At 37.2% G+C, this 72,089-nt stretch overlaps 2 protein-coding genes and 2 pseudogenes across 2 annotated transcripts; 3 read left to right on the top strand and 1 right to left on the bottom strand.

The window, feature by feature from the left end:
• Positions 1-485, bottom strand: part of LOC116212087 — a 5,814-nt pseudogene extending 5,329 nt beyond the window's left edge.
• A 33,136-nt stretch (positions 486-33,621) lies between these two features.
• Positions 33,622-35,501, top strand: LOC116212009 (LRR receptor-like serine/threonine-protein kinase FLS2). Its single transcript, XM_031546578.1, has one exon. The coding sequence runs from the start codon at positions 34,066-34,068 to the stop codon at positions 35,344-35,346; it is 1,281 nt and encodes a 426-aa protein (XP_031402438.1). The 5' UTR covers positions 33,622-34,065; the 3' UTR covers positions 35,347-35,501.
• Positions 35,502-43,140: 7,639 nt separating this feature from the next.
• Positions 43,141-45,370, top strand: LOC116210286 (annotated as a pseudogene).
• A 16,279-nt stretch (positions 45,371-61,649) lies between these two features.
• LOC116212540 (GATA transcription factor 5-like) lies at positions 61,650-63,521 on the top strand. Its single transcript, XM_031547205.1, has 3 exons — positions 61,650-61,873; positions 61,987-62,325; positions 62,521-63,521. Exons 1-3 carry the CDS (start codon positions 61,742-61,744, stop codon positions 63,199-63,201), a joined length of 1,152 nt encoding a protein of 383 aa, XP_031403065.1. The 5' UTR covers positions 61,650-61,741; the 3' UTR covers positions 63,202-63,521.
• Positions 63,522-72,089: the final 8,568 nt, after the last annotated feature.

Here is a 72,089-nt window from a genome sequence, read left to right as displayed (position 1 = left end):
ACCTCTGTACTCTGGGTTAAATGAATTATTACCTCTGTACTCTGGGTTAAGCTTGCCGATGGAAGCAACGTTTAGTTTTTAGAAGAAGACAGAATACATATCGAATATTTAGTAAATCACACGTGATACATCCGAACCACTTACTCATCTGAAAATGGATAATCTTCATACCTCATTCTACAGTCTTCTAGTTTAACTTGTCCGCCCATTTTATATTTACAATGGTGAAATACCCTGTAATAACAGTCTTCCAGACACTTCTTGCAGTCTTCATGTGAAAGTTCCCCATTGCAAGCTGCACGGCCATAATAAACTCTGGTTGGCGCTTCAGCTTCGGCGTAGAAGTTGTCCCCGGAATCAGGAGTTTGTGAATAGATAAACTGGAGAAGGTCGCTCACGACATGTGGGTCAGGGCCATTAGGGTCCATCTCCTCCGCGTTGCACGACCAATCCAACTCGTCAGTGTTGGGATCACCTCGTATCATGTCACAAATGCAAAAGAGCCCAATTACAATTACAAAAATTCCTTGAAAAGAAGCCATAAGAAATCAGCGTTCCTGTTATCCTCTAATTATCGATTTTGCTGTTGTGAGGTCTAGCTTTATTAGAGGCTATATATTTCAAGCAAGATATCTCATCGGTCCTTTCACCACTTTTCCTCAGGACGGCGAATATGTATTGTTCCTAATTAGACCTTGTTATCTTCATTATCTAGCCCAAGAAATTCATTGATGTGTGCCTACTGTCTTACTCTATGTCCACATCCACTCGTCAAGTTACATATTTTGTGTTTTTGGCAGTACATATGCCAAACCAATAAATTATGGAATAAATACATTAAATAAAAGATTGAATAATTGTCGTGGTTTAATAATTCCTGAGATATACTATATTCGTTTGCAATATTATTGGCTGTATCATATTAGATTGTATTACACCATATTCGTCAATCTGTGCCGATTTGGGGTTCCACATTTTATTTTCAGATTTTGTTCTATCACTTAGGTGTGCGACTATGTTAAATTTGTTCGAAGCATGTTAATTTATTGGGTGTGTACAGTAGTACATATATACTTGCATAGAGCCATATAAGGCAACGATAAAGGATAAAATATTGGGTTAATAATAATAAAAAAAAAAATTCAAACTTTTCATCTTTTAACAACTTTAGCACGAATATTTTTCTCAAAAAAAAATCACAAATTATCGATTTAACAACGATGTTAGCACGGGTCAATATCTCAGTTAGTTTTAACGGAAATTGTCATTGTACCAAGTGTCGCGCATCGATTGGCCAATATGTTTTCAAATGAAAATAATTATGAAAAAACATGAATTACCAATGGATATATCCCTAGGTATACCATGGGATTACCCAGGGATAAATCCCTCGGTAAAATACCAAGGGGAATATCCCTCTGTAATTTTATCGGGGACCGATATTTTGAGGGATGTGTATTCCTCGGAAATCCCTCGGTAAGCTAAATTACCAAGGAATTACCCACAGTTTACCGAGGGACCCTCTCCTTGGTAAACCCATGTTTTCTAGTAGTGGAAAATTCCAAATGATAAAAGTCATATCAAGTAATTTTTGTGTTAGTTAGGGAGAGTTTTACCGTCTAGATTTCCTTTCTCGTTTTTCTTTGTACTTTTTCAATATGGGATTTCATATCACAACGATATACATCTATGACATTGCTTGGAGGGTTAAACACTTCCAGCATGGTTTTCTTCAATCATAAGAGGCTCATAGTTTGCACATGATTAAGGTCCGAAATCAAGATCCTAACATTAGCGTCGTCTGTGGGAAACGACACGAAAAGTCATTACATCGGCTGTTTTCTACCACTGAGAAGAAATAATGGTTATGACTGGGAGTGAAACACAAGACGCAGGGAGCTCCAAACCTCCATGACAGGCTGCATCCAACAATCCGACACAGTCGGCTCATCAAGATCTACCACCACTACAGCACGATTTTAACAGGGTTCGACTGGATCAACTAGCACTTGATGTTCAAGCAGTGATGGAGGCAATCATCATAACTTCTCGGGAACCTCAACTAACCTAGACAATCATGCGGCACGAAACCAAAGGTTGAACCAAGTAGAAGACGATGTTGTCTCCTCCAATCGTCGGCAAAACCTCGCCGTGACGGGAACTCTAAGAAGTTGCTCAGTGACATGCCCTCACTTATTACACTCCCTTCTAGACCAGTTGCGGTCCTCTCTCCTGAAGAAGTCCAATCCCTCATCGAGGAGAAGGCTGCAAAAGCTATTCCGGCTACTAAGCGAAAGGAGCTAGGCCTTCCATCTCCTAACGAGAACCTTCAATCCCCTCTGTCACAGGATATTTTCAACACCAAGGTATCTCGTAAATTTAATTTTCCTCAAATAACCCCTTTTGATGGAAAAATATATCTAGTCAATCATGTGCGTCACTATATCATTTTGCTTTTCGAAAGAGGTGCTTCTGAGAACCTCCAATGCTTGTTGTTTCTAAGAACACTCACCGGAATTGCCTCCGATTGGTTTCACTCATTGGATCCTCGCTCTGTCACCAACTGCAAGCAACTGCAAGAGATGTTTATCTAAAGGTTAGTGGTGACGCAGCGAGCGAAACGCGCCCTCAATGAGCTATTCGCCATGAAGTAGGGAGAGGAGGAAATGCTTCGAGCATCGTATGAGCGCTTCTTCAAGTTCGCTATCGAGATAGAGAGCTTGAACCCTCATGAAGCGATGTTTGCGTTCCAAAGAGGTATCAAAGGGGGGCTCAAGAAGAGTTTCATTGTTATACCACTGTAAGACTTTGCTGATCTTGCAACTCGTGCCCAGAAGTTCAAAACTCTGGAAGAATCTCTCTCGAGTCAGAATGAACGTGCGAGAGAGAGGTGGAAAAATTGTCCTAGAAGTGACAGAAAAGCATTAAATGTTCTTAAATTAAAACAATTGGAAAATCAAAGAAATTTTAATTTTACTTTTCAGCATTAAAAATTATAGAAAAACTCACTTCAAAAGTATTAAATGGGCTTAAATTGATGCACTTAAAAAAATAGGGAAAGAAAATTATTTTATTTTCTAAATTAAAAAAGACATAAGAATCTGCATTATATATCCACATTATTTAATGCGCTTAAAATAATACACTTGAAAATAGAATAAAACTTAATTTTATTTTTAGGAATTAAAATTTATAGGAAAACTCAATTAAATAGTGTTAAATGTGTTTAAATTAATGCACTTTAATGAATAAGAAGTGCAAATTATTTCAATTTTCCAAATTAAAGAATTACTCAAGAATATATATTATATGTCCACATTTATATTTAACAAAAAGCGAAGAAAATTTAATTTTAACTTCGGGAATTAAAAATTGTAGAAAACTGACTTGCTTGGTATTAAAAGTGTTTAAATTAACGCACTTAAGAAATAAAATTTTTAAAATTTCTAAATTAAAAAATTACTGCAAATCCACATTATGTATCCACACACACATATATACTTAACAAGAAAAAGGTAAATGAAAATCAAATCCATAATAAAAATTTTAATAAATGAAGTCAAATACAACTAGAGCAAAAGAAAATTTAATATAAAAATGTTTTTTTTATTAAAAGAGCAAATAAAATATAACTAATTTCTAGAAACGATGACATGTTTAATCAACATGTTAAAAAGAAAATCCTAAATTATAATTAGAACAAAAAGAAGAAAACACAAAGAATGATAGCAAAATATAGTTAAAAATAAATAAGTAAATAAATAATGGGCAAATTATAAAAAAAAAACCCAAGTTTTGTAAAATGTCTCAGTTTGGTCCTAAATTTTGTTTTGTAACAAAAAAAACCATAAGTTTTCTAAAAAGTCTCAAAAATGACCTCCGTTATAACTTCCGTCAATTTTTGCCTACGTGTGACCTACGTGGACTGTTAAAGGGACCCACTAGCCTACGTGTGACCTACGTGGACTGTTAAAGGGACCCACCATCAGCAGCAAAAATTGACGGAAGTTATAACGGAGGTCATTTTTGAGACATTTTAGAAAACTTATGGTTTTTTTGTTACAAAACAAAATTTAGGACAAAATTGAGACATTTTACAAAATTTGGGTTTTTTTTGTAATTTACCCATAAATAATCGATATTTTCATAGAGTTTGAAAATGTTACGGAATTGCAATGAAGTACATGAGTATCGGAAAATTAAAAATACAAGTCAACCTAAAAAACAAAATTATGTACTTTCACTAACTCAACGTATGACGAAGTTTTAATCTCTTCATATTATATGGATTTTTAATTTCTCAGAAAATATAGTGACACATAAAAATGTACTGTTGTATAACTTTTTGAAGTTTGAGGGTCTTTCAATCACTCCTCACTTGGTGATAGTTATTAACTTATTGTAATTAGGATTATATTAGTGAAACAAACTTAATTATCATAAGCAAGGAAATTACTATGTAATATTTGAAACAATCCTGTGCAACACACGGGATAAAAATCTAGTTTTAATTATCATAGATCAATTATATTAAGAATAGATTTTTACATTTATAATAACATTTAATTTTAGTATACTAACTATTTTTAAGGGAGTTTTTCCATTTATTAACAACATTAATTGCCCTATCAAGTTATTTTTGCTAGATGCTAGTGTTTTAGCCGTGCTTTGCACGGGATTCTTTTAATAATTATAATTATTTATTGTAATTTTTGAAGATAAATTTTTTTCTTTTAATTAGAACAACAGGAATTTTCAAAAAATACTTAAGAATTTAGAGCAATAATCCTCATATATTAGACAACTTTTTATGGCATATTGGTAAGTTTTGCAATAAATTATTTTATTTAATGAGCAAAGCATATTTATATAATAATCAAAACATTATACGGATTTATTATAAACATTAAGTTCAAATATACGAACTTCAATTTGCAAATTTTATTTAAATAATCTTCGTAATACCGTAACTTTAATATGTTAAAGAGTTACTATTTATACGGTTATAGTTTGTAAAATTAGTGTCTTGTGTTTACATTTTTATAGAAATCATGTGCGTAGTCAACCACCATTTCCATTGGGCACCTTATATATTGGTCTATATATTACACGGGTCAAAATTTTAAAATTTTCTCTATGCATGTATATTCTTATAATCAGTGAGTTGCGATAATTTGTATATATATTCAATTAATTATATTTCAGTAAAAAAATTTCGAATATCTATTTTTATATATAATTTTATTGCATGAATTTTTTGTTTGCAATAAAAATATTAAGTATAATTGTTTCATTTACTATTACGTGACCATAATTTGTAAAATTAGTGTCTCCGTGTACTTCTTGAAGGATATGATGTGTTTAAGCAACTAGTATTTTATTTAATATACATGGCATATTTATTTAATTGTCAATATACAGAGGTTAAATTTTTATTTTTAATATGCACTTACAATCTTATAATTAGTGAGTTGTGGTAATCTGTATATATGTTTAATTAATTAATTTTTAGTATAAATTATTCTAATATCTATTATTATAATTTTATTGTATTAATTGGTTGTTTATAATAACAATGTTAAATATAACTATTTCATTTACTATTAGGTAACCATAATTCGTAAAATTAATGTCTTCGTGGTATTTTTTGAAGGAAATCATGCGTATAAGCAACTAATATTTTATTTAATATACATCGCAAATTTATTTAATTTTCAATAAAATACATTGGTTAATTTTTTAAATATGCAAGTACAATCTTATCATTAGCGACTTGTGATCCTTTATATATATGTCTGATTAAAAGTTTTAGTAGGAATTATTCTATTATCTACGTAGGATTTTGATATTTTTATTAAGTTAATTTGTTTTCTTTAAGAGCTTCTTAGAATTTTTAATGCATTTATTAGTTAGGTGCATTAATTGAAAGTGTATTCTGTTTTCTTTGGTTATATGGTTTATGGCTCGAATGGTTTACTAATTCATTAAACCGGTTTTAATGGGCTGGTTTTAAGAGGCTGGCGGACACGTGGCGCCCTCTTATTGAGTGAAAATCCATAACAGCATTTCTGGATGGAAAAAAGTAATGATAGGACGAAAGTAAACAATTCGCTAGTAACGTTTAGGACGAGATTGAAAAAAGGTTCGGGACGAAAGTGAAAAAATAACGGAAACTTACATCGGATGGTCATTTTTGGGTGAGTCACATCAGAGACAACTTACAGAAATTGCGTCATGTATTGTAAGGTATATGTCATAATCAAATATCTACTAAATGAGATGGGTTTGAGTTCAGTATCTTCGTAAACCTGCACATGGACTATACATGAGCTACATATTGTTTCCAACCTCTAACAAATGAATCTACCCTGAAACGAATTTCACTTGTGTATATCATTATGATATGAATATATCACAATTAAGTCCATTGTTTCCAATATATCACGATTTCAGTGGTCGAGCATAGTTTGAAATCACAATGGACTGGAACAACTTTGGTATTGTAACGGATCATAACAAAGGATCTAAGAGTTAGTACATAAAGCAACTAAAAGCAAAAGGTGAGTCATTGATTAGTAGAACAATTTCCCTGCCAAAACTTGATTAAATAATTTAAATAAACAGAGATAGACTGAGCGGGCTGAAGTGGCAATCGCCCTCCAAAATTTTCACACCTTAAAAAAAGTTATAGTCCTTCAAATTTTAATGAAATTTCTTACATTCGCTTTTCTAATTCGGGAAAATTATCTTATATTTTGCCACCTCAAAAATCTAAACCCTGGGTACAACCCGCAAATAACCCATCGAGGAAATTACCTCTGCACTTTGGGTTAAACGAATTATTATTATTGTTATTCAGCCAAAAAGGAAGAGTCGGCATCGTGAAGCCGCTTGAGCTTGCCGATGGAAGCAACGTTTAGTTTTTAGAAGACAGAATACATATCGAATATTTAGTAAACCGCACATGATACATTCGAACCACTTACTCATCTGGAAATTGATAATCTTCATACCTCATTCTACAGTCTTCTAGTTTAACTTGTCCGCCCATTTTATATTTACAATAGTGAAATACCCTGTAATAACAGTGGCTGAGACACTTCTTGCAATCTTCATGTGAAAGTTCCCCATTGCAAGCTGCACGGCCATAATAAACTCTGGTTGGCGCTTCAGCATCGGCAAAGAAGTTATACCCAGAATCAGGAGTTTGCGAATAAAGAAACCGAAGAAGGTCGCTCACGACATATGGGTCAGGGCCATTAGGGTCCATCTCCTCCACGTTGCATAACCAATCCAACTCGTTTGTGTTGGGATCACCTTGTATCATGTCGCAAATGCAAAAGAGCCCAATTACAATTACAAAAATTCCATGCAAAGAAGCCATAAGAAATCGGAGTTCCTGTTATCCTCTAATTATCGATTTTGCTGTTGTGAGGTCTAGCTTTATTAGAGGTTATATTTCAAGCAAGATATCTCATCGGTCCTTTCACCACTTTTCCTCGGGACGGCGAATATATATTGTTCCTAATTAGACCTTGTTATCTTCATTATCTAGCCCAAGAAATTCATTGATATGTGCCTACTGTCTTACTCTATGTCCACATCCACTCGTCAAGTTACATACTTGTGTTTTTGTCATATATATTAATAATACTTGCCGGCAGTACATATGTCAAACAAAGAAATTATGGAATAAATATGTTAAATAAAAGATGGAATAGTTGTTGTGGTTAATAATTCCTGAGATATACTATATTCGTTTGCAATATTATTGGCTGCATCATATTAGATTGTATTACACCATAGTCGTCAATGTTAAATTCGTTCGAAGCGTGTCAATTTATTGGGTGTGTACAAAAGTACAAATATACTTGCATAGAGCCATCTAAGGCAATGACAAAGGATAAAATATTGGGTTAATAACAAAAAAATAAATCCCTAACATTTCATATTTTAACTACTTTAGCACGAATTTTTTTCTCAGCAAATAAATCACAAATTATCGATTTAACAACAATATTAGCATGGGTCAATATCTCAGTTAATTTTAATGGAAATTGCTGACGTGTACATCAAAGTGTCACGTGTCGCGCGTTAATTGGCCTATACATTTTCGAATGAAAATAATTATGAGAAAACATGAATTACTGAGGGATAATGTCGGTTTACCGAGGGGAATATCCCTCTGTAATTTTATCGAGGACCGATATGCCGAGGGATGTGTATCCCTTGGAAATCCCTCAGTAAAATAAATTACCAAGGGATTACCAAGGGTTTATCAAGGGATCTTCCCCTCGGTAAACCGGTGTTTTCTAGCAGTAGAAAATCCCAAATGATAAAAGTCATATCAAGTAATTTTTATTATAGTTAGGGTAAGTTTTACCGTCTAGATCTTTTTTCTCGTTTTTCTTTATACTTTTTCAATATGGGATTTTATATCACAACGATATACATCGGTGACAATGGTTGGAGGGTCAATTCATTCACCTGTGAGATGTTGGAAACATGATAGTTCATATGTTGCTGCTAATTAATGACTCGTGGTGAACCATCATCATCATAGTTGGAACGGTTTCTATTTTTTTGTTTGGAGTGCAACAGTTTCGACTAATCCTGTCGAGTCAGGTCAGGTTACTGAGGGATAAAACTCTTCAAACATGGTTTTCTTCAATCATAAGAGGCTTGAACTTTAGACCTTACATAAAGAGAATAAGAGTCGAACCGTTTCAATCAATCCATATTGGTAATCAAAACGATTTCAAATCATAATTGGCTTGTTAGAATTGCTTTGATATCGTAATGGATTATAACAACGGATCTCAGATAAGTAGAATAAGCAAGTCAGTCAATTATTAATAGAATAAATTTCCCGGCCAAAACATGATTTAACAAAGAATAACCCATCGAGGAAAGTCAGTGTCCTCCAATAAAACCTCTATGATGTGGGTTGAACGAGTTTGTATTTTCATTCTTTAGCCAAAAAAAAAAAAGAATCAGTATTTTTTTGGTTAATTGAAAATTATAAACACAATAGAGCAACCGAAAAGGTTCTGCCCACAGAGAGCCATCATAGCAAAGCTTTGACCTTGCGGATGGAAGCGCAATTCCTTTTTTAGAGGAAGACACTATACAAATCGAATATTTCGTAAACCACAAGATACATCCGAACCACTTACTCATCTGGAAATTCATAATCTTCGTACCTCATTCTGCAATCCTGTAGCTTAATTTGTCCAGCCAATTTATATTGACAATGGGTAAATGTCGTGTAATAACACTCAATCAGACACTTCTTGCAGTCTTCGTGTGAAAGTACCCCGTTAGAAGCTGCACGGCCATAGAAAACTATTGTTGGCACCTCAGATTTAGTATAGAAGTCTGTTAAAGATCAGAAAATTGGATGACCCATTCGGTCTGACTTACCATCCTGGGCCCACATTGATACTCCAGATTAGATAACTAAATCATATTGAGTATATTTCCTTATCTATATCTCTTAATATCTCTTATGTTATATCTAGAATATTTTCTCGATATATATATATATATATATTATATCTTTATGAGATATTTCCTATCTCTAACCACATATATGAAAAGTATATCTACTTATTATGTGCAATCAAATATTCTATACATATTACAATATCTCGATACAGACATCTCAGGACTTCTATAAATACCCATCTAGTTACTCATAAACCCTAGATTCAATTCTTCTACTTTTCTTCAATACATTCTCATTTCAACATCGGAGAGGGAAATCAGATTCTCTCCCGTTCTTTCCCTTTTTGCAGGTCACTCGAGGCTCATAGTCTGCACGTGATCAAGGTCCGAAAACATAGATCCTAACATTAGTGTCGTATGTGAGAAACGGCACGAAAAGTCATTACATTGGTTGTTTTTCACCACTGATAAGAAACAATGGTTCTGACTAGGAGTGTGGTCACCTATCAAGCCGAGAACGATAGGACTTGAGGGGCTTCGAACCCTCCACGGCAGGCTGCATCCAACAATCCGGCACAGTCGACTAATCAAGACCGCCACCGCCACAGCACGATCCGAACGTGGTTTGACTGGATCAACTAGTGCCTAATGTTTGAGCAACATTGGAGGCAATCATCATAACCTCTAAGGAGCCTCAAGCTAACCTAGACGATCATGCGGTGACGAACCAAATGTTGAACCAAGTAGAAGATGATGTTGCCTCCTCCAAGCGTTGGCTGAAACCTTGCCTCGAAGGGAACTCTGAAAAGCTGCCCAACGACGTGCCCTAGCTGATTACACTCCCTCCTGGACCAATTGCGGCCCTTTCTCCTGAAGAAGTCCAACGCCTCATCAAGGAGAAGGTTGCAAAAGCTATTCAAGCTACTAAGTGAAAGCAGCTGGACCTTCCATCTCTTAGCGAGAACCTTCAATCCCCTCTATCATAGGATATCTTCAACACCAAGGTATTTCGCAAATTTAATTTTCCACAAATAAGCCCTTTTGATGGAAAAATAGATCCAGTCAACCATGTGCATTGCTACATCACATCGCTTCTCGGAAGAGGTGCTTCCAAGGACCTCCAATGCTTGTTGTTTCCTGGAACTCTTATCGGGATTGCCTCCGACCTGTTTCACTCACTGGATCTTGGCTCTGTCACTAGCTTCAAGCAGCTGCAAGGGTTGTTTATCCAAAGGTTCGCGGCAACCCAGCGAGTGAAACGCGACCTCAATGAGCTATTCACCATGGAGTAGAAAGAGGGAGAAACGCTTCGAGCATGGTACGAGCACTTCTTCAAGATCGCCATTGAGATAGAGAGCTTGAACCCTCGCGAAGCGATATCTGCCTTCCAAAGAGGTCTCAAGAAAGAAGGCTCAAGAAGAGTCTCATTGTTACACCTCCGCAGGACTTTGCCAATCTCGCAGCTCGTGTTCAGAAGTTCATAACCTTGGAAGAATATCGCTCGAGTCAGAATGAACATGTGGGAGAAAAGCGAAAGGGCCAACTCGAAAGTGACAGAAAAGCGGAGCGACACCCACCTCCGCAGTTCGAGTAGTTTATGCCCCTCAATTCATCCAGTTTTGCTGTGCTCTATGAAATTGAGCGCCAAGAACAAACCACTCCACCAAAGGCTTTCGACAAAGGCGACCTAGGTCACAAGTCTGACAAGTACTGTCGCTACCATAAAACTTAGGGACATGACAACTAGGCGTTGAAGAACGACATAGAGAACCTGATTCAAGTGAGACACTTGCGATCATTTTTTCAGCGACGAGGTCGAGAGGGACGCTAGCAAAGCCTTTCCCATTCTTGCACCCCTTGTCAGAGAGCATCGTGAGAAGACACTCCGCAAGGAGTAATTAATTAGTGATCTTACTTTTTATGCATTATTTGCTTTGCTTATCTCTAGGCATAAGACGTTTTTCCATTTGATAGTTCTTTTACTTTGATGATTAGCTTGTACTTAACAATGCATTTTGAGTGCTTGAATATCAGTTTCAGTGTATAAGCTCCAACTTTGACAAGATGCTCGCTTCACATGACTACTGTTGTCATTACTCGACTCTTTGAGAACCTAAGCCTCTAGTTTCAACACTAGTGGATTAAGGCGCCTTCGCTTCCTACATCGAAGAATTCGATAGGTCATTGTTTTCTACAGAGAAGGGTCCTTTGGTTTCCATTACGATGGGTTTTTTCACTTTTGGTTGAGGACCACGTTCATCGCTTTCTACACCGCGGATACAGTGGCCTTCGCTTTCTACAACGAAGGACCACTTGCTTTCTACAGCGTGTGGATTCCTCACATCCGTTTAGGGACCACGACCATCGTTTCCTACAATGTTGGATCTTGGCATTCGCTTTATACAACGAAGGGTCTATCGCTTTCTACACTGGTAGATCTCCTCATCTCCGCATCAAGGACGATGACCTTTGCTTTCTACAGCAAGCATACTAGCGTTCCCTTTGTACAGCGAAGGTCCCGCCACTTTTCTACAAAGACAGGATTCCTCGCATCAAAGGACACAACAGACTCGATGCACAACGTCACTCCGGCCACAACATGAAAAGGCCATCGCCTATGATGGGACTTCAACAACTACACTGATATACTCTCGTGACCTCTCAAAGCTCGAGCACACGGGAGTGAGGGGGACTTATGTTAGGGACCAGAAAATTGGCCCAACCCATTCGGCCCGACTTACCATCACATGCCACATTGATACTACAGATTGGATTACGATATCTCAATACAGATATCTTGAGACTTCTATAAATACCCATCTAGGTACTCCTAAGCCCTAGGTTCAATTCTTCTACCTGTCTTCTATATATTCTCACTGAAGTATCGGAGAGAGAAATCAGGATTCCTTCCATTCTTCCTCTTTTTGTAAGTCACTCGAGGCTCGTGGTCTGCACGTAATCAAGGTTCGAAAATCGAGATCCGAACGCATTCTCATTTAAGTATCGGAGAGGGAAATCGGGATTCCCTCCCCTTCCCATTTTTGCTGGTCACTCGAGACTCATGATCAGCACGTGGTCAAGGTCCAAAACCCAAGATCCTAACAAAATCGTACCCTGCATCAGGAGTTTTCGAGATGAGAAACTTGAGAAGGTCACTTTCGACATACGGGTCAGGACCATTAGGGACGATCCTGTCCACGTTATAAGACCAATACAATGTGTTTATGTCGGGATCACCTCGTACCATGTCGCAAATGCAAAAGAGCCCAAATACAATTACCAGAATTACACGAAAAGAAGCCATAAGAAATCGACGTTCTTTTTGTCCTCTAAATCGATTTTCTTGTTGTGAGATACAGCTGTATTTTAGGGGTTACATTTCTAGGGAGTTATCCTCTCATGGGTCCTTTCGCCACTTTACCACGGGCCGCGAATATATATGGTGCCTAATTTGACATTTTCAGTGTGAATCATGGTAAAACTTTTCCAGCGTAGATTCACAATGGCTCGAATTTGAGACTTTATTTAAGTGAAATAAGTGTCAAACCGTTTGAACTAATCTGCGTTGGTGCCTAATTTGACCTTATTATCTTCAATATCTAGCCCAAGAAATTCATTGTGTGCCTACTGTCTTACTCTAGCTATGTCCATGTCCTTGTCACATATATAATAATACTTGCTGGCAGAACATACATACGTCAAACGAAGGAATCATGGAATAAACGCGTTTAATAAAAGATGGAATAATCGTGTTTAATAATTCTTGAGGTATATACTTTATTCGTTTTCTTGAAATACACTATATTCATTTGCTATATTATCGGCTGTATCATATCATATTAGACGTATTACACAATATATTTGTTCCGTCACTTCGCTCTGCGACTACTTTAACTTTTTGGGAAGAATTCCTCTCTAACACGTGTTAATTTACTGGGTGGGTACAAAGGTACAAATGTACTTGCATAGAGCCATCTGAAGAAATGGATTAATGATTTAAAAAAAAAAAGGGTTAACAATCCAAAAAACCTCAAATTTTGCCTCCATTTTTAATTTTGAACTTTATTTTTTTTTAAAAAAAAACTTTAATTTTCTTATCACATTAAATATTTGTCTCATTTTCCATCCATTTTATTGACATAGCAAAAAACGGTGTCTACGTAACAAACAATCACGCTACGTCAGCAAAATTAATAGAAAAGTTTACAAAAAATAATAAAGAAAAAAATAGAGAGAAATACTTTGATCAAGAAAGATTGATGGTACCCAGCCGGCCACCGCTAGCCACCGTCCCCCTCCCCTCCCTTAATTAAGGTCGCCGGTGACCCCGGAGGCTGCCGGCAACTCTAATCGAGGGAAGGGGAACATGAATTGAGAGGCTGCAACAATCACATAAAGATCGAGCTAAAATCAAATAAAAACCTACTGAAATAAAACTAAAGTTAAATTAAACTAACCTAACCTAAAACAACTTTAAAACACCTAAAATAAACCTAAACTCGAATATATATAGCATCAATTAAGCATGTAAACGTGACCTTTTTAACTCTACTTTTGTGGAGTTATCAGTAACTGACCAAGGAATATGATGACACTATTCCTGCACTCGACCATCTACGAATTCCTTCTGATCAGGAGCGACCAATATAGCTATCGACAAAAGTTATTTCTCTTAATTTGTTCACTGTTTTGTGCATAGTAGCATCATGTGTATAATTATATGTTTTTCATCCGGATACTTAATTGGATCTGTAAGGTATTTGAACTTTTTCCATGTACATCAAGAAAAGCTAAAAAAGTTACCGTACTTAGAGCAGGGCGAGGCTCTAGTAATAATAGATCATTTTCTCCGATGAGTTCGGCTTTGCGGCCACCATGTATTTTCAAATTTCAATATCTATTCTCTCTGGAAAACCGTACCTTTATCTCAAGAATCAATGCAATTGATGGCACCGCATTCTTCACCACAGACTTGCTTATAATAACAATGTAGAAAAAATGGACCATTATTTGCTGAATGGATGGATTGTATGATGGTTTAAGTTTATTGGTTATTCATTCTACTCGTTTCATCAATAAATATATATATAAACTTGACTAGGTGAAATAGAGCCCATAAAGGTAAATATTGCAATATCATAGGTATAGAAAGGTAAATCTATTATATATATTAAGTTGAATACGGTGTAATAAATACTAATAGTGGTGTAATTGTAAATATATGTATAATTAGATTAAATGGGACTAAATTAATAATAATCTATACCTATAATGAAAAGCATGAAGTTCTTTTCGCAGTTATGCGGTCACCAATTGCACCACCCTTTCGGTTTCCAATTATGTCCTGTCACGTCCGCAATATAGTTTCCATTTCTTTAGCCTCACAAAAATACCCTTTCACCATTTTGGGCCATCCCCTCAACGACCAATCCCCATTTGCCCATGCCCCTTTGACCGTTTCACCATTTGCTTGCTCATGCTCATGAACAATGTCCGTTACCCATTGACATGGCACACGCTTCAAAACGCTCCCTTTTACCCCATTGATATCTCGAAGTGCCTGCCATTGCCTCTGTAAAATTCCTCCCACCTTCCCGCAACTTCCCTTTCTTTTGCCCTCCTCATGGGTCTCTGTTGATCAATCTTTTCGAGGTCATCCTCGCTGGCGCCGAGTCTGCTGATTGCCACTATCTCCGCCTGCTTTACTAGGCCCTCCATTCGCGACCATTCACGACCAATGCATTCCCTGTCTCGCCCCCAACCTGTCACACGTCCTTGCTCATAAGCCTCTGTTACTCTTGCCTTCTTGCTTCCTGTAGTTGCAAAGGCAGTCACTCACTCGCCTCGCTCTAAGGTAATCGTACATTCCTTCCATAGGCCTTTCCATTTTATTTTTTTTGCAGTTAGACGCAGGCCCATTTGGCTTACCGTTTCCATATACATCGATGTTCTTTCCTTTCTCTATTCATATTATGCACAGTTCTCTATTCATATTATGCATCCTGTGCCTTCCTTGCTAATGCAAATGAAATATAACTGCGATTGTTTCTCTAGACGCCTTCCCTTCCTTCCGTGGTTATAGTAGATAAAATATTATTCTAAATAAAATAAATATAATATTTTTTAAGATATAGGAAACAAGTCTTATACAAACAAAAGAACACAAATTTGCAACAATCGAGAAATGAATAAATTGTGAAATAAAGGGGGAAAGAATAAATTGATTGACATTTCTATAGTAAAACTTATGACAATAATATGAACATAAGCCCATATATAGAACAAAAAATAAAACTTGAAAACCAGAATGTCATAAGCACCCTTTAAATGAAATGGGCGAAATAAATTTATATTTTTATTACTAAACTTGATATATATGACATATCTATATTTTCAGTTAACTTAAATATATTATGCATATTATTTGAAACAATTAATTTCAAACTATTATTACAATAACTAATTACTCTAACTTTAACAGAAAGTAGTGAAATTTATTATTTGAAAATTAAAATTGAAATTATTAATTGTTATTTTAATTAGAAATTGGTGTTTCAAAATATAAATAATTACAAAAAGAATGATACAAAGATATATGAAAAGGAACCAGTGCAACGCACGAGCCAAAAACACTTGTATATAGTAAAATTGACTTGAGTCTTATTAATGAAGTTAATAATAAATTGACTACCAATTGCCGGATCCTATGTGTGCGCCGATGATTAATTGTATGATTATAATCGGGTCGTAGCCTATAGGTTGGTCTCCGTATTTTTTAAGCCACAATGAGAAATATATGTTGCAGAATACAACATTTCTTAGCTAGGAAATGCCCGATGGACTTGAGAGCCATTTTTACAATTTGTTTTCCGAAAATGAAAACAATTACTAAAGATATATTCCCTTACCCCAATTAGTGGCCCCTTATGTCACACAGTAGTAACATATATACGTACATATATCCCGGTCTGCGAAACCTACTGTCAAGATAATTTGTATATAATAATTAATTTTAGATAAATATATATATATATATATATTTTATAACGAGGGTGTCTGAGTTTCGCCCGACTATTCCCACATATGCACACCTGCAAACTCATGGGACAGCTAAGTCCGGTCACAGGCCGTGCAGGTGGCCCAATAAGGAGTATTCTCCTCATGGGATACAGCGTGTGATTTGAACCTAAAACTTTTTCTTAGTAGTCACACATTTTAATCACTAAGGCCAAACCTATTGGGTTAAAAAAAAGGAAAAAAAAAGGAAGAAAGAAAGAAATATTATTGAAAGTGAGTTAATTATGCATTAACTACTTGAAATAAATAATTTTGAAATTAAGCAGATTTAGCCAACGTAAAAAGGACAATATTTATCAGGAAATATCTCATACAAAAAAAATTAAAACTTTTTATTATAAATTATGCAAGTGGTCGTACATATTAAAAGTCTATGCTTAAATTATTTTTATTCCAAAAATTGAATAAAAATTAATTGACATGGAGTAAGGAGCTTCTTCTTGTCTTATATTTGTAGCAAGTTAAGTAAATACTTATATATTTGACATATAAATTGTTGCATATCATCATTATATTTAATTTATCCTTTATAAATACATTGTAAAATAAGTTAAGATACTATATAATTATTTCTTACAAACATATGAAAAGTTAGTCTTATATTACCGAATTTTCTCATTATAATCTCACTATGTACCAATATAATCTCTTTAAATTAGATATTTATTATTTATTTTTACAATGAAAATTTTTATTGGAAAATTTTTATTTTAAAAGAGTTCATCGTGTAATTTTATCTATATAACTAATTATTATTATTATTATTGTTGTTGTTGTTACTATTATTGTTGTTGTTGTTGTTGTTATTTATTACCTTGGCGATAAATGCAACAATTATACTCAATTTTTTCTAACTGTGAGAATAGATATTAGAATAATGAAGCATATCTATACATTTATCTTAATACACCAATTATGTAAATTGACGAGCATGTTGAAGAATAAAAGTTAACATGTGAAAATACTAATTTATATATCTGAACTTTGAATAGTACTAATTTAAAAAATGTGAAAAATAAAACTTATATATATCTGAATGGAATGTTTTTAATGTATCTTCGTATTATATTGACAGTTATAAAAATATGCAACATGTTCTGTACAAGATTGTCAAAAAAGAAAAATAACACAAGACATTAATTCTATGGAATTAGGATCGCATAAGAAGTCAAATTTCAATAAAGGAATGTAATTATATAACAAAATAGATTTTCCAAAATAGATTTGCAATATCAAGTTTGTGTATACTTGCACTTAATATTTATAATGAATCACCTAATATTATCGATTGAATAAATAAACAGTACACTTCAAATAAGAAAATTACTAGCAAAATTTCTAAACTATTTGAAATTAGCCTAATATATTCACATTATTATTCAAAATAGTTAGTTATTGTTGAAAATTCTTATTATTTTAACAAGTAAATTTATCTTTTAAAAATTTGAATTATTGTTATTATTAAAACCAAAGTCGTGCGAAGCACATGTTAGATCACAAGTTAATTGTATTGAATTTTCATTAGGCTTACACGGGTTTGATCTCATTTCCACTTAAAAGCTCAAACTGATAAATGGTGGTATCCATGTCTCATATAAATCAATGGATATTCGTTCATCTTTTCTATGTGGAATTAATATTCTCAACGCATGCCCTCACATGCAACGTATGGTCTATTTTTATCTATACGTTGTCATTTACCCTTAAACACGCGCCTTTAACAACTGATCTCGAGCCGGGCACATCTTCCATGCTCGGGTGAGGGAGGACTAACACGAGATGCTTTTTTTTTTTTTACTACTCTTGAACATACTGGACTTGGCATGGTATGGGTACGCATATGAATAACATGGGCTCTAATACCTTATTCATCTTTTTCATGTGGGATTAATATCCTCAACAATTATATTTTCAACTTTTCTTTAGACTTCTCCCTTTTTCCAATGGATAGACTTCATTTTTTTGACACAAAAGAGCTAGGCCAAATGTGCGAAGCAGAGGTTAGCGATGGGAGATAGAAGTACAGAAATCCCTCATGGATCAAAGTCATATCTTATAATCTCTTTTGTTATTGTTAGTTCAATGGAAGTATCGCTTTTTGGGTTGGAAATCTAAAATGAGCTTTTACATCTCAAAATTACTATGAGGATCAGTTCACTTGTTAGAGATTAGAAGGAAAGATCGATTTTTGCTTATGTTCTACGCTAAGCTATCATCAAATTCGTTGGAACGGCTCCAAGCTACAATTGACTTGTTAGAACTCTTTTAATATCGTAATGGATAACAAAGGATTTAAGCATTAGCACTAAGCAACTAAAAAGTATAACAATGAGTAATAGAATAATTTATTGCCCAAAAGATGATAAAACAAAGTCAATCCATCAAAGAAATTAAGAAGATGTAGAATAGTGGTGCACGCCATCGCCTAAAAATTAAGAGTTTTCAAGTTCGATTCTCATTGTGAGACTGTCCGATACCCTTTATTAGCTATTAAGATTTTTGTTTCATTGTATTAAGCATATGAGCATCATTTGTAACAAAAAATGAAAGATAATCCACAAGGTTTAATTGGAAATATGAACCTCAGTAAACTACGAGCCACCTTCCTTTAATAAAGCTTAATTCTATGCTCTCGGTTGAACGAATTAGTTTTTTTTTTGGGGGTAATAACAAAATAGTATTTTTTTTGTATTTAGAAAAAGAAGTTGTACTATTTTATGTTTAATTGGAAATATGAACTCAGTAAGATGAACCGAAAATCTTCTGCACGTAGATTCCGCATAGTGAAGCTTTTAGCATGCCGATGGAAAGCTCGCAATTTAATTTTTGAAGCAAGATACTAAAAATCTTCCTATCTCATTCTACAATCCCGAAGTCGAATGCGAAAACTCTTGTAGGCCCTTGAACTACAGCATAGAAGTTTCAACATGATACTGGGAATGTAGAGTCACAATATATGGTTCAGGACCATTAGGGTCGATCCTGTTCTTGATGCAAGACGAGTACAAGAAGTTTGTGTTAGGATCACTTGTACCATGCTCCAAATACGGAAGAGCCCAATTCTAAATACAAGAAATTCATGAAAGGAAGCCATAAGAAATATTTGCTATCGTTATATATCCTCTAAATCTATTTTGCGGTTGGGAGCTCCAGCTTATAAGAGGTCATACTTCAAGCGAATTATCTCCATTGGTCCAATCGCCAGTGTCCCTTGATATGACGAATATCTATGGTTCAAAACTTTAAAATTGGGAAAATGATTTTCAAGGGAAATATTCTTGTGATCAGAAAAACACAAACAAGGGACATAAACTTTGCTAGAAACATGAAAAATAGAAATCAAAGTATTATCAAAAATGCGAATCTATGTGAAATGAGGTTGATGTAATCGGGCCGAGAGATGGCGGAAGACCGGAGGTTTGCGGTTATCAGCGGGAGGATCGGAGGTTGCTCCGGTGATGTGGGGCGGGGAGGAAGGGGGAGAGAGAGAGAGAGAGAGAGAGAGAGAGAGAGGGATGGGTGGTTAGGCAAGAAAATATTATCTGTCCCTATTCCATGGGCTTTGGCCCTATTTATAGTCACCCAAGCCCGGTTCTAATTCAAGCCCGGTCCTAATCTGAGCCCGGTCCACATCAGACATATTTCGGAGAAGTTAGACGAATTACTTTTCATTTTCTCACATATAAGTCATATAGATAATTGGATGATAATTGAGCTTGTTACGGATATATATTTTTCTGGTGTTCACCGCTTGGTATCCAAGAGTCAAACGGACCAACTAATCCAAGTTTGAGCCAGCTCGGTTTGTTAAGGGATAAAGCTCTCCCAATCGTAGATTTTCTTCATTCACAAGAATCGAACGTGAAATTTTGTTTAAGAAGAACATGCACCGACAAATATTTTTTAAATGCATAAATTAATTAAAATTACAATATTGCATTTCATGTAGAACGGCTTCTCATGCAGAAAGATTTGAGCGCGCCAATGAAAATGCGATTTATTTTTCTGAAGAAGATAAAAATACACGAGTAGATAGTTCAAATGAACCTCACCTGGAAACCGAATCACTAGATTATTCTATGAACGCATAATTCTCGAACCTCATTCTGCAGTCTTGCAGTTGAATCTGTCCTCCCATTTTCGTTGCACAGTGGTCATACATATTATTATAAGACCATTCCAAGCAATCACTACAGTCCTTATGTGAAAGTGCCCCATTGCAAGCTGCATGGCCATAGAAAAATTCCGTAGGCCCTCCAGCCGCACATGAATCATAGTAGTTGTAACCTGATTTCGGAGTCTGTGACATGAGATTCCGGAGAAGGCGATCCATGTAATCCAGGTAATCAGTTTGGTACAGGTCGAACCCGACATCGCTGCAACACCAGTAAACGAGGTTTTTGTTCGAATCACCTCGTCCGGTATTGCAAATGCAAAAGAGACCAATTACACATAAAATAATTTCATGAAAAGAAGCCATGAGAAATCTTCTATAATTCTTTGTGATCCTCTGGTTGATTTTCGTGTTGCAAGATCCAGCTTATAAGAGGCTACCCCTTAAGAGTTATCGTCATTGATCCTTTCGTCACTTTTCCTTTGGGGGAATGGTTAATGTATGATTCCTAAAGTCTTGTTATATTATATGTCCTCATATATTAGTGGATTGATTAAACTTGTTCACGTCATTACTTATGTAACGAGTGGTGGCTTTTATCAATATAATAATAATACTAGTTGTAACCACATGAGATAATTCTATAAAATAAAAAAATAAAAGAAAAAACCCATACCCGTAAAAGGAATGAAATCATGGAAGATAACAACTTAGATTACGTTTTATTAAATGGATTCCGAATATGTGTATGTACAATACATTAGCGACAATCTTCATCTATATGCTTCGGACATAATATTGACGCGAACGACGGGAGGAGGATCAGAGAGTAAAGGCTGAAGAGAGACTGGAGGGGAAAGAAATTCACGGAAAATAAAGCTACATATGCTAAGTTAACTACATAAAATTGATATTGACTATTAAACAACCAACAGGCCTACAAGGAATTGGGCTCGTATGCATCCTAAAAGCTCAAGCTGATAGAATGCGAACCTGAACCCTCTTATAAATTCATAATTATCTTTTTATATTTCCAATGCAGGATCTAAAGATTCTTGATACCCGCCCTCACGCACAACATGGATTCATAGTCGGGAATAGACCGAACAAGAAGCGAAGTCAGCACGCTATCAAATACAGTGGCGCGTAGAGTGATGCGTAGTATGAGCACGTAGATGCGAAGTGTCGCATAATAAGAACGCCGGCATAGGGTCTGGACAGTTGGGCCTAGCTCTGATATCATATTAGACAACCAACAGGCCTATAAAGAGTTCAGCTCGTATGCATTCTAAAAGCTCAAGCTAATAGAATGCGAAACTCAACCTTCTAATAAACCAAAGATGATCTTTGTATATTTTCAATGTGGGATCTAAGGATCCTTAGCATCAATATGATATCAAAATCCAGGTTAAGCGTATGCACGACCACGTGAGTGTGTGTGCTCACACCACGCCAAGCCCAATAAGTCCAAATGCAGCCAAGAATGCCCTCGTGTTAGTCCCCCTTCACAAGAGCACAGAAGATGAGCCTAGCTTGAGGTCAATTATTGAGAGCGGATGTTTAAGGACACGTGACAATGTGTAGGCAGAAATTAACCAGAAGTTGCATGTGAGGCCAGGTGTTGAGGACATTAATTCCACATGGAAATGATGAATCAATATCCATTGGTTTATATGATACTTGAATATCAACACTTATCAGCGTGAGCTTTAAGTGGAAAATGCTCAAGCCTATATAAGTGCAATGATTTTCAATACTCATTAGAAAAAAAAACTACATACAATTGATAATAAGTAGATTAAGGATTAAATTACTTTCAAGTTTTTTCTTATTTAGAGAACCTGCATTAAAATATCAGCCAGCTCATTCCCTTTTTGAGAATGTTCTCAACTATTTATTTAATATGTTCATCAAAATCGTCATAAGTGCAATATCATCGAATTTGAGAAAAAGGGTTAGGGATGACAATAAGGAAGGTTTGGAACAGCTATATCCATCATATACCCATATCCATTAAGAAAAGTCAATCTAAACCTTTCCCAAACTCATTAAGATTTTAAAGGAAAATTTCCAAATTTATCTCGCTAATTTGACAAAAACCCATTGAAATCTCATTTTTCACCCGTTAATAAGTTTGCGAGAAAAGTTTGTGAACTTATCATAACATTTGATTTATAAAAAATTGTTTGACATAACAAAAAGTATTCAAATACAAAATATAAATTTTAGACAAATAATTATACGAAAGAAAATAAAGCACAACACTTATAAGTTCATAACAGTTCCAGAAAAACGAATCACAACACTTATAAATTCATAATACGTTAAAAATAATAAATTACAATACTTTCAAGTTTATAACACTAAACAAGTATTACAAATACTAGAAATTGGATTAACAATAAAAGGAAACAAAAGAAAAAAAATAATTGTTATTTTGTAAATATGAGTAATATAGAGGGCAATTATTAAATTTACGTTTAACAAGTTTGGGATGGATTTTAAGGTAAAATCCTAAATCCTTCCCAAACTGTACAAGGTTTTGACCTCAAATCTCTAAACCCTTCCCATGACCCCTATAGGTAAAATTCATTAAGTACCTATCAGGATTTGGGACTGATAAAATACATGTTTATCCATTGCCATCTCTAAAAAGGGTGTGAGACAGTGCTATATACTATAGCCTAGAATCTACTTTTTAATCACGGGACTTCCTATGCCCTGTAGTTAACTTTACATTTTTATTTGTTATGTCCATGTGCCTTCCTTATATGCCCATAAAAAAAATGTGCTTTCGTTATAACTAAAAAGAATCGAATTTTATGCAATTAAAATAAGAGAAAAGTAAAAAGTATAACTTCAGGTCCTAAATAGCTATATGGTGGCGAGTGAGAAATTGCCCATATGCACACCGGCGTCATTTTCTTCCTGTTTTCTTTTTCTTTTTAGTTTTTTTTACTGTCATCTTGCATATAAATATTTACAGTACCCACTTGAGACAGAAATGCTCAGCTGTTCTATTGGCTCATCATTGTTGACATATCCCACCAGTGTTATCAGAACCGAACCGGACCGGCCAGTCGAACCAATTCGATCGAGAACCGACACCTTCTCCGGTCCAGTTCTACCTGAGGACCCAATCTGCATATTTGGGCCGGCCAACCCGTAGAATGGGTTGGTTTTAATGTGAACCCACCAAACCCAAACAAACCACGCCGGCTCTATGAGTTCATTTCTATTAAGAAAAATGAAATGTGTGGGAATAGACTTGAACATAAGACCTCAAATTCCTCTCTCCTTCAATGCTTGCACCATAACAATTTATGTTGGAGACACTTTTTGTCTGTTTTTGTTCAAAATTGTTCTTTTAGACACTCAACGAGAAGCATAAATGTAATTTACACAGTAACAAAGAAGAGAAGGGCCTGGGTGAAAATGTTCTTTTATTAATTAAGAATAGTTATTTAAATTATTGTGTATTTATTTTATTCATCATGCTTTTTTATAATAATTATGTATTATATAATTTGCAATTAAACGTGCAGTTCAATCCATCGAATCCCGATTGGATCCATCGAACCCATACCTCAACCGGCTCAACATTCAGTCCAGTTCTGATAATACTGATCCCACCTAAGAACCTTGCCCGCGGGTCAAATCTTTGTAGTCCACACTTTCTATTTTTTTACTGTTCCCAATTTTCACATTCACTATACTCTTTTTTCTTTTTTTTCCTTATTATTAACTTTTTGTCTTTACTAGTAAATTATTTCTCTTTTTTAATACAAGAAAATAATGGACGGTACCAATTTTGGTATTAGTCCCTATTCGCAGTTTCATGTAATATGATCATTCTCATTTTTGTCTTGACTTAAATGTGTTTGCAATTTCAATATTTTTTTTCTTTTAGAAAATAGTCTTTCTACTCAATCCTTACCGAACTAAGATATCTAGAGCACGTATCCCGAGTTAAATATAACTAAATTAAATATGCATAAAAATTTATTATTGCATAACAAATGAGATATGATTATTACATAATTGTAGTCATGTAGAATTTGTATAAGAATAAAGGAACATATAAATCTCTACATAACAAAATCAAGAGTAATTTTCTGATGTCTTGAATGGTTTCCATTCCTTATTTCATTTTTTCCTTTTTTGGTATAAAATTATAGGAGATATTGCTCTCTCGTACTTTTCAGGGATGAATAAATTTCAGCGCTTATTCCCCTAAAAAAAATGTCTCGGGTTCAAGTCTTGCGAATAGAAAAAAATTCTTGATTGGGAGAATATCCCTCTTTTGTGAGCCAACCAGACTAGAACTGATTAGTCGGGACGCATTCAGTTTACGATTACCAATATACACACCAAAAAGGAAAAAAAAGTTAAGGTTACTTCTTATTTTGCCAACAGCACTCCTTTTGCACATATCTATCTATCTATTATATATATAAATAGAAAGTATTTCCGAAATTATGATAGACAGCACGATTGATCTTCATATTTCTGCAAATGGGTTTGACCTTTTTCTAAAAAATTTGACATATAAAATAACTAAATTTGTATTCACTATGCGCAGGATTATGTAAATATTTTTTATTTTAATTGCATTATAAAAATTAACTAATAGATAGTGAATAGATCTTTTTATAATATACTAGAGGATACTTGTGTTACATGCGGAAGGCTTACCTCAAAATGAAAAAGTAAATATTGGAGACAAAATTTGATAAAAAAACGTTATAAATTGTGGCATTGAGAGTTTGAGAAAGGATAGAACAAAATAAGAAGAGAATGACGTGTGGAAGGAAAAAGAGAGAGGAAAATAATATTAAATGGATAATATTATCCTTCAAATTTTTTATTTTGTTTCGACTTGTATGATATTTAAAGTAAGAATAAAATGTTATTTTCGACTAATTTTCAACCATCCTATAAATATAGAGATTGTTGCAAAATCTAACTCTTAAGTAATAATATTGGATTACAAAAAAGCATTTTGTATGATAATTAAATTAATCAACAAAAAATAAATAAGGAAAAAGAGAAGTAAATGACAAGAAAGAATAAAAGGAGAGAGAAGAGACAGGAGATGGCAAAAAATAGTTGTGGGGTTGTGAAATTGGTGGCTAAAAAAAAACTAAAATGAGCCTCGGGGCCGTTTCTTCAAAAAACAAAGGAAATAATATAATTACTAATATATGCTTTTAACTTCCTCTTAATCTATGTAGTTTGAATTTATAATGTTTATTCTTGTGATGAACATTTTTGGGAAAAGAGAAATTTACCCCAACAATCTCATTTCCCCCTTTTGTAATATAGATATAGATATATATGTTAATAAAAGAAATCGATAATAAAGTTTACTCAACTATGAGCTAAGTTTTACTTAGCTAAAAAGAAAAGTAAAAGAAGAGTCTATTTGCTTTTTAAAATTAATGAGCCAATGTAAATTTTATTCAATGTAATTCAATTTTTTATGGCGATGGGAAAATATTTAAAAATAGGAAGTATTATTTATAAATCCCAAATGAAGCAAATAAAAATGAAATAATACTATATATAATACTATAAATAGATATTATAAATTTAAATACATAACTAAGAGCCTTGTAAGAAAGGGGGTGGGATGCCCTTGTCAACCACCATCCCTTGTAAGAGCCTTGTTCTCAAAACTTTACATGTCAACTCTCACGCAAGAGTTTATATTAGCAAAACTTGACAACATTAATTTAAAATTAGTAGTTTGTCCAATATTGTACAAAATTGAACAATTATGTATAAAATTGTTATAATTTTAATTTATGTACTAAATTGTTACTTTTCTCTTCTGGAACAAATACCAAAGTATTACATTAATAAAATAGTCTGTACTAACTGTGCCATTCAATTTATGTTTATAATATCTGAAAAATTTACCCCGTGCATGCACGGGTCTAGTATATACATACGATGGAAACCGAAGTCAATACTATCCAGGGTGGTGGATGGGAGCGCCAACAGGTATGCATGGAGTCCTGATTAATGCTATTCTTTGAAATCAGCAGTTCGACAGCGCTGCCTGAAGTGCGCGTGGGGATGACATTTGTTTTCGGGAATTTGGTTGGTCACCACCACCCTGGAATGGTTAGACCGTGGCTGGGGGCCACATAAGTATATTTTCTCCAGTTGTAGGTATAATATGGTCGAAGCTTCGTTTTTGTGCAAATATATATGAAAAATTATTAGACAGCAATCCTCCCAGATAATCCCACGAATTCGAGTTAGGAAACAAACTCTTTGAGAGGCAAATTACAATTTACAGGTTGAATGAGATTGAGGGTTGAATGCACCGGGAACATTCACTCTCAACTTGAAAACAAGAGAACATATACTCACACATTTGTCCCCCTTAGAATTTTTATTATACATTATTATCAATTATATCAATTATTAATACTAAAATTCTCGTTTGTTCTGTGTCAGCTGATCTTACCATATTACCCTCATGAGACATGCATCTCCCACTCACAATGTTTGTACATGACTCGGCAACGAATATGAGATCTTAATTACTGAAATCCCATATGCATAGCTAGCTTGCGAGAAGCGGTTGATATACATCTCTAACTGATGGTATTGTCTTTGTTCCTCTCACAATTCACTTCAATGATATTGTTGTACTAACTCGGCGCGTCTCAAATTATTATCATCGTATGTTCCATTGCGAGAATCAAATTAGGTAGATGTCAATGATTCTCAAAAAGGAAATTCAATGTAGAGTAGAACTATAGAAACTCAATTCACTCGTGAAGTTGGATAAGATGCCATGCAATTGAGCTGGCATTACAGATTCTTTTTTTTTTTTGGGTAAATACAGATTCTTAATTATGGGCCAACCGCTAGCTTTTAATTTATTCCTGGAAATTTCCCAAGCTTTTCTGGAAAAAACGAATCCTATTCCCTGCCTTTGTTTTTTTCCCTTCCTATCGTAGAATAATATCTGTACGTGCTGTGATATTTTATGCCATGGTCTATGATTGATGGGGGACCAGAATACTTCCCTAAGCCAACAATATATACTTTATTGAGAAATTAGATTGCAAATTTAATAGATTTGTATTTTCGATAAAGTACTTAGTTTAATTCTCGCGTTAAGTGAACGATTCTGAAGTTTCAAGTTATTATGAGAAATAAAAGGATATGTCTTTTCTCTTCTTTTGTAGACTCCAGTGCCAAAATTCTAAGTGTCGATCATTTGAAACAATTCTAGAAAAATCGAGAGAGAGTGTTAGGGTTCTCTAAGTCTACGAATTGAGAATTCATGAGGCTTGTTGTATCCTGAGAAAGACCTGCTATTTAACCCACTAGCAATTTTGTATCGAGCTAAGTAATCCTCTTTGGAAAGCGTAATCCGCAACTCCAACCTAGAGTTTTTCAACGACCAACTTCGAAGTTTCTTCTCTATCTTCAACTTGAAGTTTTGTGTTCGTGTTCATCGTTACCGACTTGTCTCCAATCCATCTCCAAGGTCTATTCCCCACAAGGATAAACTCAATGAGCGTCTAACGTTTTATAAAAGAATAAAAATAAGCTCTCCAATTAAAATAGGACATATACCGCCTCTAATTTTGCTGAGGCGGGAGATCATTTGGCGCCGTGTTTGCAAACATGCTGACATGGCAAATTCATAATTTTTTTATTTAAGAAAGTAAAAAAGAAAATTGAAAGTAATCAATAAAAAGAACGAGGAATTCAACTAATCCTTTCTTCTTTGTTTCGCTTCTATTTTTTGTTTTTTTTTGTTTTGCAACCAATGGAAATTTTAGAGTTCGGTACCTTAGGACTATTATAGTTATGGCTATCAATAATCGGGGCTTTTAAATTTTTTTAGCCGGAATTTATGAACAAATAGTCCAAAAGAAACAACCATCAATGTGCTCCCTCGTGGTTTAGGGGGAGGGCCTACTCTCCAACCACCAGACCCAATGTCAAGTTCATCAACGACATCTAAGGCCACCAGCGACCACGCAAGTGGGGGTGGTGGCCAGCTGGGAGACTATCAAACGCAGATTGAGAGGGATCATGAAACCGATTACATGTGCGATTACTTGCATCCTCACTAGGGTTGTGTTTGCTGGCGAACGAGCCATCATAGCCCCTCCCTCTACTCAAATTCTATTACTGACGAGCCAGTGTAGTTCATTTAGTAACTTGGCTCCACAGGCTTGTGGGGTATTCATCCACCCGATGAGCATAAACTCCTCATTATCAAATAATAATAATAATCATATAAAAATTGCGGGTTCAAATTTCAAAAAAGAAATTGTTGGGGTCGTAAAAAATCAGGTCTTGATCCAGTGTATTCCACGTGCTTCTTGTTGATGACGATTCCACAATTCACGAATCACAAACACCTCGAAATACCTGCAAAAGGGGGAGATCGGGGGTGTTGTTCGATTTCCCTCTCTAACACTCAAGTCAGTATGAGTTTTATGTGCGAGGGAAAGAATAAGTAAGGTGTTGATTAGCCTCAACCCTAGATATCAATGTCATATTTATGGGGAGATATTCCCTGATTTACCTAATCACCATACCTAGGTAAAATAGGATGGATATCCGGGATTACTTGACTGATAAGTAAGTCACTCAGTTCAGTCATTGGGCTTCATCTGATACATTCAAGCCCATGTCACTCGTCCTTGTAATAAGCTATGTTGGGATTGGCCCCACAGCATTAGGCTTTGCTAATAGGCTTTGCTGAGCTCGTGTTGCCTAATGGACTATGGCTTATGTTACACCCAACGAGTCAAGATTCGCTAGCCTTTACTGGACTTCACCAGGCTTCATAAAGCTTGGTAGACCATCGTCGGGTCTCAAGGGCTTAACCAAGTCAAGCCGAAAATCCGATCCCTAACAAAAATGTTTTGGGGTCGTCATGTAAGATGACCATAACAACTTATTAAAAACTTGATTCATAAAGTTCTTAAAAATTAAACACTTAATTTTCAACATTACAAATTAAGTTTTATCAAATACCACTTTAACGTGTTTTAAATTACCTAAAACAAGTGCTTACATTTTTTTAGCACTTAATGTAATATAACTTATTTAATAAATTAGAAAAATCTCCTAATCATTAATTAACTCAAAATTACTTATTATTCTGACTATTGCTTAGCTAATCAACTTCACTAGTTCCCTAAAATTACAAATCGTACCCAATATTTTTGGAACAGACGCCAAAATGGAGAGAGGAGAGAATGGGGGCGCAACAAAGGGGACGGTGGCCCCTTGTTGGCCACTATCGCCTTGATCGAAGTCATCAGTAATATCAAATGTTTCCGGCAATCTCCTTTGGACTGGTGGTGGCTGGTGATGGGGCCACTACCGCTCAAAGCGCCCCATTCTCTTCTCATTGAGAGAGAGAGGGGGGAGGGGAGGGGAGGGGAGATTGAAGCTATGGTGGCTCCCTCATCATCCAACACCTCACCAACTGAGGTCGTTGGTAATCTTTGACGGTTGCCAGTGGCCTCAATAGGGGTGGTGGTGGTTGGTGATGGAGCCGCCAGCATTCCAATCTCCCTCCCTCTCTCTCCTCACTCTCTCCTCGAATGAGCTCTCTCTCCTCACTTTCTCTCCTCGAATGAGAAGAGCATGAAGGCATTCGACTGGTGGTGACTCCATGTCAATCATCACTTCTCTGGCGATGTCACCAGTGACCTGTGACGTCACCGTGACTTCCTCCTCTATCGTTGATTGTTCTTGTTGTCCCTTTTTTTCTTTCAATTTTGAATTTATTTTTATTCTAAAAATGATACAATATAAAACTTTAGAGTTGGAAGTTCGAAAAGAAAAAAAAAATGACTTGTAAATATAACATGGAATAGTTTAAGAATTTTAATACGTATAACTTTTCTCCTATCAAATAAAAATGATTTACTTAATTAACTTATTTCATTAAATATTTTAAAAAATTAAAACTTAAAATAGACACCACCTTACTCCCTTTTCTTCTCCTCCTGAAGAGGAAGGTAGGATTTGGACTTTTCTCAAACGACATTGCTTGAATATGATGATAGAGCATTATGGAAGTTGAATTATTACCATGTCCCAAAAGTTTACAACATATTGGAAGTTAAGAAAAGCATCAATGAAAAGGGCCACCATCTCACCTATAAATGCCACTATCAACTCATTCGTTATTATTTTATGCTAGTAAACTTTTTAGAAAGCTCAATAATAGATAATGATATCGAATATATTCCAGCATTTATAACCAATATGTAATTGAATATATCTATCTGGGTTGATATACCGTGTCAATTTGATAGAATCTAAATGACACGGTGTTCTTGATTTTTGTCAAGCAAATTATCGGTATTTTTTATGTGACGTGATCAGGTCATCAAAATGATATATATATGAAGATGAGAAGTATAGAAGATGTTGGCCCAAAAAATGCAAATATATTTATCTATGCAACCGCTCAGCATTGGCCTATGGCTGTTGCCTCTCGTGGAGGGTATCTTCCTAATTTTTTCTACTTGGTCCCCATTTTTTAACGAAAAATAATGGTAGTTACTAACTACCATGAACAGCTCGCAAGAATCAAGTCAATAATTCAGCTCAAAAGGAGTCAACATTATCTTTCTTTTTATTTTTTCGTTTTTTTAATTTTAGAAAGGCGAGAAAAAATAATAAATTTTTTTATTTTGTAATTTTTTTTACTTTTTCTAACCTTTGCAAAATATGAAATATTAATAATAATAATAATTATTATTATTATTGTATCTCATTCCTTCTATCAAAGTAATATTTTCTTTTATCGATTCCAGCAAGTATATCAACCCTAGTGCACTTATGAGTAAGTTTTCATAAGGAATCAGAGCAAAAGATAAAAAATAGTGATAAATAGTTGTGTTTGGTTTTAAAATTGAATTTTGATTTTAATTAATTTGTAATGATTGTGTTGTTAAATTATGAAAAAAATGTGAAAAAGTAATGAATAGTTGAGAGAAAGCAATGATTATATTGTTGAATTGTGAAAAATAATAATAAACAGTTGAGAAAATTTACTGTTAAAAATTGAATTGAATTATTAAAAAAATTGAAGAAAATGAAAAAAGTAATAACTGTGTCATTGAATTGAAGATAAATGAAATAAAATTAAAAAATTATTGTGTTGCCAAATGGAAAATTCCATTATTATTCAAATCAATCTTCTATTATTAATAATAACATCAGTATTTGCATTTATAAGTTACAATATGTTATGTTAAAAAGGTCATCTGGGCTGCTTATCGTTTATCCCGAAAGTTTGCTTTCTCGTACTCTTCACAATTAATTTATTATAATACAAAAGGGGAAAAGAGCCGCAATTTCATCTTCTTTCACCCCCCATTTTTTAATGATGAGTAAAAGTAAAGCTAGTTTGATTTGGGGATTCTTTTTTAATGAAAATTCGGTTTATACTTGGCCTAATAGAAACATAGGATAATATAACTGTGAAATGACACGGGGGTACTTTACTGACGAGAATTTAATATCCAAGTCCAGAATGAGGGGAGATTTAAAGGTGCAATAACTTTAAAAGTGATATCATGTATGTAAGTAAATTTTTTATACTTTGTTTGGCAAATAAAAATCTTTTTAACTCTACTTCACTTTAATTTCATTTATCTTTAATTTAATAACACAATTATTACTTTTTTTCCTTTTTTTTCAATTTTTTTATCTTAACTATCATTAAATTCAATTTTTAATATTAAATTCTTTCAACTATTCATTACTTTTTTCATAGTTCAACAACACAATCGTTACTTTCTTTCAACTATTCATTATTTTTTCCCATAATCTAACAACATAATCACTGCAACCCCAAATAAATATAATTATTTGGAGTTGAAATAAAGTGGAGTTATTCCCGAACAAAACTTAGAATCTTTCTGTAAACCACATGTATTTTGAGAAATTAGTTGGGATAAAAGCATTTAAATTTTAATAAATTATTTACATTTTAAGTAAATTATACGAATTTTGATTTTTTTTTACATTCTTGGTAAATATCTAAATTTTAAGAGAATATTACTTAAAATTATAGTAAAAAAAATTTATTACACCACGTCACCATTTTTATTGATTACATCATCAAATTTGTCCAAGGATGAAAGGGGCTGTACTGAATACTCTTCTTTAGCTGGAACGATTTTTTATTTTTTGTTCTAGGACAGTTAATGGTGTAGAATTTTTTCAATTATAAATGATACTTATAGACCTAATATAAGAATGAATTAAAAGAGTGTAAAAGTCCTAGTGATGTGGATTAAATCAAGAACTTCTTAATTTTGAGTCAACTGTTTGTGATGTAATAATGAGCTTTAAGGATTAAAAAAAAAGAGCTCTAAGAGGACTTTCTTTTATCCAAATTAAAAAATAATAATTATGAATTGCCTTAAGGAAAAAAAGAAAATGTTAATTGACTTCTAAACAGTCTTTTTTTTTTGTGTATACTATGTATTCGACAACACAATGAATCCTATTTTTGAAAACATAACGGATCTAATCTAATCCCGTTCGAGTTTCTGAATAGTCATTCTCTAGAACTTTTCGTTCTACTACATTTATTGTGATGGAATTTCTTCTTTCAGGTCACGAAGGGATTTATACAGACCCAGTGTAAGAATAAGAAATACGAAATGAAGGAATACGAGAAATTTCATTGTTAAAAATCAAATATGAAATTTCTTATTTCGGACCCGAATTATTGACTTATGATAAAAGAACTTCCTATGTCACAACGGAAAATTAATGAGTTTTGAGAGGAATTTTTGTTCTTTTTCTATCCATGTGAAAAATATTAATTGAGTAAGGCCATCCGAGATGGTAACAATGTAATAATAATCTTCTAATGAGATTCCTCCCAAGTCCCAAACCCCAAGTCCTCCGTACTCTATATATATGTAAGCATCGAGGAGGGCAAATTAAAAGGAGGACGCTGTTCACGAGCCGAGGCCCCATCTGTCTCCCCTCTCTCTCCCCCCACTATCCACCATCCCTCTCTAATAATACCCTCCTATTCCTCCACAGAAAGGAAAAGGACACGCAGAAGCTGCCATTGATGTCCATTAAAAGCTTCCGGATCATGGAGAAGCAATCTCTGACATCTCCCCCGTGATTAATCCCCCATTCTCTCTCTCTCTCTCTCTCTCTCTCTCACTCTCACTCTCACTCTCTCTCTCACTCTCCATTTTCAAACCCCTTCTCTGCAACTGTGACCACTTCCTCGGTAGAAAAGAAAAGCACAGCATCACCACGCCCATAAACAAGAAAGTAAAAGCCCCACCTTGTCCTCTTCTCTTCTTCTCCTCCGCTCTTCTTCCAGAGAAAACCCTTCTCTGCAGAGAGAGAGAGAGAGAGAGAGAGAGAAGCTGAGGACTTGTCAAATGGGTGCTCTGGGTTTGCACTGTTTCGCGTTTTCTTTGCTTTTGACGGCGGCGTCGGTCTTCCTTGCCGGAGCTCAAGCAAAGACGGACCCGGGAGACGTGGAGGTCTTGAAGCAGCTCAAGAACTCGGTGGACCCCGCCTCAGTCCAGCCCGGGTCGTGCCTTGGCTCATGGGACTTCGCCTTCGACCCCTGCGACAGCCTCTTCAGCGACCGGTTCACTTGCGGGTTCCGCTGCGACTCGGCCGATTCGTCCGGCTCGGCCCGGGTCACCGAGCTCGCCCTCGACCAGGCGGGCTACTCGGGCTCCCTCTCCGCCGTCTCCTGGAGCCTCCCTTTCCTCGAGTCCCTCGACTTGTCGGGCAACTCGTTCTCGGGCCCCGTTCCGGGCTCGTTCTCGAACCTGACCCGCCTGGCCCGGTTCACCCTGTCCCGGAACTCGTTCTCGGGCCCGATCCCGGGCTCCCTCGGCCGCTCCCTCCCCAGCCTCCAGGAGCTCTGCCTCGACAACAACGCGATCGAGGGCTCGATCCCGGAGAATTTCAACTCCCTCTCGGGCCTGACCCGGCTCGAGTTGCAATCAAACAAGCTCGCCGGAAAATTGCCGGAATTGGGCTCCCTGAAGGCCCTCAGCTACCTTGATTTGAGCGACAATACCCTCTCCAGCAAAATCCCGTCGGTCCTGCCGCCGACTCTTGTCCAGATTTCCATGAGGAACAATCTCCTGGAGGGAACAATCCCTCCGACCCTACAATCCCTAACCTACCTGCAAGTCCTCGATCTGAGCCACAACCGGCTTGGCGGTGCCGTCCCCGCAGCTCTCTTCGCCCATCCGTCGCTCCAGCAGCTCACATTATCGTTCAACAGCCTCGACTGGATCGAGGCCCCCAATGCATTGGGCCTGCAAAGCGAGCTCATTGCGGTCGACCTGAGCAACAACAGGATCAGGGGGTTCCTGCCCCTATTCATGTCCCTGATGCCGAAGCTGTCCGCGCTATCAGTGGAGAACAACCTGATGTCGGGCATGATCCCGACTGAGTATGCGATCAAGGCAGCCATTCCCGGCCCTGGAGTGGCCCAGCTCAGTCGGCTGTTGCTAGGCGGGAACTACCTATTCGGGCCGATTCCGGGACTGTTCTTGGGGCTGAGCCCGGAATCCGTCATGAACGTGAGCTTGGCAGACAATTGCCTGTACAGGTGCCCGGGCAGCTTCTTCTTCTGTCAGGGAGCGCTTCAGAAGTCTCTAGCGGAGTGTAAGCGGTTCGGGCCGATGATTCCCTGAGAATTATGTCTGTAGTGTAAATAATTTTTCGAGTATTATGCATAATAATGTATCGGCAGCATTGTAAACATCAGTTGTCTGTCAAGTATCAATCGAGCCCGAAGATTTTGAGTTGTGAACGATAATCGAATCTTCATTCACAACTCTTCCTTATATATACTACATGGAACGTAAAGGGTGGCGATCAACTGGTTCATCGTCCACACTCCACAGTTCATGCATACATATGACATGGCACGTCGAGGTCGATTTAGAGCATAGTGATCCGCCCGTCCACATTCCACCGACTGTGAAGTTGGAAACGCATAAATGACGATTAAGAGACAATAAAGGACCATTCGGTTCATCGAATGAAGAAATTACCAAAACTTTTGATTAAAGCTTTCCTGCCCAAAAAAAAGAAGAAAAGATTAAAGCTCATATGGTCACTTAAGTGAACATTAGGAGTCCCTCTAAAATCATTAGAGATATTTATTGGGATTTAGGCCCATCAGATCAAATAGGTAACAGAATTTCCCGACCGTTCAATTGCTTAACTCGACGGTCTATGTTTTTTTTCTTTTTTAATCTCTTATCCATAGGATATGATGATTTTCCGAGGGTCAAACAGCACGAAAATGACATGTTTATACATTTTGGTCTGCCGCTGAAAGATTTGGTTCAATTAATGAGGGGGATCGCGTGCCAATTAATGCTGCTACGGTCTTGTGAAAATGATATTCGAAAGCGATCCAACGGCTAGATTTTTTGTCTTTCCTTCTGACAAGATGTTGGCAGTGAAAACTTTGTAAAGACAAGATTAATGGACAATCCTCTGTCAAATTGTATTACTGATAAGAACATGTACATATAGGCCAAGTGCCAGCTATTAACTAGGAAACTATAGATAACTAGCCTAAAATATGTATATGTACATAATGACGCAAGATACTCAGAATATTCTTACTTGATTGTCAAAAATCGTACGGGCCGTTTGGATTCAGAATTAAAGTTACTTTGATTTTGATTTTGATTTTGATTGTGGAAAAAGACAAATGAGATGTAGTTATAAATTTGACTTGGGAAACGTGTGTTTTTGTTGTGTAGTGTGTTGAGTTAAAGTTAAAGTTAAAGTTAAAATCAAATTTCGGGAAAACAAGCGGGGCCGTAATATATCGTAATACTCCCCCTCAAGTTGGGGCGTGAGGATTCCGAACGCCCAACTTGCTGAGGAGAAAACGGAATCTATCTCGACCTAAGGCCTTAGTGAAAATGTCCGCCGGTTGATGCTTCGTGGAGACATGAGCGGTAGTGATGATGTTTGAGCGAATATGATCTCGAATGAAATGGCAATCAATCTCAATGTGCTTGGTCCGTTCATGGAATACCGGATTGGCAGCAATATGCAAAGCTGCTTGGTTGTCGCAAAAGAGTTTTGTAGGCCGAGATGAGTGAACACTGAGAGAAGACAGTAGACTGCGTGACCAAATTACTTCACTGACTGTAGCAGTCATTGCTCTGTATTCAACTTCAGCAGAGGAACGAGAAACAGTGGTCTGTTTCTTTGTCTTCCAGGATATAGGACTCCCTCCAAGAGTGATGAAATAGCCAGTTAGAGACCGTCGTGTCATGGGGCAACTGGCCCAATCAGAGTCGCAGAAGGCAGAGAGCTCAAAAGAATCTGGCCGGAGAAAAATGCCTTGTCCAGGCGACTGCTTGATATAGCGTAGTATTCTAAGAGCTGCATCCCAATGATCCTGTCGAGGGTCTTGCATGAACTGAGTTAAAATTTGAACAAAATAACTAAGCTTCGGCCTTGTTATTGTGAGATAGAGAAGCCGTCCAACTAGGCGGCGATAACGACCCGGATCGGAGAAAACGGCCCTTGAATCGGACGCGAGATGATGATTATGCTCCATAGGGAAATCAGAGGGCCGTGATCCTAACATCCCGCATTGAGATAAAATATCTATGGCATACTTGCGCTGGCAGAGAAATAACCCCGAATTCATGCGAGAGACCTCAATGCCAAGGAAGTATCGCAAAAAACCTAAGTCTTTGATGCGGAAGCATGACTTGAGATATTCCTTGAATGAGGTACAATGTCTAGATGAGTTCCCAGCAATGATGAGATCATCCACATAAACAAGTACCGAAAGGAACACCGTACCTCTAGAAAAGGTGAAAAGTGAGTGATCTACTCCAGATTGTTTGAAGCCGAAAGCATATAAGGCATCAGTAAGTTTAGAAAACCAGTTTCGAGATGCCTGGCGAAGTCCATATAGAGACTTATGCAGTCGACAAACTTGTCCTAGTTGAACAGTACCGAGACCAGGTGGAGGAGACATGTATACTTCTTCGCATAAATCACCATGAAGAAAGGCATTATGGACATCCATTTGGTGGATCTCCCATTGCTTGGCGACTGCTACAGCAAGAAAACAGCGGACTGTCACGAGTTTGGCGACTGGAGCAAAAGTTTCGTGAAAATCGATCCCTTCAACCTGTGTGAACCCTTTCGCTACAAGGCGAGCTTTGTAACGCTCAATAGATCCGTCAGCTCGCCGCTTAATCTTATAGACCCATTTACAACTGATGGGTTTCTTGCCCTGAGGTAATGGAGAAAGAGTCCATGTTCCATTTAACTCGAGTGCTCGTAGTTCCTCGTTCATTGCTGCCTGCCATCGAGGGTCTCTGACAGCATCTTGATATGTCTGAGGCTCTGTATCAGAGTCTATAGCCGCCAGAAAAGAAACATATTTATCGGTAGCACCTGAATAAGACAAATATTGCTTGATTGGATAGGACGTACCTGTGGAGTATGATGGAACAGGTGAGGCCAAGTGTCGAGGGGGGTAATGTGTGACAGTGTGGCATATAAAATCTTTAAGATGAGCCGGTGGTCGTCGAATGCGATCTGACCGTCGTACGTGTGAAGAATGAGAAGGACTGGTGATAATGGGCTCAGTTGTATGTTGAGGCCCAGACAAAATGAAGTTTTCTGGAGCCAAAGCCGGCCCAAGTTGGGAGAAATCCACGGACTGAGGCCCAGGCGGAATAGAGATCGGGTCGCGTGTCCGTTCTGTGGGTATCGGGTCGCGCGCGAGTTCGCGGGTCGAAGCCTTGAAACCCGGGTCGCGCCTCATGTCAATGGACCCCTGATGCTGGGCCATATTTGGGCCACTGATTGGGCCGTGTATCAGCCCAGTGGGCATCTGTCTTGGTGCAACTGGACTGGGCGACTCCCCCTGTCCAATAGCCGGCTGGTAATTTAACGAGGACGAATCAATGAAGAACGGTGTATCCCGAATTCTTACATCCTGATCATTGTCGTACTGATCAGCAAAAGGAAAGATGTCCTCATAGAATTTGACATCTCTTGACGCAAAAATTCTTCTTGCCTCCAGATCATAAACTCGCCACCCTTTCTTTCCATAAGGATAGCCAACAAAGACACACTTCCTTGCTCGTGCCTTGAATTTATCTTTGGGCATCGGTCTGATTTGTGCATAACACAGGGACCCAAAAACCCGTAAGTGCGAGTAAGTCGGAACCTTTCCAAAAATTACTTCATATGGACTCTTTCCATCAAGGAGCTGTGTCGGGGTGATATTAATAAGATAGGCAGCCGTTAGGATGCACTCTCCCCAAAAATGAACTGGTAGTGATGCTTGGATCAATAGAGCCCGTGCCACATTGAGTATATGGCGATGCTTCCTTTCTACACGCCCATTTTGTTGAGGCGTATCGGTGCAAAAAGTCTGATGTATAATACCGTGCTGCGAGAAGAAATCCTGCAATTCTCGAGATAAAAACTCCGCTCCATTGTCACTACGAATGATCTTCGCGACCCGATTAAATTGATTTTTAATGAGATTGCAGAAATTAATTAAATATCGCTTAGCTTCTGATTTCTCTCGCAATAGGTAAACCCATAATCCTCGGCTGAAATCATCAACGATCGTCAAGAAATAATAAGCCCTGGAATGAGACCGTGCTCTATACGGTCCCCATATATCCACATGCACTAGTTGGAATAAAAAGCTAGCTTTATTCATACTGTTTGGGAAATAAGATCGAGTCTGCTTAGCCTTGTGACAGACCTCACATTCTTTATTCAAAAGTTCATTAACTGGTAGACCTCGAAACGGAACATGACGAGACGGATGTCCGAGCCTTCTATGCCACACATCATTCGTCTTGACAGCTGCTACAAGATCAAAGTTAATCTTCGATGCCACACATTTCATATAATAGACCCCCCCTCGGCGCTCACCGATTCCAATCATCCTCCTCACACGGTCCTGTATGAGACACAATTCAGAATTGAATTTTATTAGACATCCCATCTCATCCGATAGTTGAGACACAGAGATTAAATTGCAAGTGAAATCTGGAATCCATAATACTCCAGACAGATTAATAGCTCCTCCAAGATGCACTCTGCCAACTCTAACGGCTTGGGTTGTCTTTCCATTTGGGATGAAAACGGGGGAACTCCCAATAATTGGAGATGCCTCAATTAAATAATCCGAGCAGCCCGTCATATGTCTAGAGGCTCCAGTATCTATAATCCATTCATTGTTGCAAATAACAAAATCATTAAATAAGTTACCAGTCTGTATTTCAGCTTCGTCATCACCGTTGTTCATTGCTAATAACCGATGAATCTGCTGAATTTGAGCCTCCGAAAAAGGGAACGTAGATTGGGCTTGTGTTCCTCCTAAATTGTTGTTTGTTGCCGTTTGGACAACGTGGGCCTGATTCGCACGGCCCGGCCCAGCAAATCTCCCGGTCTTCTTTCCTGTCTTGGGCCTATTCATCCGGTTCTCCCAATTCGTCCGGTTCTCCCAATTCGTCCGGTTCTCCCAATTTCTGGGTTGCCCCTGTTCCCAGCTTCTGTTCCGCGATTCCCAGGAACTAGGGTTTTCCGCCGCTTGATGTTTGCGAGCAGAGGCGTGCTGAAGCTCTCCAGATGCCGGTCTTCCGTGAAGCTTCCAGCAGGTATTCCTCGTATGCCCGATTCTATTACAAAAATCACAGTGAGGTCGCTCGTTTCTTTCGCTTCTCTGATCTGTCACCTGCTGGATTTCTCTGCCTCCTCTCGCCATGTACGCAGCAGCCTCCGGTCCTGTCTCTTGGGCACGGATTACAATCCTTTGCCGCTCATCATGGATCACCATCTGAAATACTCGATTAAGAGAAGGAAAAATCTCGAGATTGAGTATATTTGACCGGATTGTGTTGAAATTGGAGTTCAAACCCATGAGAAATTGATGAGCTTTTTCTTTCTCTCTTTGTGCAGCTCGGGTCGCTCCAATTCCACAAATGCATGCACAAGTGCAGCCAGTTTCTTCGAGCAATTGATCGAGTTCATCCCAGAGACCCTTGAGCAGTGAGTAATACTCTGAGACGGGTCTGCCATCCTGCTTCAACCGATAAATTTCGCATTTTAGTTGATAAATTCGGGTTTCATTACCTTGGGAGAACCGTTGTTTCAGGTCGTCCCAGAGAATTCTTGCATTCTCGATACAAGCGATGCTTGGTTGAAGATCTTTCTCCAACGTATTTGCAATCCATGCAACAACCGTGGAGTTTGCTATCACCCATAGAGCCCTGTTCGGCTCTCCTTCTGCTGGTTCACGGAGGGTTTTGTTCTTCGCGCGAAGTGATATCCGCATCAACCGGGACCATGTGAGGTAATTGTCCCCGTTCAGCTTACAACTGATCAGCTGAACCCCGGTGCCATCAGACGAAGTGACGGTGTAAGGAGAAAGTAGTGCAGCCAATTGTGGCTGATTCCTTCCGCTTCTTGCAAGAGGTGCAAGTGTCTGATCACCAGACATGATGTAGAGAAGGTACGTGATGAGCTTGCCCTTAGGCCAACTGCTCTGATACCATGAAAACTTTGTAAAGACAAGATTAATGGACAATTCTCTGTCAAATTGTATTACTGATAAGAACATGTACATATAGGCCAAGTGCCAGCTATTAACTAGGAAACTATAGATAACTAGCCTAAAATATGTATATGTACATAATGACGCAAGATACTCAGAATATTCTTGCTTGATTGTCAAGAATCGTAATATATCGTAATAGTTTAAGGCACGTGCAAAACGCGCCCCGTGGATTTCCCCTTTTTTTAAAAAAAAAATTTATGGCCCGGCCCGTTAGTTCAAATTATGAAACCCATGGGGAATGGACCTCAACCAATAGCGGGCCTCGCATTAGGCCCAGCATTTTATCATTGTACTATGTACGCCTTAAGTCAAGCCATTAGACTTGAATAACCAAAGTCAACCACCACCTACTGGCAAACCGTGGCCAACATCGGCCGCATTACCGCCCAACAAACACCACGGCCACCTGCCGGAGAGCCCAGACCAGCGAGCTCCACAAGAAGCTGCTGAACCGGAGCAGCTTGCCCAGATCAGAGAACACAGCTTGTCTGAGATTCGCTCAGGTTGTTGTGCCCTTGCGACCTCGATCAAGATTGTTGGGGCACAGCAGTGGTCCGAGATGATCTGAATTGCTGATTATATGAGGCAGCCATGTTTATCCTCGTGAAACTGTGGAACCACCGTCATGATATTATAGATAGAAACTTCATATGCCTCGGAAATATTGTTGTTCTCCAACAAATATATGTAATTTTATCGAGAACCAAACAACAAAACATAAATTTCAAATCATCATTAAAATTTTAGACAGCTTCCATCAATGATGGAAAATTCATATGTCTCGACAAACGATGCTGTTCTCCAACAAATATATGTATTTTATCGAGAATTGAAGAACAAAATGTAAAGTTCTATTAATCATTAAAGTTTTATACGCCCGTCCTTGGCGACATACATGCTTTGAATTATTGCCGACAACTTGAGGGTAGAAGCATGAAAATGAGGACCAAACTCTCCCCGTGACGGTGCTTGTTGGAATTATTAATTGTCATCCCTCACGATCACTTGTTCCCAATGCCCATCCAGCTCGCAGGATTAAGTGCAATTTTGCCAAAAAGTAACAAACCGAATGCGCAGTATGGGCAAGTATTAATCTTCAATGTATATGTCCAAGCCATCGATGCTTCGGTACATTCGGTGCGGATTGACGCGTAGATAGGGTGGCATCATCTGCGTAGTTTGACCAGAACTAACCGAATTTATAGATATGATGATGGTGACACACTCTTTCGTTCTTATCGACTAGAAGAAAATCGGACCGATTATACCCGTGTCATTCGAAATCGCGATGCGTTCCACATCTTTGACCGGGCCTTCCATTCTTATACTATGGCTTGAGAACTGTTTATCAAGAAAATGATGAATCTGATTATTTCAGAAAATAGAAGATCACAGCATGAAATTAAAATGTTGAGTGAGACTATATGGTTTCTTCAATTAATTATTGTTCGAGCGTTGCCCTGATCACGATTATGAGATACTAACCCATACACTGCAGATCAAAGGATTAATGTCTTTTCGTTTCCCGATACCAGTGCAGGAGTTAAAATGATCACATATATCGTGAAGTGCAATAAACCGGATGTTGTTGGGGATCCTGTCACATGATGCAACTTGTTCTTCACTTCAACGGCTCAACTCGAGCCTTCAACTTTAAGTAAAGCTCATAAACATAAATTAGAGTTCTTCCCCCATTTTGCTGCCAAGAAAAAAAGGACAAATTAGCAAAACAAACCTCCTTTTTTTTTATGGATAATAAACAATACAAATATTTTTTTTATTAATTTTTAAATAACATGGTGTTTTCAGTTGAACCAAATTCTCATTCAGATGTTGACTTATTCTTGATTACAAAATAATTTCAATGAGTTTTGAGCCTAGGATACTATAGGTCGAATCGTGTTTGCAATGAATTCAGTTTGCCGCTCAACACACAACCCGGTGCATAAACAATACAAATTACCATAAACACTCCCGCATTCCCAACGCTCACCTCAAATGGCGTTCCTCAGCACCGCCAAGATAACAGCACTGCTTGCTCTCATCTCCATTTTCCTTCTATTATTTCCCTCTCCTTCCCAAGCATGCCACCCGATCGACGAAGAAGCCCTCCTCCAATTCAAGCGCCAGATCTCGTCGGACCCTTCGAACCTCCTCCACTCATGGACCGCTTCCTCTGACTGCTGCTCCTCATGGGACGGCGTCTTGTGCGATCCCTCCACGGGTCGGGTGGTCAATCTCTCCCGCCCTGGCCTGGTCTCGGAGTATGACTTCATCTTCGACACGTCCATGTCGGGGACATTGTCTCCTTTTCTAGGAAACTTGTCTTCCCTCCAGCTCCTTGACCTTAGCAACCTCAAGGAAATCCATGGAACAGTTCTGCCCGAGCTCGGTAGGCTCTCCCACCTCGAATACCTTTTCCTGGACTCCAACCGGCTTTCTGGCCCATTCCCTCTTACTTTCAGGAGCCTACATCGGCTGAAAAAACTTTATCTGAGCGACAATCTTCTCTCTGGTCGGGTACCTGATGATGCTTTCGGATTGATGAGATCGCTATCGGAACTCGGTCTATCAGGCAACCGATTTTCTGGGCCAATTCCATTGAGTTGACCAAGCTTGACCTTCATGAAAACAGATTCTCTAGGAGCATTCCCCCGAGTATTGGCAATCTTAGAAATCTCAAATACCTCGACCTTTCAGAAAATCGGATCACGGGACGAATCCCGCAATCTATTGGTCAGCTTTCGTCCTTAGAATTGCTCTATCTCAATCATAATTTGATTGGAGGAACCATCCCTTCTTCCATAGGAGACCTCGTGTTGCTGGTATTCTGCCGTGTATCAGAGAACAAATTGGCCGGAATCCTTCCACCATCAATCGGCAACCTCACGAAAATCCAACGGCTCATCCTTGAGAACAACAAGCTTACTGGGAAACTGCCCCCGACCATTGGTGATCTGACGACTCTCACAGAGATATACTTCTCCAACAATCGGTTCAATGGATATATTCCATCGAGTATCGGGAAGTTAGAAAAGCTTCAAACGCTAGACCTGTCAAGGAATCGGCTCTCCGGCCCAATCCCTTCAGAGCTAGTTAAACTGCAGAGTCTTCAGAGCTTAGACCTCTCCTTCAACCCGCTTCGGTTGGTGACCATACCAAGTTGGCTCAGCGAGTTGAAACTCTTCAGGTTACTGCTCGCCGGAACAGGGATCACAGGGCAGCTCCCGAGATGGCTCTCTTCGTCAAGCTTTTCAACCCTCGATCTATCAAGCAATAGCATAAGAGGGAGACTGCCATCTTGGATAGGGAACATGAGCAACCTCGCATTTCTAAACTTATCGAACAACGGGTTTCAATCTTCGATCCCTAGTGAATTCAAGAACCTCTCAATGCTCATGGATCTGGATCTTCACTCAAACAAACTCTACGGTCGACTAGGAAATGTTTTCTCAAAAAATGTCGAGGACCCGCTCGGACACTTCAACTTGATCAATCTCTCCAACAACATGTTCACCGGTCCAATCGAAGAGCACATGGGGTACCAACCAGCAATGAGTTCGATTATAACCTTGGTACTATCAAACAATCCTCTGGGTGGATCGATCCCTACATCTATCGGCAAACTGACAGAGCTGCAGAGACTGGAGCTGGTGAATGATCAGCTATCAGGAACGATGCCAACGGAGATGAGCAACGCGAAGGGGCTGACCGCGGTTTTGCTGTCTCGGAACATGCTGAGAGGTGAGATTCCTGAAGGGGTGTTGAATTTGAAAGAGCTTAAGGAGTTTGATGTGTCTAGGAATCAATTGAGTGGGAGAATCCCTCCTCATCGGCCCAATTTTCCGGCGTCGGCGTTCACGGGCAATGCTGGTCTGTGTGGGTCCCCACTTCCTCCATGCAAGCATCCCCATGCTAACCGACGATTTCAACAGCGGATTTGTTAAAATTCATTGGAAGCAATTCATAATCAGAGTTCAAGTCGATGGCCGAAGAATGATCAATCTCAACCAATAACAGACTTATAGATATCTGATAGTCTCATTGAAAAAGTTTATTTAAAGAATTTTCTTTCTTTGAAACGATAATTCTTCAAACATGATTCTACTTATTATTATCAAGGTGCGCAAAACGCCTCGGGCCCACATATATGATATGCTATTCAATTACCGTCGAGAATATTTACCCTTGGGCTTATTTCTTGTCCAGACAACAAGAGGAATTTCAGGGAGAAACAAAAGAATGTTTACTATTTAACAACAAGGATTGTCCTGTAGACTTCAGCAGGCATGTGGCCTCCATCCTAAAATTTCAATATTCTAATAATATATATATATATATATATATATTTCCATTTTTGATTAATTTAATAATATTCGTTCACCCTTAACTTTGTCAATTCATCTTCCTAGTTGTCCCGCAAAAAAGCCCCTCCAATCCAAACCTGGCGTCCATCATCAATGAGAAAGGGAGTTGTGCAGTGCATTTGATACACACTATTTCCTAGCCAAGAGGGTGCTGATTCCGATACCTCTTATGATATATTTTTCCTTTTCCTCGTATCCTTAATCCTTTTGATCACCCTAATAATCGAAAAAAATCGGTATGCGGATTACATTAATCTTTGAGATTTCCGAGTATTGCCATGTGCGTTGTGCAAGTCCCCATACTAACTACCCGGCCCATCCATGCAGGTGAGACTTGAGAGATGTGCGGTTTGTCCATCCGGTACGATTGCTTGACTTATCAGAATGTAATAGTTTGTTTGGTTTTAGAGTTGAGTTGAGTCTTGATTTTAATTGATTTTGTAATAATTGTGATATTGAATTATGAGAAAAAGTATGAAAAAATTATGAATAGTTGAAAAAAAGTAATGATTATATTATTGAATGATGGAAAAAGTAATAAATAGTTGAAAGAATTTATTATTAAAATTTAAATTGAATGGTTAAAAAAATTTAAAAAAAATGAAAAAATAATAATTGTGTTGTTGACTTTTGTTGTATAGTGAATAGAGTTAAAATTGGAGTTAAATCTTAAAATCAGATTACGAATCAAACGGGAATAAATATTCCTCCGGCTAAGGTTTTACTGGCTGGGCACATGATAATGTGGGATTTGCAATGGAAAGGTATGACGATGAGGCATGGCGACAAACAGCAAATTGTACAAAAACAAGCAACCACTATATGGTCACATTTTGTTCTTCAATTTCAATGGGGAGCTTTTATGATGCTATTGAGGTTGGGCACCGTGCCAGTCGTTGGATTGTCGTTGGATCGCCCCGGTCCCCTCATATTTTTCACTTTTTCTTTACCTAGACAATTCGACGAGTGTTAAGCAGACTATGTAGTATGCCTCGATGGCAATACAAAATTTCCTAGATTCAAGATAATCACGCTTATGAAACTGTAGAACTTCTCGCCTATCCAAAGATGATAGAAATTTATGGATATATTTAAGGATCGCCCCAAATAAATATAAAAACAAGACGTATAATTGAAATTTAGACTTGCTCAAGCTCCATGATTTGTCATAAATAGCTTGGATGCACAATTCTGACTTTAATGGGTCGAATTTCGGTTTTAGGAGTTTATCCATTTCCCTCCCTCCCCAAAAATGACATTGATCTCAATTCCACTGCAATTACATTTGGGGACAGGACCAGAAGTATCAATCATTGAGCCGGGCAAAGTTCTAAGCCCGGCCCGTTTATTAAGCCCATTTGACATTCCCTCTCATAATTTCCCTAGCTTTACATAAAGTTTGAAAGTACGGTAAGAGGTTCCATAATCACTTTTCCTTATAATGTAGATTTGGTGTTTTTTGAGAGTTTTTGAAATCACGATTTGGGCTAAAATTGCGGTTGAAAACGTGATTTTCTCAAGCAGGTAAGTAGATGCTTATGAAAGCTGCTGCTTTTATTCTGTTTCAAGTATTAATAATTGCATCTCTTACTTTCAGCAGTTTTAAATTAGTTTCTTCCAAACACTTTGACATATTTTGAAATCAACGCTTATTTCTTTTGCAATTTTGTTTCAGTACTTCTATATCGCAACAATACTCCCAAATCAAGTCTTAATTTGAGAAAAACTGAAGGCTTGGGTTGAGAGAATTGTTGCTAATGTAAAAGTGTTAAAATGTCTTGATTTCATCATGAGCTATAATATTTGCAAGAAAACAGTTTGAAATTTGTCAAAATTAAATTTATAAAATATTTGAAATAAAGAATAAAGAGAACTAGTTTCCATAACCATGCCTAAATTTGCTTTTTAAAAAATCATGTTTACAACCATTAAAACTAAGTAAAATTGTGATTTTGAAATATTTACAAAACACTAATTCTTAAAAAATTATAAAGAAAAAAACACTTATTCAACCTCCCATGGTGATGGTACTCTCAAACAAAGCCAAAGTCCTATAATATTTGAGGGGTATGATCATTAACCCGATGTATCTTATCTCTTTATTTATTCAGCGAGTTACAAAAACTCGATCGTGATTTCGACGTTGTTTGGGTCAGCCAGACTATTACAAATTACATGCACAATGTGTCGACAAGTTCATGACTTGACCAAATTAATAAGTAACAGCATCAAAAAATAAAACAACAGGGAGAAGACAAAAGCTTTTGAAAATAATTAATGAGGAGGTCACATGAGCTGCCTGACTTGATTTGATTTGATTTTCCCGCGCCCCAGAGGAAAGGGACATTAAGCGGCCTTAACTACTGAAAAAACCACTCTTGTTTGTATGAGAATCGGAGGTTCGATTCCAAAATCATTCTAAGGTAGAAAGTATTTTAAACAAAACATTTTCGGATAAGCACTCTCTCTGACGTGGCCTGTCCCTCCAAACTAAATGTTTTGTATGGTCTCCGTCTCAGTCACCTTCAGCTCGCTTTGACGGTATTCTGGGACGTAGTTTTTTGCAATAATCTGTCAACTCTGTAATAGTATTGGGCACACTGTCACTCAAGATCTTGAGTTTTACCATAAAGAATTATTGGGGAAGTGCGACGATTCGAGAAATTTAGACCAAGAAAGGAGAAGAAATAACACCGGGATATATGTGGTAAAATCCTCGAAGCGAGGAAAACATCCATGGATGAAGTAGAGATATTCCACTATATCGATAAAACCGGAGATTACAATCATCGAAATCACACTCGTCTTTCTCAACCCCCATTACAAGACTCAACTTGAGAAGAGCCTCACAGTCTTTTCAATTCTCACCACTCCCTCACTCTATAAACCCTAGAGACTCTAAGAGAGTAAACATGAGAATTCCTAAGAAGATTATCTATAATTCTCGCACAACATTTTGTTCTGATACAAGACTCTCTCACATTTATATAGATACAATACATTCTCAATATCTCAAAGGTGTCCTAATATAATCCTAGGAAATTTCCTTCTTTGAAATATTTTATGGACTTATCTCTAATCTCCCATAGAGATAATTTTTCTCATTTAAAGACCTAAAATATATAATTTAATCACTACAAAATAGAAAATATAATTTTAGTAGAATCTAAGATCTCTCCTATTCCTTTTTCGTTCGATCTCATTGTAGCTTCCAATCTTCGGGTCTTCGGGTTCTTGGATGAATACAAGACATATCTCAACAAATCTCCACCTTAACTCGTATTCCACTAACTTCGCATTGATCTAGACTCAACCCGCTTTATCATAGCCATTCACAGGCTCCACCTCATCCTGTGTGATCACTCAAGTCCAAGCCACCCTCGGACAACTCTAAGGTGTCGGGCTTCATTAGCTTTTCACTTATGCGCACTCCAAAGCTGACTTATTGACAAGTCGTATTCCCGACTTTAGCATCACATGAGACCACCAATTCCGCTAGCCCACAGCATTCCTGCGGTCTTAACTGGTCAATCTTCCTGTCTCCTGCTTGCAAGTTATTCCACTATGGAGACTTAGGCCTCCATTCAGATATACCCTAAGTAATCTCTACGCCAGGCTGAGTTACAAGAACCTTCGACCTAACTCCACCTTCATCTTAGGCTTCTTTGTCTATCAACATGTGTTCTCGATCTGCTTGACCAAAGCAGGAACGTTAAGAACAACACTACTGATAAGAAATTTTGAGGTCTTATCGCGCGCTTGCAACCTATGCTTTTCCACCTTATCAGTCATGAGCAAGTCATTGTCATCTCCAAGTGACTCCAAATACTTTTCTCTAGGAATATTTTTTAAATTTTTTAGAAGATATATATATATATATATATATATATATATAAATTTGTGGGATCGATTGTTATATTCTTGAATTTTTGAGCTTTTCTAACAATTTTCTTTTATCTTTTTAAAACATAAGATATATATATTTTTTTGAGTTTTTTTTAAAACAAGAAATTTTGATTTTTTAATTAATACATATAGATATAGATTGTGGGAGCATCCGTTATTTTCTCAATTTTTTTAGCCTTGTTTAAAAGTATTTGTAATCTTGTTTTCAAAATTTTTTAAAAGATATAAATATATATTTGTGATATTGATCATTAATTTTTCGGGTTTTCAAACTTTTTTAAGAAAATGAATTTTTTTTTTTTTAAAACATACGATATTGATTTAAAAAAAACACATATAGCAAAAAAAATATTGTTCCTTGCAACGCACGGGCTCCACGATTAATGTGTGTGTGTATATATATGTAAGCAAGAACATGGTGGGCTCCATCTAATAGCCTCCAAAGGATCAATTGCCGGATTAAATTTTCTTTATTTTTTGAGATTTTTTTTAAAAAACAACACACTTTTTAATTTTTAAAATTAAAAAAATTAAATTTGTGAGACCGCTCATTATTTTTCTTTATTTTTTGTGCTTTCTTTAAAAGAGATTTTTTATTATTTTTATTTTTTTAAAACATATTAAATAACAATGACCATATAGAATTCATAAGAATAAAGATTTGTTGAGCAGCCATTATTTTTCTGTGCTCGGTAGAATTACATATGAATAAAGAGTAGTAAAATATCAAAGTACCAAGATTCACATTGAAAAAAAAAAAGTAGTAAAAGATATGCTTCATTCATTTGGTCGATAAGGCATCTACAATTAAGACCCATTATTAATTGTCACTACCTTTTCATTGGCAGATATTGATCTTCTTTCGGACCCCAACCGGGTATTCAAGCATGATAGGTACCCTTGAGTACATAACAATCACCAAATAGGACATATGTCATGCTATTAATTTGGTCGGTAAGTTCATTCATGCTCCAAGCACAACTTACATGCAGGCTCTTAAGCGTATTGTTCAGTATATTAGCGACTCATCCTCGCACTGTCTCTGTCTTCAACTGTCCACGAATCTTTAGATTATGGTCTGTACCAATGTCGATTAGGCTGCCTTAATAGCTGAGGCTTCATGATAAGATATGACATTGTAGTGGATCAAATCTTGTCTTTTGGCATTCAAAGAAGTAGACCACAATGTCGAAGAGCTCTGACCAAAATGGAATATCATGCACTTACATATGCAGTGGTGGAGACACTGTGGCTTAGATATCTCATTCATAAATCATGATATTGGTATTCATCAAGCCCGCCCCATGGCATATTGCGACGCCATACGGCAACCTCCCTTGTTGCGAATCTGGTTCAGCATGATCAGAACAAACATCTAGAGTGGTGAATTATCATTGTGTTCAAGAATGAATAGCAGGTGGTAATCTCTTGGTTCGCCATATTCCTACATGTTCGGTACCAGGGGCAAAGCCAATGTATTGGCAGGAGGGGCAATTGCCCACCCTGAATTTTGAATTTTTTAAAATTTTGTCTCAAAAGTATGTTTATTTATGAGTTTTTTAAGGTAAAATTAGTATTTTGTCCCTGCTGAAAAAAATATTTATATACTATTTATATCAAGTAATATTTTTGTCCCCGCTAGATGAAAATCCTGGTTCCACCCCTGTTTGGAACTGACACATATTTTAACCAAAAATATTGAGCCGCTATTTTTAATCTCAATGTGGCTCTAGAGGAAATGTTCCCAATAGATTGAAGAGTGGAGTGGAGTATTTTTGTAATATATACCCTTTGCAGGTATATTTCTTTTTTTTTTTTGGTAAAATCAAATTACGGGATATATTATTTTTATAATTTTAGAAATTGAATATTAAAATTTATTCTCTTCTTAACAAATGCGATTTTTGGGACTCGAATTTATATTATCTTTGTTATGAAAGTTGAAACTGTTTATCATTAGTTAATACTTTATTGGTTACACATTGAAAGTACTTGAATGTATTGATTTTGTACAATTTGAATTTATAAAATGCAAACTCAAGGCAATTCAATTTGGTCACGGCCTCTGACATCTGCCACATGAGGTGGTGGCAGATTTAGTTCTTATTGAAAGTAAACACACAAGAGAACCAAAATTATGAGCTTCGTCCGGATGTACTTTATGAGAATGAATGAGTTTTTCTCCCCAAATTAGACATCATTTTAAAATTTATTCCCAAATTAGATTTATTTGAAAATAATTTTCAGTCTAAACTTGTTTGTGTGAAATCATTTCAACTCAATCCCTATTCTTTAAACTCTTTTAAAAACACCATAAAAAGTATAACTAGATAATCATTAAAAAAAATATTAACTGTTTTGCCAATTCAGTCAACCGGTCAATCAAGTTTTAAAAAAAATAATGAATTCTATATAGAAATTAACGGATTCAGCTATTTTGGACAAAATTCTTGGGAGTCAATCGTGAGTTGAAACCTATGTTCGTACCCCTAAAGCTACTCCTATGTTTTATTTACTATATCCGTTTTCTCGATTCGTTTAACCAAAATCTACATAAAATTAATCGGGTTTGGCTATGTTGGATGAAATTTTTAAGAGTCAAACATAAATTGAAGTCAATTTTTCTAGATTTATTAGTTTTGTCAACTTAATTTTCAATTATTTTTAGTTATTTTACTGAATTTTATTTAGCCACTTTTGTATTTTATATATTTAAAACTATTTATGATTAAAGATCACTGTGGGTAAAAGGATTGTAGTAAGTCACTAATCAAATTGATTATTGGCCAAACACCGAATTGAAGTAGAATTGATCATCAACCTACATCCTCGATTTTTTTTAACACAACATACCCACCCTCGGGGATTAATGGACGAGCAAATGTTCAAGGATTTAATTAAGGATGAATGATAATAGTGTTTTTGCTTTTCACCTATCCTCCATTAGGTTAAGAACTTAAATAAAAAAAATTAATGTTTTAGGAATATACGTAAAAAGAAGAATAATGTTACCTATTTCTTATTGGGCCAATGACTTAAATCAAACAAATCGAAATTTTTTAGGAAATGTAAATAAATAAATAAAATAATGTCAGTCTATTATAAGAATTAATTTATAAAGAAGTCTATTATAGAAAATATTTTACAAAAGAGAACTAATTTGGGTAAAAACCCAGAATAATGCTGCATTTAGTTTCAAATTAGGATTTTAAAATTAGATTTTGATTTTGAAAAAGAGTGGTATAAATGGGGTCTACCCTTTGACTTTGTATGAATTATTTTGTTTTGTTGTGAAAAAAAATGGTATAAATGGGGCTCACTATTTGATTTTGTATGAGTTATTTTGTTTTATTGTGAATAGAATTAAGTTAAAGTTGTGATTTTAAAATCATATTTGTAAAGCAAACAAGCCAAATATCCATAGATCGTGAAAACAACTCTATATCAGTACTAGTAGCATCCATTAATTAATCACGTCATTCACAAATGGGGCCTCAACTTTTTTAAGAGACATGAGATGATATGTTTATTTATTTATTTATTTTGTGGCGATATGAGATGCGGGAAAGACACAACTCTTTGGCAAGCCCTTTCTTGTTGGAAATTTCGTAGGATGTCCGTACTTCTTGTTTTGATTCAAGATATAGTTTCATGCACACCGTATGCTTCCCAGTTCCCCATTCTCGCACCCCTTTCCGCATTAGAGAGGAGCTCTTCATTATTAACCTGTCCCTCTGAACATCCAGATTAAGCTAACTAGTCGATTAGTTCCCGCACTAAATGAGCTAAGCTAGTTAATGATAATAAGAAGTTATCATGCCGACATGGCAGAGCGGGATGATTTTTTGAGATGTCACAATTTTCTAATTTAAAAAGTCAATATTGTTGTTGTATACAATGTGATTTAATATTTATTACTCAATTACTCTCTCTCACATGTGAGCAAGATAGTTTCAAAGACCATCGCATAGAATTTATTAATGAGAGGTAGACACGAGCGCGATTTATTAAAATTTACATTCTGATACCAAATGCAATTTTGAAATGTTACAACCGTCTAATTTATTAATGGCAGTTTTACAATTTTGCAAACCTTTGAGGGCAATTTAAATGTTAGAGAAAATGGAAAAAAAAATCTAATTCACAATCTTATCAACTAAATTTTTTATGACATGAAAAAAATTCATCAAAAATCAAAATAAAATAAAATATAAATTACATGATAATCGGTCTAACGATGAACACGTATTTGATGCAAATTAAGAATACAATACATTCATCATAACAGCAATCACTTGGTAGAAAAGTTATTCATATTTCTGTCAAGTTGCATTTTTCATTCATTATTAGAGTTTCTCTTAAATACATATATATATATATATATATATATATATATGAACAGAAAAATTTTCAATTGGTATTTTCAATTTTCAGAAATATTTTACCACAAAATTGGACAGAGTAAACATCATCAAAAGCCAGTGCCATTGTATGGGCAAAGAGTAGTCATTTCCGGTTGAAAAAAATCAACAATATGGTGCTGAATGTAATTTTGTGGTATTATTTGATGTCAAATTGTAGTAATGCTAAATATTCACAAATGGCGCCAATTTATTTTGTATTATTTTCCAACATTTTTTTCCTCGGTGTGAAGTGTTTGAAAATCAAGTCATTTTTGGTCGCGCCATTTTCTAATTTCTCTGGCTTATTTTTTCGTTTTTTACCGAAACAAGGAGCAGACCCGTGCGTTTGCCCCAAGAAGAAGTTGGAATTTTTAAGAAAAAAATAGTAAAGTACAAGAAAACCTCGAAATCGCCGATTGGTCGGTCGACGTCACTGGTTGGGGTCACCTCCAATCACGAGTGGACACGTAAAGGAACGGCTTCGGTCTGGCTGATATTGACCGGTGGAGCCGAGCCGGCTAACTTTGGTAAAAAAATGTCAACTATAGGCATCTTTAGTACCCCAAAATCAAAATACGTACTCAAACCGTCCTCCCCTTATTCCTTTTTCTGTCCTTTTTACTGGTCTTTCTATATCCTCTCTCTGTCTCTCTCTCTCTCTCTCTCTCTTTTTAAAAAAAGGGAGACGACTTGATTAAAATTACTCTTAATATTAATTAGACGACTTAATCCACCAGCAATGTGATTTAGTGGTTAAACTTCAAGCGCTCCATTTGAATATCACGAGTTCGAATCTCAAGGAAAACGTACAGCTCACCACTATATGTGTGTATTATGGGATGACGGTGGTCGACCTATAATACTTGATCCAGTGGGCCTTGGACTTAATCCACTAGTGTATTGATGGGGTTGCGCTGACCAAGTTGGATTAAAGTCTCAGCGAGTTATGGCGAAATGAACATTCCGTAGCAATTAGATTCCCTTAGTTGGGACAATCACAATGGACTAATAACCCGACCTAACTTTTTATTCAGCAAAAAAAAATACTCTTAATATTAATTCATTTTGTATATCTGATGTGTAAAATGAATATCAATTAGACGACTTGGACCTCACAATACAATGCAAACATTACAATTTACAAGTCTGTGTCTTGACTCTTATGAGGTAAAGTTAGGGGTGATCGGTTTCGGATACTCCTTTTTTTCACGATACCCGGACTCTACCTTGTAAGGGACAGATTCTAAAATTTTGAAACCGAAATCTACCATGTTGAATACTGTAATCGGAACTTGTGCTATACCACAAGTTCCGAATACCTGGTGGAACCTGTAAAAAAAAATTTTGTTCCAGGTACCTGGTACTTATTGGGGTCTATAGAGCCAAGAAATGTCATTGTAGCTACTACCTGTGGGCTGTGGCCAATCGAAAGAGCCTGATTCCTAACTAGAACTTCGTGAAGAGGTTAAGTGGGGAGCCCACGGGGTCCCGACAATCAAGCAGGGGGTCGAGCAGGCCAAAGAGCCACTCGAAGGTGGAGGCCGTCATGTTGAAAGAGTTAATGTACGAGTCGAGGCACCGATTGGGGTCCGAGAAATCTCTGCCCCCCGTGAGGAAGGCATGACCCCCAAGATCGGGTTAGTGTAACTAGGCAGCCCTCTTTCGCTTCCTCGAGGCGAGCAAGATGGAGGCGGCATCTTCATGGACGGAGGCGAATTGGCGGATTACGAGGAGGAGAACGGCAAAGAGGCTGCTGGTGGACTCGTCGGAGGTGAAGGAGAGAAGAGAAGAGGAAGGGAAGAGGAAGATGAGGGCCGGGAGCAGCTCAGAGATCAGTAACTTTACCTTTCTTTTTCTTTTCTTTTTCTTTTTTTATAGTTAGTAACTATTAACAGGGTCCGAGTACCGATTTCAGTTCCGGTTCTTGGTACCCTGTATGTAAGAACCGGAATCGGAACGGATTTTCACTGGTTTATTATTTTAATACCTGGATCTTACCCTATTTTTAATATGAGCTACCGGGACCTTACCCTAACGGGTAGGTTTCGACCGATTCCGGGTACACCAAGTATCCGTGCACACCCGGTATCCGTGCACACTCCTAGGTACAAGACAATCAAAATAATTAGTTTAGGATGTCTGTAAGTTGCCATGCTGGCATTTGCTCGATATGCAATAGTACGGACTGGTCTGAATGTCACATAAAACATGTTATGTTCAAGAACTTGAGATATAATTGGAATCACCTGAAAGGGGCAAAAAAATGCAGTTTCTTTTAATAAATTATAATATAGTTGGAAGGTTCCCAAAGGGTGGCTGCGAAGGGTCTGTCGTGGCTGCGTAAGTAGTATATATTACCTTTAATTTCACCGAGTAAGATAAATAATTAAGTAAAAGCTATAAAAATTGACAACATAGATTATGTGAAAAGAGCGCAAAATTATATGACAAAAAAATCGTGATTTAATTATATAATTTTATACTGTCCATCATGTGGGTAAACCAACTCTTCACCATCGGCTTCTTTAATCGCACCACATGTCCCATCTAATTCCTCATGCTAACGGTGTTACTCCTTTTATTTTTTTATTTTTTAATTATAATTTTATGACAATTACCTTACTTACAAAGATTAATTTCCTAATTCAATCACAATTCAGAAGGCAACATCTCATATAATATCCTACGAATATAACAAAGTCCATGTATATCTTCTTTTTTTACAACGTTCATTTGCTTTTTACGTTCATCGATTTCACATTCATTAGGGTTTTAGGGTTTTAGGATTTTTAGGATTTTAGGGCCTTAATTAAAATATAGAATGTACGCCACTCGGCATTCATAGACACGATACTTGAAATTTATATTTTTTTTATGAACGTTAAATCGATGGACGTAAAAAGACGAGAAGAAGATATACATAGGCTTTGTTATATTCGTAAGATATTATATGGGATATTGCCTTATGAATTATGGTTGAATTAGGAAATTAGTCTTTGTAACTAAGGCAATTGTCATAAAATTGTAATTACAAAATAAAAGAATTAAAGGACTAACACTGTTAGCAAGTTAGATGGGACACATGACATGATTAGAGAAGCCGACGGTGGAGAGTTGGTTTACATCGGCGGTGGACGGTATAAAAATCCTTAATTATATAGTTACGACATCTGATTATGCATAATAAAGGAAGTTGAGAATCAAACCCAAAATAAAAGAAGCTGAGATATTCAACGAGAGAAAATAAAATAAAATAAAGGAAGTTAACATTTGTTTGGAAGGATCGACTTGACCTTGTTCGCGAAGTATTTTCAGCAAATTTTGAATTTCTACATTGATAAAATATTCAGTAAATTTCGAATTTCTACACTGTTGAAATTCATAAAAACTCTATTGATCGGTGAACCTCATTCTCGAGAATTATCAATTCTTGTTAAACAATTTCCACTGCTCTTTGGGTAATTGACAAAGGTGCCCTCTGTGAGTTGTTCGCTATGCCGAATCGGAAGATTCTCAGCATTTCTCTTATGAATTAGGCGGTAGTTCTGATGGACAATAAAAGCCGGTCATGAATGTGAGTTTCAATGGGGTTATTGGCATAGGGATGATAAAAAACAGGTTTGGTCCCATGAGAGTGAGTGAATCATTTTAATGGGATGCTTTCGGGGACAAAAGCTGGTCCGATTGTATTCGTGAACTTGTCACCTTTACTGCTCCCTGCTGCTTCCTTTGCTTCCAAAGCATGTCATGTCCCACTCCCAGTCCCACTCCCTTGTTTGCTCACCATGATTGTGATTATGGTTATAGAGGGAAAATTTCACCCTCATCAGTTGTATATATATATATATAGCTATAAAACTAATTACTGCCTCGACAAAGAAGAATGATTACGAGGAGATATTTGAAGCTTAACAATATCATTGGTTAAAGCCCATAAGATTTTTATCGTGATTAGAAGTAGGCACTAGGAGTGTGCGGGTTCAAATATTCCTTCTTCTTTTTTTTTTCACGATATCTGAACCCTATCTTATAAATGACAGATTTTAAGAATTTGAAATCAGACTCTACCATGTTGAGTTTTGGAACCATAACCTACCCGGAACCTGTAAAATTCCTACTAGGCCTATAAGCGATTGGGCCCATCTCCAACCAAAAAGCTCGAGCTAATAGGTTGTGGTACACAATCTCTTATAAACTTGTGGAATTCCTTTTATATTTTTGATGTGGGACTTAACTCTCAACAACCGCCATCACGTGGCAACGTGTGGCTTTGACGCTTCACCTACACGTGTCACGTGGACTTGAACACCCGCCCTCAAGAACTGATTACGAGCCGGGACTGGATGACTACGAGCCGGAATTGAACTTCCGTGCTCGGGACTTAACCACGAGGTGGACTTTTTTTTACACCTCGGGCGAAAAGAGGGAGGATAATTGATAATAAGGCCACACTTGGGCCGGACTAAGATAAGACATACTTTGCTACCTCGAAACTAGACTTGGCATGATGTGAGCCCACATGTGTGTGCGAAAGCGTAATCCACTTTGATACTATGTAAAATTCCTACTAGGCCCATAAGCGATTGTGCCCATTTCCAACCAAAAAGCTCGAGCTGATAGGTTGTGAGATCCAATCCCATATAGACCACTCTATTTTCTTTTATGCTTCCGATGTGGGATTAACTTTTCCCAATTAATTTTTATATTCCCAACACCCGTCCTCACGTGGCACCGTGTGGTCTTTCTCATGATTTGCCTACATGGGCCACGTGAACCTTAACTGTCGGCCCTCAAGAACTTACCCTCGAGCCGGTCTCTCATCTCTTTCAAACTCGGGCCTTAACTGCCTCGAGGTGGGCTACTTCTTCCACACTCGGGCGAGGGGGATCAACTACTATGAGCCGGGCTTCTACTTCCGGTCTCAGACTTCACTGGCGTGGTGTGGGCTCTTGTGCATATGCGCTCCCAAGATCATTACCATGAGCTTTGATACCATCTTAAATTCTATCTGGCTTACATGGGCTTGGACTCAACTTTCAACTTAAAAGATCGAGTTAATAGGTTGTGGTACACAATCTCTTATAAACTTGTGGAATTCCTTTTATATTTTCGATGTGGGACTTAACTCTCAACAGAACCTACCACATGTTTCGAGTACTCTGTTGGAACATGTAAATTTTTTTTATCTCACTAAATAAAATCGAAAATGTTTCGTCCATAATCATTAATCACGCAAAAAATGTCGACATAAATTTAGATTTTTTTTAATTAGTGACTATATTTTTTAAATAGAGAAATATCTGAATATAACTATATATATAGTGAGGAAAATTATTAATCGAGTCCGACTATCGGTTCCGATTCTAGGTACCCTATATGCAAGAATCGAAAACTGGTTCCGTATTTTAATACTTGGATTCTACTCTATTTTTAATATGAGCTGCACGAACCCCACTCTAACCTATAGATTCTGATCGGTTTCAGGTATACCCGGTATTTGTGTACACCCCTAGGCACATATAGATGGCCAATTAAATTGAACACTTAAAAGGATGATAATATAATTTAATGGCAAATTAAACTTTTACTGGATATTTTTTTTTTGTGTTCGTCCTGCTATTCAGAAGCCTAATGGGCTTTCGACTAATCCGGTTAAGCTGAGTCGGCCTACTAAAAAGTAAAACTCTCCAAATGTGGATTTTTTCTATTTACAATACTCGAACATGAGATCTTACTTAAGGGAACAAGTGTCGAACCGATTGGACCAACCCACTTTGGTTTTTACTGGATAAACTTTACTAGTAATATAGAGGTTTAAAACTCACTGGAAGCACATCTTGATCAGGATCATGCCGACACTCAAATGGAAATTAGTTTCAGCTAATAAACTGAGAATATCATATGACTAAAAAAAAAACATATTTATATATTATGATTATTCTTCTGTGCAATTTATCAACTGAAGGCATGGTGCGGTGCAATTTCGTGACGATTCATGGAGGATATTGACTGCAACATCAGACAGTTGAGTATTCGCTAATTATCCTCAAAGCTACTATTAGCCACTTAGAAGCAAACGTTGGCAACGATCGAATCGAGCTCAATGAGTTGTACGCATATCTAATGCCGTTGCACACCTCATAATATCATATGAATAGCTAAGTGAATATGTTGCGTGGATATTGGCGGAATCCTATACTTGGATTGAGCTGGGCAAAGACCCCAATGATTTTCATTTTCGGGATGGATTGGAACTCGTGTTTTCATCACTGATGTTCATGTTTTCCTTCATGTTTCAGATATGCCCAAATAACGTGAATCCCTGTCATCAATTTGCATCGGTTAGTTCTTCACGAGCCAAATCAGGTGATCGATCAAATGTCCCCTGAAAAGTCGGTCTCTATGTCAAAATGAATTTTTAGTTTCAGTCGCTGTTATTATTTAAATTAGTATGTTCCACCGAGAAGATGGAGTTCGACGTGGACCCAATCTTGACCTCGACGATATGTCCGGTATAGAAACCCCAACAAATACCAAATTTTCTAGAAAGGAAAGACCAGTCTAATGAGGAATTAAACTCCATGCATATTCTTTCAGTAAGGAATTCTTATTAGGCATAATTTTGAACAAATTACGCGGGGAAGGAATGCCCGTAACGGAGCCGAAATGAGCGGCTAACAACGCGGTGGCCGAGAAATATCACCTTAAATTAATCAAAGCTATGGCCCCAAATCCTTCCCATTTAAGCCAAAAAAAAAATAAATCACAATAAAGCATAGCAAAAACAAAACAAAATAAAACAAAATAATGGAAACGGGTGGCCCCTCCTCCTCTTGGATATTAACGAACATAGTTCTTGTCTTGGTAGGCCGGAAATGTTCAAATTTTGAAAATTTGAATGGTAATTACTCAACAATTTGAAAAGGAGTTACTTCAAATGTTTGTTAAAAGAAAAATCTTGAAAGATTTTTTCTCATAATAAAATGAAGAGAAAAAAATCATAAACCACTAACCACGTACTAACGCGATTATTTATCCATTTGCTACGATTGACACCATCATCATGTAGTCCTTGGTTTCAGAAAGATATTTAAAGCATAAAACTCATATATATTTCTAAAAAGTTATTTAGCATTTATGCAAAGAGTCATTTAGGCGTAATCCCAAAAAAGAGAGCATCAAAGAGAAGGAAATAGAGAATGAGAACATTCATCTTATATTCATCAAGAAAAGAAAATTTCAAGTTTGAACTAATGGTTAAAAAAGAAATTCATGCATTCTCTCGATTCTATGTTCGAGATCCCTTGAGATTACTAAAATGCCTTTGTCAAAATTATTCATTTCATGCTCCATCAAAAGTTTACGAGTCTTAGGAGATTAATTGGACAAAATTCGAACACTTTAGGGTTAGAAAAAAAAATCATCAAATAGAAAAATCTAAATTGGTATTTTTTTAATTAAAATTGAGAAAAAGAGAAACGGGGTTACTTTCGAGGAAGGGGCAATCATTGTAATTCAAGACAAAAAAATTAAAATCTTATTATTTTTTTTATAAATTTAAGAAAAGCGCGTGCACCGTTATCCATGGAATTTCAAACGTATGTATGGACAGACACGCTAAAAAAACGAAATACGTAGGGCGGGACGATATATATACTCTCGTTTATACTAACAACAAAAAAAAAAAGGTTGAGAAACTGAAAAAACAAAAAAAGGAAGAAAAGAAAAAGGGGAAAAGGGAAAACAGGCAGGCAGGTTGCCCCCTCCCCCTTAATCAATGCTTTACCGAACTTCTCATCACCCTTCTTCTTCCTCCTCTTCTCCTCCGTTTCATTTCTATCCCTTTCTCTCTGCAACCACCCTACCCTCTCCTCATTTTCACCATCCTCACCCTCTCTTATCTTCTAAGGTATAAAGCAGTTTCCATTTGATTTTCTTTTTATGTTTTTTGGGGGAAGAAAAGAAACCGTCTTCTTGGCTTTTTACGAGGTATAAGAATCGTGGGTTTTCGTTCAATTCTAGGTTGGAACGGAAATGGAATGCGTTGAGGCCGCGGCTCTCAAGACCAGTCTCCGGAGGGACAGCTTCGGCGGGAGGGGTAGCCCTCACCCTCAGGCGTTCTTCGTGGACGAGTTTAATGCGCCCGCGCCCTGTGGGGTCCCTTCCGACGACTTCTCCGTCGACGAACTGCTCGACTTTTCCAACGAGAATGGGTTCGTCGACGAAGGGAAAGAAGAAGAAGAACGGCGTGTACAAGATGGAGAAGCAGAACAGAGCAACAACGACGGGAAGGCTTCTGTCTCGGGCTTCTGTGAAATGGACGATTTCCCGGCTGTTCCCGCCGGCGACCTCAGCGTTCCGGTACCCTGTTCTTTTGTTTCTTCTTTTTGTTGGAAAATTGTTAATTTTGGAGCAATTGCATGTCGGAATTCGTGAATTGGCTTGTTGGGTTTCCGTCTATTAGTCGGAATTTGGACGTAATTATTTTCAAAATCCGTTTTTTTTTTGGTTTTGTTTTGGGGATGGCATTTGATTAAAGGTGCAATTTTTGTGCAGGCCGACGACGCGGCGGACCTCGAATGGCTCTCGCACTTCGTGGAGGACTCCTCGGAGTACTCGGCACCGTTCCCCGCCGGAATGTTGCCGGAGAAGCCTCGGAGCCATCAAGGCAGCGAGAACTGGGCGAAGCCGGAGAAGCCTGGTTCAGAGAGGCCCTACTTCACAACCCCTGTTCCCGCCAAAGCAAGGAGCAAGCGGGCCCGGACCGGCGGCTGGGTCTGGTCCCTCGGTTCGCCATCGCTTTCGGAGTCTTCTGCCACGAGCTCCTCGTCGTCCTCCACCACCTCCAGCTCCCCTTCGAGCCCCTGGCTCCTGTGCACGAACTTCGGCCTAATCGAGCCGGTGTACGGCAAGCCGCCGGCCAAGAAGCCGAAGAGGAAATTGAAGCAGCCGGCCCAGGGTCCTGGGATGGGGCAACCCCCGAGGCGATGCAGCCACTGCGGGGTCCAGAAGACCCCGCAGTGGCGGGCGGGTCCCCTTGGGGCGAAGACCCTATGCAACGCGTGTGGGGTGCGGTTCAAGTCGGGCCGGCTGCTGCCGGAGTACCGGCCTGCTTGCAGCCCGACGTTCTCGAGCGAGCTCCACTCGAACCATCACCGGAAGGTGCTGGAGATGCGGCGGAAGAAGGAGATGTTGTCGGGTCCACCCGAGTCCGCCTTGGCGGTGCCCAGTTTTTGAAGGAAGAGAAGAGATAGGTTTGACGGTAATTGTAGGTGGGGGGGATAGCGGTTTGATTAGGACGGGCTCGGGTCGGGTCGGGTCGGTCCCGCCCGTAAGAGTTATTAGGTTTTAGTCAGGGTTTAATATTTTTCCTTTTTATCCAACCTCGAGGTGGGTGCGGTAGGTGATGTGTAACAAAACCCTTTTTCTTTCTTGTAGTTTCTTGTTAATCTTTCTTCTTTACCAATTTTATTTTATTTATTTTTTCGGTGTGCATCTTGATATTCGAGAATGCAACGGATTTCGACTAATTCAATTTGAGTAAGGTCAATTCACTATGGGATAAAGTTCATTTAATCATCATGGATTTTTTTTTTATTTACAAAACTCAAACTTAAAATGTTATTTAAAAATAATAAGCGGTGAAGTGTTTGAATCAGTTACTGCTGATCTAATTTGATTTAATTTAATCTCGACCTTTACAAATTCCAAAATTAAAAATTGTTGGTATAAGGGGGGAATTTTACGTTATTTCTTCTTGGGGGAGTGAGGTGCGTTGCCTTCCAAAAGAAAGATGGGGACTTTTTGTTTGGAAAGCATCAACCTTTGTTTCCTTGGCCGTTGAGAAGCAAACGATTATGACAACGTCTATTTTGTAGCATTACATCTTGAGAAAAGTGACGAATTTCTCTGCATATAGTGTAATTATTTGCAAATAAGAAGCTTCCTATATATGGGATTTCGAATTTTTGTCGTAGTGATGGCGTCCAAAATCTATATGAACCGTATGATATGCAATCGCGTGATATAAACACCATGAGCATGTTTTCGCAGGAAACACCATGAGCATGTTTTCGCAGGAAGCAAATGTAAGTTGACGATGCTGCTTATTCGCACTTCAATTTATGCGTTGTGTTTTCAGCAATGCGAAAAGAAACCGAGGGTCTGAAATTGCTATCTATCGTGTTGGTGTGGGAGGGGAAGTTGCATGTTTCAGTATCATCTGTCGATGTTGACAAGGTTTTGATATTGATGCTGATACGGAAATGCACCTTCACGCCTGGCTCCTAAATTTGTCCTAATCTCGTACGTTGGGTAAGAGCAATTTCCTATAAATGCAATTCAGGAAGCAAGGCATAAGAAAGTAGTATATCGTGGAATTTTGGTTAATGATGTTACTTCCCATCTAATATATACTTTTGTACGTCCTCGTATTCATTGTGCAACAGTGCGTTGGATAGAATAATGATGAGGACATATGCCTAAAATCAGCCATATTTAGGTTATTTAGAACAGAAATTGTTCGTTCTGAAATTACCCTCAATAGTTTGTCAGGAAAATGTTCAGATTAGGACAACTTGACGGCGTCAATGGTGAGATAATGATTTGTACTATATTGAAACAACTTTAAAATATTTTGTACCATCAAGTAGCAAAAAAAAAAAAAACTTTTTGTACCATATTGAAACATTTGTAAAACATTTTGGACTATCAATGCAATTTACCCTTATTTTTATGAGATACTATTCTATCTCTAATTCAATAGTTGACAAGTATAACTACCTGTTTTATGCAATTGAATATCATTTACATATTATAATATCTTGATACAGATATCCCACAATCTCTATAAATACTTTCCAAGCATGGTTATTAAATTCTCGAATCAATTCGTAAATTTGTACGAATTTAAGTATCTACAGGGTGCATTCGAATTGATTCAGATCAAATTCGGAATTGGTTGCAAATTCGATAGATTCTCAAATAAATTCTTGAGATTCGGTAGATTCGTGAGTCCATCGAATCTATATTCACTTTTCAAAGGAAAATCTCAGGAATCTCGGGTCAGCCCAATCCAATAAATTATATGTCGGCCCAAAACATTCTTCAAGTTCAATTAAATAATTAGATCAGATTCAAAATTATTTCCCTTTGCCTTTTCTTTTATTCAAAACTCTACTTGTCATGCATAGAGGTTTCAGAACCCCCAAATAAAAAAGTTTTCCAGCCTTCCCTTGTTCTTTCTTGCCGTCACACGATCACAAATGCCAATCGCTGGTGGCTGCCCGTGAATTCCCGTCTACCATCCCCCAATTCTCGTCTTGAATAGCTTGTGACCATGAGTTCACGTATCGTGCGGAATTTGCTTGGACTATTTTGGATTTATATGGATTTATATTTATATTTACAATATGTTTATGTATTCAAATTTAATTTATTTTATGAGTAAGCAATATATATACAATGTCCATGCCTAAACTTACATGATTTGTAAATTCACGAATTTATGAATCGAATTTACGAATCGAATCTACAAGCGTCCCACCGAATCTATGCAAATTCCGAATTTGATAACCTTACTTCCAGGTACTCATAAACCCTAAATTCACTTCTTCTTCATTTTTTCGATACATTCTCATTTTTAAGTATCGGAGTGGGAAATTATAATTCCTTCTCGATCTACCCTCTTGCAGGTCATTCGTGGAACACATGAGGAAGCTACATGATCAAGATGCAAAAACTGAGACCCTAACATTGGCGCCGTCTTTGGGAAACAACACGAAAGGTTATTTGCATCGGTTGTTTTCTACCTCTACGAAGAAATGATGGTTCTAACTAGAAGTGCGACAAACTCTGAAGTCGGGAATGACAGGTCTCGGAGGGCTCCAAACCCTTTGCAGCAGGTCACAACAAACATCCCAGCGTAGTTGGTTCGTCAAGATCTGCCACTGCCACAACACGACCCGAACGCAGTATGATTGCATCAACTAGCACCTAGCACCCGAGCAGCGGTGGAGGCAATCATCATGACCTTTTAGAATTCTCGGGTTAACCTAAAAGGACATGCAACGACGAACCAATGGCTGAACCAAGCAAAGGATGATGCCGTCTCTTCCAAGCGTCGGCCTAAATTCCCCTGCGAAGGGGACTCTAAGAAGCTGCCCATTGACATACATTTGCTGGTCAAAATTTCTCTTGGACCGGTTGCGGCTCTTTCTCCGAAGTATGTCTAGACATGGAAGAAGAAGGAGCATATAGGTGAGAAAAGAAAGAAACCTCATGAAGGCATATCAAGTGAGAAGCGGTCACTCTTCCAATTTGAGACGCTTACACCTCTCAATATACCTAGGACAACTATCCTCCAAGAGATGGAGCAACTCGGCCTAGCGAAGCCCCCACGGCTGAAAAAATATAAGTCTTTGGGTAAGAACTTAGATTAATATTACAGGTTTCACAAGGCGTGTAGTTACGATAGTGAACGTTGTCACGTGTTCAAATTTGAAATTGAGAAGCTAATCCGACAAGAACATCTCAAGTCCTTTGTCTAAAGTGAACCCCTTTATGATTGCGAGCAGAGGGACGCACGCGAGGATACTCTGCAAGGAGTGATTAGTCAAGCTATTAAGATATTATCACAATTCATAGTCTTTTCTTTTTTGATTGTTAGAGATATTTTAGGATGAAATGTGTCTATGGTTATTGTGATCAATGAACATTTATTTGAATTACGAGGCTTGTGTTTAACTTCTTATGTATAAAAAGCGACGCACTTGAACATCTCCCTTCAATAGGGAGGCTACAATTCCAACAACAATCCTAGGCACAAAAAAAGTCCATAAATTTAGTACAATGATATATAAATTCTAATATAGCTAATAAAAGGCACGAGAAGTCTCACTATGAGAATTGAACATGAATATTCTAATTATCAAGCAAGTGCATGTACGACTGTATAACAAAAAAAAATGGCAATTATTATCGTTTCCCATTTTATTACTCACCCAACTACAAGAAATTCTCATTGTTTTACTGAAAAAGAATATATATCCACACACATATATATAATATGTGAAAAGGGGAGTAAAGGAATCTAAAAAATATGAAGGCCATACCTGCCCCCAAAAAAAAAAAAATACATGAAGACCATAGGCCAAATCACTATTTTTGTGACTGACTTGTCGCATGACATGGAGAGCTAGTTCCAAGGAAATAAAATACCAAACTTATCAATATGACCTTATTATGATTTTCTACGTAAATCAAATAATATATCAAACACTTGCCATCAAGATGAGTGCAGTAAACTGCTCATCTTACGCAAACAAACTCCGACAATTGAATGATGAGTATTCGATCGAATTTGATGATGGTAGGAACTCCTTGGCCCAAAAATAACCACGAGTCGACATGCGCTTGTTTTGCCTAATGATCATAGAAGGAAAAAGAACGACTTGAGCATTTTGGCTTTATAGATTGAGAAATAAATATTTGACTTGAGGTTTGCTACCTGCAGAGATCGAAAAATTGGTGTAAACCTTTGTGACTTCAGAGGCTGAGGAGGTTACCAATGGCCCAATCATCATGTTTTGATATCATGAAGAAAATGAAGTATAATGTGAGAAGAGAGAGTAAAGATACGGAAAATACGTGGGGGCCATTGTGAAAGTAAATAATTTATCATTATGACTCGCAGATCGTATAATATAAAAAACTCGCCTATAAGTTATAGAAAATTCCAAAGATATTAATTACCTAATTGATTAATACGATTATATAATGAGTTTGTAACATTTACGTACACTTTTCATCACCTACGAAATTTCTGACATTTATGCAAGAAACTCTCTACTTAATTTGACTTTACTTTATCTTTAATTCAATAATACAATTATTATTTTTTTATCTTCTTCTTAATAAAAAAATAAATTTTCTCACTTACTTTTTCTTAACTATTATTTAATTCAATTTTTTAATACTATATTCTCTCAACTACTCATTACTTTTTTTAATAATTTAACAACACAATCCTTATTTTTTTTTATCTTCATCCTCAATTTAATTATTGTAACTCCACTTAAATATATATAAATATTGAACTCCACTCCATCAGAAGTAACAGTCTACTGGACTTAAGTTCTAGCAGGTACCTATCCGTTTACATTAATGAATTCTCATAAGCAACTATCATATATTGATTACCTTTTACCACGGATCATGTCCAAAATCTACAGACTTACTGATATCACTAATTTGCCACTTGGTGATTTCATGACTAGGAACATCCAACTTAATAATGCACTATATTCAGGTAACTAAGTAATTTCGTTTACAATGCATCATTATAATATAATAACTGAATAATTCCAACACATTGTCAATGGGTTAATTGCACCAATAGTTCAAAAAGTTTCATAAAAGTTATAGGTTGGTCCAAAAAATTTTTTTGGTAACTTATTGGTACATTAAATTTCAAAACCGTTTCAATATAGTGCATTCCATTATCTCACGCTTGATGCCGTTAGCTATTACTGACGTGGTAGATATTATGCGTCGCTTTTATCATTCATAACCAATTATAGTGCGCTCCATCATAAAATTTTAAAAAATAAAAATATAGAAAAATATTTAAATAAAAATAATGAAAATACGAAAAAATTCAATTAAAAAATATTTTCTCTCTCATCTGTTTGTCCACTCCCTCTTTTCTTTCTCTTCTCTCTCTCTCTCTCTCCCCTCTCCCCCACCCCGATCTCTCTATCCATTCTCTCCTCACTCTCTTTTTTCTCTCTATCCCTCTGTTTCATCTTTTCCCGCAACCCCCAATTTCCCCCCTTTTTGCCGCCACCCCGTCACTTCGAACAACCCGAGATTCCGGTGGGTCTTTTGTCTCCCGTGATTCTTCCTCCCATTTTCTTTCCATTTGGTCGAATCGGGTTGGAAGTTGAAAGTCGAGCAGAGGAAGAGGACAGAGAAACTTGGCCGAAACTCAACCCATTAGTTGACCTTCTGAGATCGAACTCGATCTGGCCAATTGAGTTGAATTTCCACCACGCCGTTGAGGCCCTTTCCCGGGCCAAAGCACCCCCATGTGGGTGAACTCCCTAGGCATTGGCTGAGTCGAGATCGGGATGTCGAGGGTGGCAGGACAGAGAGGAGAGACATAGAGGAGAGAGAACACAAAGAGAAGGGAGAGATGTGAGAGAGAGGAGAGAGAAAGACAGAGAAGATAGAAAAGGAGGAGAGAGAAAAGAGAGGAGAGGGGAGAGAGAAGAGAAGAAATTACTTTTCTCTTATTTTTTGTTTTTAAAAAATTTAGATTTGTTTTTATTTATTATTTATTATTTTTAAATTAAAAACAAATTTTTTATTTTAAAATTTGAGCCACATTAGATAAACACTGACATGTAATAAGTCACGTTAGTATCGAACTAACGGCATCAAGCATGAAATGACGACATGCATTATCTTGAAACGGTTTTGAAACTGAAAGTACCAATAAGTTACCAAAAAAACTTTTGGGACCAATCTATAACCTTTATGAAACTTTTTGGATCATTGATACAATTAACCCATCATCAATATATGTGTCTGATTATTGTTTTCTATAAGGACATCACCAAAGGCTACTGTGTGCAAGGGATTTGATGCTCTCGTGGACTTCTCATAAAGTATTCATGTCGCATTTGCTCATACTAACTATTAACTATTGGGGTCTGATAATATAATTGACTAGATACTAGCATCTTAATGTATAATTGGCGCGTAGGACATCATTGAAACCTATTAATTTTTACATATACTTCGAGATGGGAAGAAAGAAGGGACTTCAAAATCACAACTATAACCCAATTAAAAAAAGGAGTAAAATCTCGACTTTAAATTTTGCAAAAATAGAAAAATCACAATTAAAAGCTTTTTTACTATTTAGTGGACCAATTCAAATAGATACTGAAATAATCACGGCTCATTGAGCATGTACATAACAGTTGTTAAACACTGGAAAAAGAATGGGAGGCAGAAGAAGAGGCCGACACAACATAATGTGATAATATCGCCCACAAAGAATATATAGCTTTTCCTTAATGATAGATACAGTCCCGAGACAAAGAATGAGTAATGACTCGGTTGGCTCCCAATTCCAAAGGTCTTTTCTTTCCTCGGTAGTTAGGATAAGATAGCACACTTTTTTTTTTTTGGGTGAATAGGTAGCACAATTTTTCCTTATACTTCTATTTTCCAATTTCCAATTTATGACGACACATACCTAATACTAAAATTCCGTCAAATGAGGGGGCAAAAGTATATCAAAATTAAGGGAGATAAAATAGCGGGTAGACAGCAGGTAAGGTACTAAGGTCCCATTACGCTTTCCAAATTTTTGCGAAAATATCTGAAATATTATTCTTCAAATGTTTATGAAAACGCGTGTCACAGTACAATACCCTCTTTTTCAACCATTGGTTATAATTAGCTAGCATGATTGAGATGGAGAGGCGCAATACATGGGACTTGATGTGCGAGACATACGTTTGGCCGAGAGTAGAAATTTGAACTCAATTCTAATATTAAAAGTGAATGTCTGAGATGATCCACAAAGAAATCTCACAAGACTTAATTACTCGGAAAAATGAAAATTCAATTTGGAGATTGATGTTTGTTATATGTTAAAGGTGTATCATACTCTCATGGACAAAGTTTGTTTTTAATACAGATTGATTAAAAAGGTTTGGCGCTTATTCTTTTTGAATGATGTCTTGAGTATTTTTTTGTAAATGGAGAAAATATATAATTGAAAGAGCTTTACTTCTTAGTGTGCCGACCTACCGCGAATTAGATTAGTCAGGGCTTGTTAGGGTAGTGTGCGCACCTGAATTTCGTCTCGTCGGGGCACGCATGCGCGCGCCTAAATGCAACGCGGCTTGGGAGTGTCCATCTTCCCGGGGACGCGCGACGGACGCACGTGAGAAAGAGTCGCCACTTGCCATTTTACGACCCGAAGATCGAGGGCCGGCAAGTTACCCAGGTCTAGGGGTACGGGATACACCTAAAATGCTAAGGCAATGGTCTGTACAGAATCGAAAATTCCGAATTCGGGGGTTCTATTACGTGTGGGCCTATATCCCACACGCCCTTTCGGTACTCTAGCTTGTTTAGGTTTGCCATTTTAATTTAATTACCGCTTAATTAGGTTCCGCTCGTCTTATGCGTTTTGACACCGTAAATTCGCAGAAACACTCTGACCGTCCACTCTCCGACCGGTATTTTACATGAATGTATGTATAATATAAAACCTCACATTGTTCTCTCAAATAAATAAAAGACAAGGTACAATGACTAAATCCCGGTCGGTTCGCATTCGGCCATGATTTCACTCATGCTCACCGTATATTTTTGGAAAAGACCGAAAATTAAATTAAATGCGCACTCAGTGTATGGGAATTAGATCCCGTAATCTACGATTGGGGCGTTGGACCCCATGTGAATCGTATCCTAAAAGATCGGGCTCGACCCGCATAACAAAAAAATGTAACAAGTAAGCGCAAATAAACAAACAATGAGATTTTGTTATTGCCGAATTTACGTGAGTCTCGAATGAGTGGGTTATTTTTATATTATTCTGTATCGCGACAATATGGCTTTTACAGATTAAGAGTATTTTCACCTAAAACCCAAAAGACATAACCCTTTATTTGACTATTACCCGTATTTGGTTTAAGCCGAGTTTGAAATTAATCCGTTTTTTTTTTTTCATGTTTTAACCCGTTCTAAACACAAACCTACACTAGAGTGACGGCAGGACAAGAACCGGTAATCATGCCCTTGAATCGATAAATATGTGTGTGCATGAAAATCAAGATTACGTTGTACGTATCTCGGTGCTTTTGAAATTGTGAATTTTGAAAAGGGCATGACTAACAGTTCTTGAACTGTCGACGCGATTACAGATTATTAATCGGTTCGTACAATTCATTTAAAGAGTCAAGTGATTTAATTTAGCCAAATTTAACGTCCCGATTATCCCGTATGTAGAATTTTAGGTTAATTAGAAATTTGCCGAATGCTTTAGTCTACGGATTTCGAGCCGTCGAGATAATCATTAATTGACCGCCCGATAAACTCTAATT

This window comes from Punica granatum, chromosome 6 (assembly GCF_007655135.1).
Source record: "Punica granatum isolate Tunisia-2019 chromosome 6, ASM765513v2, whole genome shotgun sequence".
Lineage (NCBI taxonomy): Eukaryota > Viridiplantae > Streptophyta > Magnoliopsida > Myrtales > Lythraceae > Punica > Punica granatum.
The sequence above is the reverse complement of the archived record's forward strand: the minus strand, read 5'-3'. Positions and strand labels throughout refer to the sequence as shown.

Coding starts and splice junctions, on each gene's coding strand:
- LOC116212540 (XM_031547205.1), top strand. CDS start 61,742: ATGCTTTACCGAACTTCTCATCACCCTTCTTCTTCCTCCTCTTCTCCT. Junction 61,874..61,986: donor ACCCTCTCTTATCTTCTAAG/GTATAAAGCAGT, acceptor GTTCAATTCTAG/GTTGGAACGGAAATGGAATG. Junction 62,326..62,520: donor CCGGCGACCTCAGCGTTCCG/GTACCCTGTTCT, acceptor ATTTTTGTGCAG/GCCGACGACGCGGCGGACCT.
- LOC116212009 (XM_031546578.1), top strand. CDS start 34,066: ATGGGTGCTCTGGGTTTGCACTGTTTCGCGTTTTCTTTGCTTTTGACG.